This window comes from Rhinichthys klamathensis, unplaced genomic scaffold (genome assembly GCF_029890125.1).
Source record: "Rhinichthys klamathensis goyatoka isolate OS25496 unplaced genomic scaffold, OSU_Roscu_1.1 h1tg000484l_1, whole genome shotgun sequence".
Taxonomy (NCBI): Eukaryota; Metazoa; Chordata; class Actinopteri; order Cypriniformes; family Leuciscidae; genus Rhinichthys; species Rhinichthys klamathensis.
The window spans coordinates 380,318-452,406 of NW_026606971.1; the positions used below are offsets into that span (position 1 = coordinate 380,318).

Genomic DNA, 72,089 nt, shown 5'->3' on the forward strand with positions numbered 1-72,089 from the left:
AATGTAAAATAGTCACCATTATGGTGATTGGTGTTTAGTTTAGTTGGCCTCTTGACCCTTACATTATTAACTTTAGATTTTGTTTGGCTGCTGTAATTCAGTTATAACAGCCAGATGAACAAAAAAGGTGTTCTGATGGTGTTGGTTGTGTTTTAACATAATCATTATTTGACCTGAATCACTGAACTCATTGAGAGCATAATTTCTGAGTTAAGTTTACCTTATGGATTATAGCAGCACTGTCGTCGTTGAGCTTACCATTTATAGCTTTTTCAATGAAATTCAAAGGATTAAATCAATAAAAAAATAAAAAAGATTCTTAAAAATATTTCAGGTAGGCACACACAGACATCAAGAATTAGCCTATGAATCTCAGCAATGGTGACAAACAGATATTACCTCTGAACACAAGCTCATTATTTATTCATACAGCAATGCATGATGGGAGCCATGAATGAGTTTTGATTGGTGGCACCCAGAATGCACTGCAACATGCTTTATAATTGCCACCATTGTTGAGATTCACAGGCTGATTCTTGATGTCTGTGTCAAAAAAATTTTTTTTAAATATGTGAACAACTTGAAGAAATTATTTTGATTATGTTGTAAAAGTGAAAAATATTATGCTGTACAAAGACAGAGCTGATATAATTAATAAAGTAAATCTCACTCAGAAATTGGGCTTCATATGAGTTCAGTGATTCAGGTCAAATGATTGTGAAATAATGATTGTTAAAACACAACCAACACCATCAGATCACATTTTCTCTATCTGACTGTTATAACTCAGGTACAGCAATCAAACAAAATCTAAACTTAATGACTTAAGGGTCAAGATCCCAACTAAAGCAAACACTGATCACCATAATGGTAACATACCAATTACCAATTTTCTCCTTCAGTGATTCTGCTTGTAAACATCAAGTGTCTTCAATAATGCTCAATCATCACTCAATTAAGCACTTAATTATCTCATTAACTTTAACACTGGTTCAGTGTTACTATAACACTCTGAGAGTGTGGACTCATATAAACACTGAGCAGTGTTAATTTAACACTGGGGATTTTGCTGTGTATGCTGCCGCTTGTCCTTAAAGAGATACTGCACCCAGAAATAAAAATTCCGTCATTATTTACTTACTCTAATGTTGTTCCAAACCTGTATTAATTTCTTTCTTGTGCTTAAATATACTATGGAAGTCACTGGAGTACAGCAACTGTTTGGTTAGCCACATTCTTCCAAATAACTTTAATTTTCAACAGAAGAAAGAAATTTATTTGGGTTTAAAACAACTTGAGAGAGTAAAAGATGACAATTAAATTTTTTGGGAGAACTATCCCTTTAATGTTAATAAAACAACAAAACACAAAGAGGAAATCACTCACTGCTCTTGACTGAGAATTTAATAGAAGCTTTAATAAGCTTTTTTTGCACTTAAAAAAAATACAAATATCGGTATCGGCATCGGCATCGGGAAAAATTAGTTTGAAAATATCGGCATATCGAATATCGGCCAAAATCCAATATCGTGCATCCCTAATATATATATATATATATATATATATATATATATATATATATTTTAACAAATAAGATTATGGAATAGAAAAGCTCCTGCAGCAGGTGGATTAGAGCAAGTAGCATCAAGCTACATGACACAATTTAAAAGATTTATATTACACTTTTACTTAAAGCTCACTTTAAACCACCATCGAGTATTTGTATCATATTCCGGTCGCGGTTTAAAATGGTTTTAAGTAAAAAAAAATATGTTGAAATATGTTATATTTAGCATTTTATATGCAGCTAATGGCTACACCTTGCTTAGCAATACTGTTAACATTCTTTATTCATATGAAAATATCCAAAATCGCACGAAAATCGCACACAAACCACATATACTCAAAATCGTGCATTTAGTAGCTTCTTGTTTCAGGTGAAGAGATGTGTCTTAGCTTTGTTATCACAAAGGTCAGAATCAGGTCAGAATGAGGAAGTGTACACAGTAGCACGTCATGCAGAAGGGCAGGATTATTGTCACGTTCAACCACTTGAGATGATTGACAGCTCTATAGCGAATAAGAGAGCGCTGAGATCATAACTGACGCAAATCAGGGAGAGGACACACAGATCTCGCTGTGTTCGCTGTTTGAGCTTCAGATCGCATAATTTAGTGGAACATGAAAATCATTATTTCTCCAAATATGTGCACTATTGGACTAAGAGCCCTGGCGGATGCTGTATAGGCTATGTATGTGAACACAAATAAACCGGAGAAGACGTGAATGACATGCTTTAAGTGATGATTTCTATTCAAAATAATGAACGTTACAGATTAATAATTTTGCACTCCTGTCATAAATTAAGAAATTAATGTCACTGCAAACCAGTTTTATCATAAACAGTGGTCAAATATCGAAATTTGTGTTAAATTAGTGTTTTTGGTGATCCAGTTCGGTAGGTGGCGCTGTAACAGAAAACTAGGGTCCTAAGACTGCGGTCCTAGAACTGGGGTCCTAAAACTGCAGTCTCCGGTTGTGCAGGAATACCCTTCTCCAATAGCCAGGCAATTGACCCTTCGCAGGGTGTTTGACTCACAGGCGATCTGACCAATCCGCCGAATCTGCCGTTTTTGTCCGAGAAAGCATGTCGGAGAGTTGGTAGATTAACGTTGGAGGATTTGAACTTGAACAACGGTGTGTACTGACGTCTTTCCGCGGTTAAAACAACATTCCTTCTGATGTTCATTCATGTTTATTTGATGCTATAAATCAGTGGTGGACGAAGTACACATACCATGTACTTGAGTAAAAGTAAAGATACTCAAGGTAAAATATTACTCAAGTAAAAGTAGAAGTGCTGCCTTTAAACATTCACTTGAGTAAAAGTACAAAAGTATTTGCCTTCAAATGTACTTAAGTATCCAAGTACTTTGATTTTTTTATGGCTATAATGTCCTATTATAATTTGTCACAAGACTCTTGCTTAACTCAGTCTAAGTGAAGACTAATGTCACTCTTGGCACACCAATCTATTAATGAAATGACATTAATTAGTCTGATATATATATATATATATATATATATACTGTATATATATTTGAATAGAATTAATTTTTTGTGTGTTTAATTTTGGAGGGAAGGGGGACTGTTCCCATAAGGTATAAAACATTTACAGTATTTACTGTATATATTTTTCTCCAGCGCCTATGGTCATAATTATTAACATCTTAATGTTATGAGACATTCCCATAAACCTGCACAACGCCATTAAATATATATATATACACACTACCGTTCAAAAGTTTGGGGTCGGTACGATTTTAAATACTTTTAAAAGAATTCTCTTCTGCTAACCATGGCTGCGCTTATTTGATTAAAAATACAACAAAAATCAGTTATAGTATTAAATATTATTCCAGTGTAAGCTGGAATCAGCTGTTTTCTGTGTGAATATATACACTGTAAAAAACTATTTGTTGAGTCAACTTAAAAAACTTTGTTACCCCGCTGCCTTAAATTTTTTTGTCAACTGGTGTATGTGCAATTGTATCAACATGCGTTTTCTAGTTGAAACAACAGTTATACTAGTTAATTCAACTTTTAGCTTAGTTGAGGACAATTAAACTTAAATGTTCTTGTTGTCTGGACAATTTCTACAAATTTAGTTGTGTCTACAAAAAAAAAAAAGTTGAAATGGCAATTATTTTTTACAGTGTAGTCGCACAGACCCAGAACCCAAACCCCATCTCTTAATAATTAAAAAAGGCTGGTTTCTAAAGTACTTCTTCCTGCCTCTATGTATTAATGCTCATGGGTAGCCTAAATGGGTTCCATTCAGACCTTAACATTAAGTATTTTACTGTTATGTGTCAACAAGATTCAACAAAACATTTTCACCTGGCTAGACCCAATGTTTAGATCTGTTGTGGTATTTATGCAAATTAGCACATACGTAATTAGATTATGCACCGTTTGTCCTTCTTAACAAACGATTTAAAAAAACTTGGAATACATTTTTTGTTTGTCTTGATGTAAGTAATCAACTCAGTGATTTTCATGGTGATATCTAAAGGTTACACTTTTTACCCTATTCTCGTAAGAAAAAGAATGAATAGACGTATGAATAGGCTATATTTGCTTTTGTTTTCTAAACTTTTCCTAATGGGATTCTTTGGGACTTTTTTTTTCCTTACTCAAGACACATTGAGGATACAAAATCAGTTGAGTTTGCTTGTTGCAATTTGTTCAAGGTTGACCCCCATTTTGGCTTAAAATGACTATACTAACAGGCAGATCAGGTGCAAACAGACCCCCCAGCCCTTGCATCACCACTGGCTAGTCAGAGTCAGTGTGGTCAGACTTCAGAACCAGCAACAGGTCAGAGCATCTACCACACACAGGCAGTCAATCACATACCCAATTCAGGAATTTAAGTTGAGATGATTTTGCCAGATTAAAAGGATAGTTCACCCAAAAATGAACACAAAAAAATTAATTATAAATTAAATAATTAGAATTAGAATTATTATAAATTATTATAAAGAAAGAATTATGTTGTAATTAATCTTCCCAGGATAAAATTTTATTTTGATGGGCAATAAAATTGTTTAACTTTTTCAAGGACATGTCTGCTTGATGCCTGCTATATCTAATATCTAAACTAAAAAAAAAAAAAAAAAATTTTTGTAAATGTGAGTTTTTTTGTAAATAAATGCAGCAGTTCATAACAGAAACATGCGGTATCTTATCTACTTGGTGCTTCAGCTTTGTTTTCTGCAAATATTTTGGATGTTCAACACTTATAGACACAAACAGAGTGACCCAATTCCTTCCACAAGCTTTTCCACTGTGTGTGTACTGTGTACCCCCGAAAGTAGCAGTGGCCACCCCATGTATAAAACTCTAGTTCCGCCACTGGATCCATCAAATGTTAACGTCATTGTGTATTGTGTACCAAGTATTGAGGTCTCTGCGTTCACACATATAGCTTCTGAATTGAAGACATGGTGCCGGCTGCGTCCCAATACCTCCCCTTACCCTAGATTTTTGCCCTAACCCTTGTTTTTGCGCGTTCTCGTGCAGGGGTAGGGTGTCCCAATACTCCAAAGAGCAAGGGGGAGTGCTATTCTCCCCTTAAAATCAACCCTCAAAACATAGTGCGGTCCGATGCAGGCTTAAAACGAAGTGGAAGATGAAATTACCCAGGATACCTTGCGAACTCAGCGAGCCGGTCAAATTTTTCAACTAAGATGGCGGACACCGAAAGGAACAATTGAATTTTAAGTATATTTTCGCAAATACGCATGTTAAAATGTCGAAATATGTTAGTTTGATGCACATCCAATGGACTGTTGAGTTTTCAACACTAATGTTAGAAAATATTTCACGAAGCTATCTGACGATCGATGTTCATATGATATCTGCCGAGTGCTTCAAAAGCAAATCAAATATACATCTGATCTGGGTAAGTTAGTTAATCTAATTTTATTTTCGATTTTGGCTACCAAGGATTATAAAAAGATGATATGTGAGGTAAAATTATTAAAAACTAGCCGCGTTCGTCTAGCGCATCATCTTCCCTTCACAGCGCGCTGTCATTTCTCTCTAAACCCAAACTTAACGTCAGAATCAGCACTGAGCACAATCGGTGATTGTTGTAAAGTGCAGTGTCTGCGGTTTCTAAGTTGCGGGACGTTGGTGGTAAAAACAGCTACTAAAAGCACAATGATCCGCGCAAGAGACGTTGCCCCGGTTCCCATGGCGGCGCGCGCGCGTTCGGAAACGGATTGCAACTAACGTTAGACAAGCAAACTTTGGGTTTTGTGTGCGCTTCTAAACGATCAGATACAAACAAATATATGGCAAAATGACCGGAAATGCGTCTTCTATATTCCACATGTCTTCTCTGTTGATTCATCAGACGTAGATAAACGAAAACAGCCCACACAACAGGCAACACAACAACTGGAACCGGCAATTTTATGAATGAAAATAGTAGTAGAAGTAGTAGACACTTTGACGCTGCGCGTGACGTATTGAGGATTGCCGCGCTAATTTGCATATAGTGGTGTCCCATTTCATAGGGAAAGATCTTCAACTCCACTTCCCTCGTTGAGGGGACTTTACTTTCGAGGGCACTCAAAACCAAGTGGAAGTTTTAAGGGGGGAGAAATGGGACAGGGCCTTTAAATCTATTGTAATGATTACTTAGATGTTTCTAAGTAAATCACATATTTAAAGTCCCCATGAAATCGAAATTGACAATACTTACTTTGTTTGCCTAAATTGATCGTTTTGTGGTGAACAAATCATCCATGCAAGTCAATCCACACAAACAATTTTTTTGGTTGAAAACGCTTAACCACTCCCCTCAAACCGTATTAGTCTGTATGAGCGAGAGATGGAGAGGAGGGGTGCTAAAGTAAAACCCTGCCCTCTGTTCAATATTCCGTTTCACTTGGAAATACGTCACAACACTGGAGAAAAGTCGTTTGCAACTTCCGGTTCACGGGGACTTTAAAAAGTGAAATCTAAATCAATGTTATATTGAGTGAAATGTATTACAAAGAAAACTTCAACCAAATAGATATTACTAAACCTTTTATTAGCTTAGTAAAATGTACTTAATTTATTTTGTTACTTTCACTTAACTTAGTTAAGTAGAGTTTACTTAATTCTATGTGTGAAATTTACTCAAAAAATATTAGTGCAAAAAAACTTGCCTTAAAAGAATTAAGTAAATTTTACTTATTGTTTTTTTCAGTGTGTGTGGCTCGGTCCAAAGATCATCTGAGCCAATTTCCATAAGAATTGAACTAAATTTGAATGACTAGTAGCAAAAAAACAACACTGTACTTTTCAAAATGGCCACTACTGTAATGGGCGGAGTCTTAATGTAAGATATTGATTGTGATCAGCATGAGTGGAATCAGGTGTACTAATTTTCATTTTTCTAGATCAAAGTTAAAACCCTTTCAATGTTTAATTTTTGAACTGGTGGTGGCACTATAGTTGGTCCTAGAGATTCAAAAATTGGTCCAATAGGCTTTATGCACAGCTTCACTACTTCCTGAACTTCAGCCAGCCCTTTGTTTCCTGTCTGTCATTATTGGACAAACTGATTAATCCAGGTGTGCCTGATTATTGTTACTGAGGCCAGGCACACCTGGATTAATCAGTTTGTCCAATAATGACAGACAGGAAACAAAGGGCTGGCTGAAGTTCAGGAAGTAGTGAAGCTGTGCATAAAGCCAATTACTATTCATTACAATCACTACAAGTGTGCCAAATTTCATCATTGTCCTATGTTTCGTTGATAAGGCTGCCATAGACTCTCCATAGGAATAATAATAATAAGAAGAAAACTAACAATTACAATAGGGGCTATCCTCTTTGGGGCTTTGCCCCTAATTATTAGAGATTGACTGACTACTTTTCTTCGACATGTTGGTGCTCAGCAACCCAGATCTGTGACCTGGAAGGTCACGACGTGCCTAAATTCAGGGTCAGAGTGTCAGCCGCATAATCAATGTAGATATGCTTCAGTCTATCTATGTGTAGAAAATGTGTGTTTATTTATTAGCCAATCAGAATCATTCAACCTGAAGCAATTAGACCTTGGTGAAGGGAATAATTGCTATCATTTTTGTAAATGTACGGGGAAGAGGCCTACAAACTCCTTGTGATTCTTGAAGCTGACTTCTGCCTGATGAAACTGCAAACTATCTTCAGTAAAATTTTCTTAAATTGATTATAATTCTGACTCTTGTTTTAAATTGACTGCACTTCTAACTCCTGGTCTTAATTAACCATATCTGGTCCTTGGGTCTTTAACTGTAAGTCCCAAAATACAGATATACAGTGGTAATCTATATTGCAACAAGGACAATAAAGCAGAAGTTTCTGCAGATATTCTTTAATGAGACAAAGTTTAGACAACTTTTTACAATTTTAAAAGTAGCATTTGGTTCCACTGTTTAACTAGGTACACAGTGAGCACAACCATAACCAATTGCATTATGCAATGAATAAATATGATATAATTTCTAAATATAAATAAATGTTCAATTTCTAAAATGTTTGTTTACCCAATAACAATCAGAAAGATAATACAAATAAAACAGTGTTTACATCAACAATGACTGTCTAAGTTACTTTGGTTAAATTCGATGTTGGAGGGGGGAGAAAGACCATAAAATGTCATATAAGGACAAAGTTTGTAAGTGGTGGAGACAAACTATATTACCATGTCAGGTGGCTATATCAGCACATGTGACTTAAAATATGTAAATATATTGACCATGAAGGACAACTACACTACATACAGATTGACAGGAGAGTCAGTGTCAGAAAATATGATGCCAACAGTCAACTTACAGCATCCTCTTAAAAAACATTATTTTGGATATTGCATACAAAGTTAGACCGGACCTGTGTATTGGCTTCTGCAAACCCATCATTCCTACTGTACAAGAAGCAAAAATTACATGTTGGTCATAAAATTACACGGTGGTCATAAAATTCTACACTATACAGTATCTTGAATGTCTCCATGATCTTGCTGTAAAAATCTGTCAGATTTGCTGCACCAATGAGAACAAGTTTACTCACTTAATAATGTAGCCCCTATTAATGTACTACAACCTAAAACAAACAAAACCCCTTTTAGTGAATTACAGTATTATATTATTATGTAATATAGTATTATTAGGTATTGTCAAAATTTCACCTGTAGTGAGTCAGTCTGGTCACTGGGAGTGTACTAAAACCAATGGAAAATCACTTTAGGTGAATTACTGTAATTTTTTCCATATGAATATTTGTGTACTGTATGTACAGTAAGGGTTGTATTGTCACATTTTCACCTGTAGTAAGTCAGTCTGGTCATTAGGAAAGCACTACACCCTTTGGAACACGAAAAAATACTTTAGGTGAATTACAGTAATTTTTTCATAAACATATTTGACAATTGTACGTACAGTAAGGGAGGTATTGTCAACATTTCACCTGAAGTGAGTCAGTCTGATGATTAGGAAAGCACTACGCCCTTTGGAACACGAAAAAATACTTTAGGTGAATTACAGTAATTTTTTCATAAAGATATTTGACTATTGTACGTACAGTACGGGAGATATTGTCAAAATTTCACCTGGAGTAAGTCAGTCAGGTCACTAGCAAAGCACTACACCCTTTGGAACACAAAAAAATACTTTTGGTGAATTACAGTAAGTTTTACATAGAACAACATTTGTGTACTGTACGTACTGTACAGATGGTGCGTAAAGCAGCCTATGTGAATACGCAGCAAAGATCAAACCTTAAACTAACTTAACCCCGCTTGGCAACTTTACTTTTTAGGAAAACTTGACAATGTTCGTGTGACAGGGCGCTGTCCATGTATGTGGTGCTGAAGGTCCTGCATGATCTTACCTGCACCTTAAAATTTCATTAACTTTCAACTTTTCAGTGGTTACCCAAGTTAAACACTTGAATGTTATTAAGTACTCTCCAAAGAACACACTACACCATGGGGATTGGCATATTTAGTGCATTTAGTTGACTGTGAAATGCAGCAATATAGGCCTAGACCTCAAAAGAACAAGTCAAACACTTGGGTAAAGTTGGTTTTATATTCGCGGACTTCCGCTCAATAACTCGTGAGCTGAATATTGTTACTACACAAATAACATTGTTTTAATAATGTTGAATAATTTTCCTCAAAACGAGCTTTCGCAGTGCACAAAATACATTGATCTCTGTGCAGGCGGCTGAGAGACAGATCGGAAGGGATCAGTCAGTAACAGTCAAAAACACACACTATAGTGTCACCAAATTTAGATCACACATCATCACTGCTGTCCTGATGGTTAGGCTATACTAACACTTATTTGGGGAATTTTTGCATTATTTTTATGTATTATGAAAAATTAGACAATTGTATTGCATTTATCCAAACAAAGTGTTGTTATATAACCAGCAGGACAGCAGTGATGTGTGATCTGAATTTGGCAACAATACAGAGAATTACAGTGAAGTTTTTGAATATTTTGTAGTAACACTTTTCGGGTTTTGCACTTTGCAGATGGTCCCTTCTCAGCAGCCTGCGCATAGAGATCAATGTATTTTGTCCACTGCAGAGTTGTATAAAGTAGAAGTAGAAAGTAGAAATTCTGCCATGTCTTACTTCCAGCCATGAACTGATTGACAGTTGATTTCAGTTGATTTCTGTCTCCTGACTGAAAAACGGCTAATAAGCAAATCCAGGTGATTGGAACAAAATACTGAGGCGGACTTTTACTTTCTGAACCTGGACTTTACTCCTCTGAAGAGAACAGAAAAAGAAACGAGCAGAAACACAAGAACTACAACTGACTTCAGACACAGTCTTGAAAAGACAGAAAAGAAGACATTCAATCTCTGAAGATCTCAGCAGAGGAGGATTAAACAACTCCACAAACAGCATTACCAGCTTCACTTATTACTAACCAGACTGACTTTATTTCTGTCAGACTTCTACAGAAGTTTTTATTGAGAATTAACAGAGGTTTAACTCAGTTTCATTTGAAGTCACCATAACAGTGATTAGTGTTTCCATTAGCCAGGCTCTTTACTCATATTAGATATTTGATCTCTTTTGACTGCTGTGACAGTGTGTTTGTCAAACACATTTACAGTAACAAAATTGAACGGGATCAGGTGATGAAGGTTACCTGGTGATGGTTTTGTAATCATCATGAAAAAGCCTGATTCACTGTGGTATTTGAATTTAATAATTATTTTGACAAATTATTATCAAAAAACAAAACCTGTAACTGCATCATGAGATCCAGCAATATTATAACAATAAGTTAGTAGACTTTAACAAACATGAGAACAAAAAAAAAAAAAGTATGATGATACACACAGACATCAACAATCAGCGTATGAATCTTAACAACGGCTGAACATAAGCTCATTATTTATTTATACAGCAATGCATGATGGGAGCCATGAATGAGTTTTGATTGATGGCATCCAGAATACACTGCAAAATGCTTTATAATTGTCACCATTATTGAGATTCACAGGCTGATTCTTCATGTCTTAAAATTTTTAAAAAAAAAAAACTTTGTATGTGATTAAATTTTAAGAAAAGATTTGAATTACATTGTAAAAGTTACAAATATTATGATTATCAAGGACCGTGCTGCTATAATCAATCAAATAAATTTAACTCACTAATTAGGCTCTACTCAGGTTATATGATTGCGATATAATTATAATGTTCAAATCATCAAACACCATTATACGAACTTGTCTCTTTGTTCATCTGGCTGTTGAAACTCAGGTACAGCAGCCAATCAAAGATCTGAAGTTAATCATGTAAGGGTCAAGAGAGCAACTAAAGCAAACACTGATCTCTATAACGGTAACATACCAATTACGATTTTCTCCTTCAGTGATTCCTCTGTTGAAATGAAACCTCTGTTAATTCTCAATAAAATCTTCTGTAGAAGTCTGACAGAAATAAAGTCAGTCTGGTTAGTAATAAGTGAAGCTGGTAATGCTGTTTGTGGAGTTGTTTAATCCTCCTCTGCTGAGATCTTCAGAGATTGAATGTCTTCTTTTCTGTCTTTTCAAGACTGTGTCTGAAGTCAGTTGTAGTTCTTGTGTTTCTGCTCGTTTCTTTTTCTGTTCTCTTCAGAGGAGTAAAGTCCAGGTTCAGAAAGTAAAAGTCCGCCTCAGTATTTTGTTCCAATCACCTGGATTTGCTTATTAGCAGTTTTTCAGTCAGGAGACAGAAATCAGCTGAAATCAACTGTCAATCAGTTCATGGCTGGAATAAACACATGGCAGGATTTCTACTTTTTCTGTACTTCTACTTCTACTTTATACAACTCTGGTCCACTGCGAAGGAAAGCTCGTTTTGAGGAAAATTAGGTTGTAGCTGCTGGTGTTAAATGTGTAGTTATATGTGAGGTGTTATTTGTGTAGTAACAACGTTTAGTTCACGAGTTATTGAACCCGGAAGTCCGCGAACGTGCGAATGTGCGAATATAAAACCAATTTTACCACTTAGGTAAAGTTGGTTTTATATTCGCACATTCGCGTTAAAGAACTTTTTCAATTAAATAGTCAATGAAGCAATTTTTTTTCAGATTCGAAGCAGCTACTTAATATTGACAACAAAGATTGTGAACTACAACATTTTCTACAATCGATCAAAATGGGTAAGTATATTTTTAATGCATACACACTTTGTTGAATATTCAATGTAGTGTGGTAACCAAGATAGGGGCCGTCTAAAAAGTTTATATTGTTTTTCATCGTGTGCAAACAGACAACTACATTTTAGCCAACTACAGATGTACCAGCAAATATCTCTCACATTATGTGTTCTAATGCAATAGAATGTCCTTATAATGATGGTGTTTAAAAAGGTGTTTAGGAAATAATAAAGAATGAACATGTAGGCAACATGAACTGTAATCTGGTAACAATCCAGACTGTAGAAAGTGGAAAATCATGTGTAATCTCCTGAACATAGTTAATCGCTTCATTTTACATCTGTTTATATTTATGTTTATTTATTTATTTGAAATCAAAATGAACAAGAACAGTGTTGGTGTTGGTTTTAATTATGACATATGATTTATTTCAATAGGTTTTGAAAGGATGGGCCGACTGTTCCAAAGCAAGTTGGATGGTCTTGTCTGGACCCTACAGAACACACTACAGCCCACGTCTTGCTGTTTTATCCACCTCGGTTTTTCTGTTTTTAAGTGTAATAAAGACTTTACAGTGTAACAGTGTTCTCCAGGTGCTGAATAAAAAGAATGGCCTAACAGTATTTTATGTTTTCCTGTTGTATAGCATCTTCAATTAACATTAAACTCTCACAATAACACAATTCGTGTGCATTGATTGATGTTTACAGTCCTGCAGAAATATCACTGTCCATGGCACTGAATCCATCAGATTATTGACAAGTACCCAGAAAGCATGACAGCAAACATGATGTTTATTTTGGGGGTGAAGGGTGTGGATTTTGGAATAAACTGCTGCTTCAATGTATATGTAATGAGTGATTATAATCAAGGTTTTCTTTCTAAATATTACATGAGTGGAATGACTTATCTAGGCATGTGAGATTTTACTTAGTTATAGGCTAGAAGTTACCAGTACCCAGCCAGCACAGCCATGTGGGGCCCACATGGGTTTGACCTGGGCTATCTAACTGGGACCCAGCCAGTTTTGCTCCCGGTTTCCATGTAGGCCCCACATGGATTTGCCCAGATGAAATGAACACTGCTCAGTGTGCACACTACAGGCTGTTAAATGTAACACTGATCAGTGTTGGAGTTAATGAGATAATTAAGTGATTGAATATGATTGAGCATTATTGAAGACACCTAAAGCAGAATCACTGAAGGAGAAAATTTTAAGCCACCGTTATGGCGATCATTGTTTGCTTTAGTTGGGCTCTTGACCCTTATATTATTAACTTTAGATTTTGTTTGGCTGTTGTTTCTGACTTATAACTGCCAGATGAACAAAAAAAAAAGTGATGTAATGTGGTTATATTATGGTAATGTGGTTAAGTGGTTATATTATGACAATGTGGTTAAGTGGTTATATTATGACAGTCATCGTTTGAACCTTATGTTTAGTGATTTATGCTGTTGGTTACAGCATAACTGTGATTCTGCATAAATATCCAGAATTTTAGATATAATGTAAAGGATTTCTTAAAAGTTATTTAAAAAAAATCTTTCTTTTAGGCACACCCAGACGTCAAGATTCAGTCAATGCATCTCAACAATGGTGACGAGCAGAATATTCAACTAGGAAAAGTAAATTACATAGACAATTCAGATCATAATTTATTCATACCGCAATGCATGATGGGAGCCATTAATGAGTTGTGATTGGTGGCAGCCACTGCAACATGCATTATTATTGTCACCATTGTTGAGATTCACAGACTGATTATTGATGTGTTTCTAAATAATTTTATTTGAAAGTGTTTTGATCAGAACAATGTTTATGAAATATTTTGGATTAAAAAAATGCTGATAATCATATGCTGTAGAATCACAAAGCTGTTGCTAACAAGTTAAACCAGATAATCTCAATAAGTTTTATTTTTCAGATCACAGCATGATTATGCCAAAACACAACCAACACTATCAGATCACACTTTTCTTTGTTCATTTGACTGTTATAAATCAATAACAGCAGACAAACAAAATTTAAAGAAGAAAGTATAAGGGTCAAGAGTCCAACTAAAGCAAACAATGATCGCCATAACGGTGGCTTACAATTTGTGATTTTCTCCTTCAGTGATTCTGCTTTAGGTGTCTTCAATAATGCTCAATCATCACTCAATCACTTAATTATCTCATTAACTCCAACACTGATCAGTGTTACATTTAACAGCCTGTAGTGTGCACACTGAGCAGTGTTCATTTTATCTGGGCAAACCCATGTGGGGCCTACATGGAAACCGGGAGCAACACTGTCTGGGTCCCAGTTAGATAGCCCATGTCAAACCCATGTGGGCCCCACACGGCTGTGCTGGCTGGGTATGATTACTGAAATGTTTGTTTCATGTATTTTCTAATGTCTGTATTTGATATCTGAAAGCAGTAACAGTGCTTGCTCATTTAGTGATTCTGTGATCTTTGTAACGGCCTACGAACTCCTGTGAGAGTCTTGAAGCTGACTTCTGCTGATGAAACTGAAAACTATCTTCAGTAAATATTTTCTTTATTATAATTCTGACTCCTGCTCTTCATTTCTTCATATCTGGTTCTGGGTCTTTGACTGTGCGCCCCTAACAGGTGAACATTTAAAAAACTAGCAAAAGTCCTATGGGGTTCTTCAATGGCACACCTTCCATCAAAAAATATTACATTATCTAAATGTATTTATTATTGTAATGACTGAAAACAGTAACTTCTTTACTTCATGGATGTATTTATAGAAGAATGATTTGCTTTAAAAGAACATTAAAACCATTAAACAAAGTACAGTTTTGAAAATATCTCCCTTACTGTACGTACAATTATCAAATGTGTTTTAAAAAAATGACTGTATTTCCCCTAAAGTATTCTTTTCGTGTTTCAAAGGCTGTAGTGCTTTCCTAGTGACCACACTGACTTACTACAGCAGAAATTTCCACAATAACTCCCATACTGTACGTACAATTATCAAATGTTTATTAAAAAAATGTCTGTAATTCCCCTGGCCTAAAGTATTCTTTTCGTGTTTCAAAGGGTGTAGTGCTTTCCTAGTGACCTGACTGACTTACTACAGGTCAAATTTTGACAATAACTCGCATACTGTACGTGCTATTGTCAAATATGTTTATGAAAAATTAACTGTATTTCCCCTAAAGTATTTTTTCCCGTTCCAAAGGCTGTAGTGCTTTCCTAGTGACCACGCTGACTTACTACAGGTGAAATTTTGACAATAACTGCTTTACTGTACGTACAATAATCTAATAAGTTCAAGAAAAAATTACTGTAATTCCCCTAAAGTATTTTTTCCCGTTTCAAGGGCTGTAGTCCTTTCCCAGTGACCACACTGACTTACTACAGGTGACATTTTGACAATAACTCCCTTACTGTACGTACAATAAACTAATATGTTTATGAAACAATTACTGTAATTCCCCTAAAGTATTTTTCCCCGTTCCAAAGGCTGTAGTGCTTTCCCAGTGACCACACTGACTTACTACAGGTGAAATTTTGACAATAACTCCCTTACTGTACGTACAATAAACTAAAATGTTTATGAAACAATTACTGTAATTCCCCTAAAGTATTTTTTCCCGTTCCAAGGGCTGTAGTGCTTTCCTACTGATCAGACTGACTTACTACAGGTGAAATTTTGACAATAACTCCCTTACTGTACGTACAATAAACTAATAAGTTCAAGAAAAAATTACTGTAATTCCCCTAAAGTATTTTTTCCCGTTTCAAGGGCTGTAGTCCTTTCCCAGTGACCACACTGACTTACTACAGGTGAAATTTTGACAATAACTCCCTTACTGTACGTACAATAAACTAATAAGTTCAAGAAAAAATTACTGTAATTCCCCTAAAGTATTTTTTCCCGTTTCAAGGGCTGTAGTGCTTTCCCAGTGACCACACTGACTTACTACAGGTGAAATTTTGACAATAACTCCCTTACTGTACGTACAATAAATTAAAATGTTTATGAAACAATTACTGTAATTCCCCTAAAGTATTTTTTCCCGTTCCAAGGGCTGTAGTGCTTTCCTACTGATCAGACTGACTTACTACAGGTGAAATTTTGACAATAACTCCCTTACTGTACGTACAATAAACTAAAATGTTTATGAAACAATTACTGTAATTCCCCTAAAGTATTTTTTCCCGTTCCAAGGGCTGTAGTGCTTTCCTACTGATCAGACTGACTTACTACAGGTGAAATTTTGACAATATCTCCCTTACTGTACGTACAATAAACTAATAAGTTCAAGAAAAAATTACTGTAATTCCCCTAAAGTATTTTTTCCCGTTTCAAGGGCTGTAGTCCTTTCCCAGGGACCACACTGACTTACTACAGGTGAAATTTTGACAATAACTCCCTTACTGTACGTACAATAAACTAATAAGTTCAAGAAAAAATTACTGTAATTCCCCTAAAGTATTTTTTCCCGTTTCAAGGGCTGTAGTGCTTTCCCAGTGACCACACTGACTTACTACAGGTGAAATTTTGACAATAACTCCCTTACTGTACGTACAATAAACTAATATGTTTATGAAACAATTACTGTAATTCCCCTAAAGCATTATTTTCATGTTTCAAAGGTTGGAGAATGTTCCTAGTGATCAGACTAACTTACTAAAGGTTAAATATTGTCAATACCTGCCTTACTGTAAGTACAGTACATACATATTTTTTATGAAAAAATTACTGTAATTCACCTTAAGTGTTTCTTCATGTTCCAAAGGTTATAGTATGTTCCTAGTGATCACTCTACTCAATTAATTTTGATAAATGTATTAGGTAAAAGTAGGTATTAGAACTGCTGTTCCTGGTACAACACATTTCGTTAATTGATTAAAAACTGTAAAGATTTTAGCTTAATCATATTTTTAACGTTATAAATAAGCAACAATCTTATTGTAATGATTCAAATCTGGAATCCATTGCTGCTTCAATGTATATCTAATGAGCTAATTTAATCAAGGTATTAATCAATATTTTCCTTCTAAATATCAAAGGAGTTGAATGACTTCTCTAGGCTTATGAGATTGTACTTTGTTTTAAAATGACCAGTGTGATTATCTAAAATGTTATTTCATGTATTCTCTTTATTGAAAATCTGAGAGGTGCACTGTAAAACCCAACACGTTATGCAAACTCATTTCAGTTGAGACCGATTACCTCAATTCAATTAAGTTTAAAAAACAATAGTTATGAGTACTCTGAACTTATTTTAACCAAATCCACTAAAACAAGGATATTTATCAATACACAATTAAACTTCTGCATTCAAATATCTTGATATTTGATATTATATATTGAGTAAAAACAATGAAATTACAAACTTTAAATTAACTTTTAAGTGCTTGTAGTTACTACTAGCTCACACTATCACACACAAAGTCAAATCCTTTAAGTTAAGCTAACTCATTACATTTGAGGACACCGATTACCTTAATTTAATTTTTATTTTAAGCAATTATTTAAGTGACTAATTAAGTAATGATTGAGCATTAGTGATGAACACCTGCTGTTAACAGGCAAAATCACTGAAGGAAAGAAAAACTTGAAATGCAAATGAGCTGCTGCTCCCAGCACAGGGGGCGGAGCCTCAAGAGGTTCCGTCCTTTTACCTCAAACAAACATGCACTGAAAATTTCAAAAACATTTAGCCTTTTATTGTCAAACCAGAGTCAGACATAGATGGAGTGACACAAGAAGAAGTGACAGAGGTTTAGAAGGTGATGATTTATTGAGTTTCGTTCAAGGTCACCATATTGGAGATTAGCGGTTGTTTTAGTTGGACTCTTGACCCTTGCAAATTAGTTTGTCTTTGGCTGCTGTAACTCATGAGTATATAAAACACATTTGTTATGGCACAAAAGTCAAAAGAAAATATGATCAGGTGTCAATGGTTGTGCTTTGATGATGAAAATCATCATTAAATGACATGATGACTGAACTTTTACAGAGTCTAATCTCTGATTAAACAAGTGATGTATTATTAGGTTTGCCTATTTATTTAAATTCAGAATCGGATAAAAGAAAGGATTTTACGAACAATTTTCGCACAAAAAGCTTTCATCTATTGCATTATTAAAACTAACACAGACATCAATAATCAGCATATGAATCTCAACAATGGTGACCATTAAAAAGTGATTCATGCCGCAATGCATGCTGGGAGCCATGGATACATTTTGTATTATGCTAGTACCCAGCATGCATTGCAGCATGAATCGTTATTTAATGGTCACCATTGTTGAGATTAATATGCTGATTCTTGATGTCTATGTTAGTTTTAGTAAAGCCATAGATGAAAACTTTTTGTGAACACTGCTTGTAAAATCCTTAATTGTATCTGATGTCATAACACTGCTGGCCCTTTGCTGTAAAATCACAGTTTTGAATAAAACTATAATTTGTCACCCTTTTTAATCAGATATTAGACACTGAAAGAAATCATTGAATCAGGTCACTACATGATGACTGACATCAACACTTAACCATCAACATCTGATCACATTTTCTCTTGACTTTCGTGCCATAACAAATGTGCTTTATAAACACACAAGTTTCAGCAGACAGAGAAAATCTTGTCTTCAAAAGTCAAGGGTCAGGAACCCAACTAAAGCAAACGCTGATCTCCATCATGGTGACCTTAAACGAAACAATAAATCATCAAATTCTGAACCTCTGTTAATTCTCTTAAGAACTTCTGTAGACGTGCTAATAAGTGCTAATAAGAATAAGACTAGCCATTGCACACTGAGTCCGAAATTGTCGTATGCGTTTTTTCGGATTCGTAATTCGGTGGCTCTGAATTGTCAAAACACCATTCAAACACCATTCACACTGCTTGCTACAGATGCGAAAAACGCAGAAAATCAAACCCGATCCGATTTTTTTTATAACGGACGAAAGTTTCGGAGGCAGTGTGCAAGCGTGATTGACATAACGTGAGGTCGTATTTATTTTTTAACGTGCGGAAATTTCAGATGTGAATTTCGGACTCAGTGTGCAATGGCCTTAAAGTGCTGTTTGATGAGTTGTTTAACGACGTGCTGAGATCTTGAGACTTCATATCTTGTCATATCAGTTGATTTAGCTTAGACCTTGGTGAAGGGTATAACTGCTGATCTTTGTAACTGTAACAGAGCGGCCTACGAACTCCTTGTAAGTCTTGAAGCTGACTTTTGCATGATGAAACTACAAACTATCTTCAGTAAATCTTTCATTAATTTATTATAATTCTGACTCTTGTCTTAAATTGACTGACTAACTCCCTGGTTTTAATTAATCGTATCTGGTCCTTGGGTCTTTAACTGTATACAGTGGTAATCTATATTGCAACAAGATGAGCACAACCATTGGGCATCTTTCCAGGTAGCTTGTCTGGTGATAATCCAAGGCATGGTACCAATATTTTGCACTGTTGCTGAAAACTGTGCTGAAAACAATATTTTCATTCAAACACACACATTTATTTTTATTCAATTTTTATTTTATCGTCACTACACTAAAATAAAATATAGTAAAGTAAAAATGACGTGACAAAACAATCAGTTAAAGGGTTTATGATAATATAAGAACAACTTAAACCAAGAGAGGATCAACAACAGCAGAATTATGAAGAGGTGATATTGAAATATTACTCTAACCATGAGGAATTAATTACAACTTTTATGTATAATCACAGTTGTATTCCATGGACAATTAGAAAGATAATACAAATAAAACAGTGTTTACATCAACAGTGACTTTCTACGTTACTTTGGTTGAATTTGAAGTTGAATTTGGAGGGGGGAGAAAGATCATAAAAGTAAATGTCATGTAAGGACAAAGTTTGTTGGCTGGTGGCTATATCAGCACATGTGACTTAATATGTGAAAATATTGACCATGAAGGACAACTACACTACACAGCAAAATTCCCAGTGTTAAATTAACACTCTCGGTGTTCATATAGGTCCAACTACAGGGTGTTAAAAATGAACACTGAAGCAGTGTTGAAGTTAATGAGATAATTAAGTGATGATTAGTGGTGATAGCTAATGTTAATAAGAAGAATCATTGAAGGAAAGAGAAACAACAAGAACTACTGACTTCGAGCCATTACACATTATTGTACTTATTATTACCAGTGTATTTCTGTCATAAATCTACACACATTCTTAATTATATTGAACAGAAGTTTAGATGGTAATGTTTTATGGAATGTTTCATTTCATGTCACCATTATGGCGATCAGTGTTTGCTTTAGTTGGGCTCTTGACCCTTTGCTTTTTAACATTAGTTTTTCTCTGGTTGCTCCATCTCTGTGTTTATAAAGCACATGTGTTATTGCAGGAGAAACCATGACATGGGCTGTGTTTCCGAAAGCATCTTAAGCCTAATTTGATTGTACAGACATTTTGTTGCAATTGTTCTACGATCAAGTTAGGTTTAAAATGCTTTTGGGAAACACAGCCCAGGTCATGATGGTTATGTTTAAATGATGAGATTACCATCCTGTAGTGTCCTGATTCACTCAACCAGCATTATAAACTGATTATACAAAGCTTCTATTCATATTCATTAAAGTAACTAATTCCAGCAGTGCTTTAATAATCTGTAGGTTTTAAAATACCACATAGATATCAAGAATCTACATATGAATCTCAACAATGGTGACAATCACATAACATATTCATGTTGCAGTGCATGATGGGAGCCACCAATCGAAATGCATCCATGGCTCCCATCATGCATTGCAGTATGAATAAATTATACAGCTGAATTGTCCTGTAATTTTCATTGTTTTTCCTGTTTGTTTTTATTTTGCTATTGTTTTGTTATGACTTTAATAGCTTGTTTTGTGATGTTCAGAGTTGATCTGTGTGTCACTAATTGGTTTATTGTCACCATTGTTGTGATTCATATGCTGATTCTTGATGTTTGTGTGTCTAAACACAAGAGCTCCAGTGCACAAAAAAGTTTCAAAATTGTTATAATTGCTGTTGGATCTCAAACTGTAAAATCTAAGGGCTACAATCACCCATACTAAAACACAACATCAAACATATAGTCAAAGATCTAGACTCTGAATGACATCAGTGAATCAGGTCACTACGTGATGATAATGTCATCATCACAACATACTGTTGGCATGTTCTCTCGTGCAATATCAAATGTGCTTTATAAACACAATGTTGGAGCAGCCAGAGAAAAACTAACAATAAAAAATGAAAAGGGTCAAGAGCCTAACTAAAGCAAACACTGACCACCATAATGGTGGCTTGAAATGAAAAATTCCATAAAACATTGCCGTCTAAACTTCCGTTGAATCTCAATAACTTTTGTAGATGTATGACAGAAATAAAGTCACACTGGTAATAATAAGTGCAATAATGTGAAAAGGCTCGAAGTCAGTAGTTCTTGTGTTTCTCTTTTTTTCGTTCTTGTTGTTTCTCTTTCCTTAAATGATTCTGCTTATTAACATCGGGAGTGACCACTAATGGCCAATCATCACTTAATTAATCACTTAATTATCTCATTAACTTCAACACTGCTTCAGTGTTCATTTTTAACACCCTGTAGTTGGACCTATATGAACACCGAGAGTGTTAATTTAACACTGGGAATTTTGCTGTGTACATACAGATTGACAGGAGTCAGAAAAGATGATGGCAACAGCATCCTCTGAACAAACCATTATTTTGGATAACCTTGCATACAAAAAATATACCGGACTCGGACTTGTGCAATCAGACCCTTTTATTCCTGCTGTACAAGAAGCAAAAATTACATGTTGGTCATAAAATCCTGCACTGTACAGTATCTTTAATGCCTTCTTGATCTTGCTGTACATTATCTGTCAGATTTGCTGCAACAACGTGAACAGGTTCATTCACTACAACCTTAAACAAACAAAACCCCTTTTAGTGAATTACAGTATTATATTAATATGTAAAACAGGATTATTAAGTATTGTCAAAATTTCACGTGTATTAAGTCAGTCTGGTCACTAGGAAAGCACTACACCCTTTGAAACATGAAAATAATGATTTAGGGAAATTAGAGTATTTTTTTAAATAAACATTTGATAATTGTATGTACAGTATGGTAGGTATTGTCAAAATTGCACCTGTAGTAAGTCAGTCAGGTCACTAGGAAAGCACTACACCCTTTGGAACACTAAAAAATACTTAGTCAATTACAGTAATTTTTCATAAACCTATTTGATAATAGTATATACAGTAAGGGAGTTATTGTCAAAATTTCACCTGAACTAAGTCAGTCTGGTCACTAGGAGAGTACTACACCATTTGAAACATCAAAAAATACTTACAGTGATTTACAGTAATTTTTTCATAAACATAATTGACAATAGTACACATACAGTAAGGGAGATATTGTCAAAATGTCACCTGTAGTAAGTCACACTGGTCATTAGGAAAGTACTACAACATTTGGAACGTGGAAAAATAGTTAGTCATTTACAGTTAATTTTTCATAAACATATTTGACAATAGCACGTACAGTATGGGAGTTATTGTCAAAATTTCACCTGTAGTAAGTCAGTCAGGTCACTAGGAAAGCACTACAGCCTTTGAAACAAGAAAAAATACTTTAGGGGAATTACAGTAATTTTTTCTTCAACTTATTAGTTTATTGTACGTACAGTAAGGGAGTTATTGTCAAAATGTCACCTGTAGTAAGTCAGTCTGATCACTAGGAAAGCACTACAGCCTTTGGAACAGGAAAAAATACTTTAGGAGTATTACTGTAATTTTTTTCTTGAACTTATTAGTTTATTGTACGTACAGTAAGGGAGTTATTGTCAAAATGTCACCTGTAGTAAGTCAGTCTGATCACTAGGAAAGCACTACAGCCTTTGTAATATAAATATAAATATTAAAAAACACTATAGGTGAATTAAAGTTTATTACATAAACATATGTAATAAACACACGTAATAATGTTTATTACATAAATATATTTGATAATTGTACAGTAAGGGAGTTATTGTCAAAATTTCACCTGTAGTAAGTCAGTCTGATCACTAGGAAAGGACTACAGCCTTTGAAACAAGAAAAAATACTTTAGGGGAATTACAGTAATTTTTTCTTCAACTTATTAGTTTATTGTACGTACAGTAAGGGAGTTATTGTCAAAATTTCACCTGTAGTAAGTCAGTCTGATCACTAGGAAAGCACTACAGCCTTTGGAACAGGAAAAAATACTTTAGGGGAATTACTGTAATTTTTTTTATTAATATTTGTATACTGAACGGTACTGTCAAAATTCCACCTGTAGTAAGTCAGTAGGAACATACTACAACCTTTGGAACATGACAAATAACATTGTTTTAATATTTTAATCTCCTCAAAACGAGCTTTCCTTCGGGTTTGCACTTTGCAGATGGTCCCTTCTTAGCAGCCTGCGCATAGAGATCAATGTATTTTGTCCAGTGCGAAGGAAAGATCGTTTTGAGGAAATGTATGTTGTAGCTTCTGGTGTTTTATCTGTAGTTATATGTGATAGGTGTTGTGTGTAGCAACAACGTTTAGTTCACGAGTTATTGAACGCGGAAGTCCGCGAATGTGTGAATATGCGAATATAAAACCAACTTTACCTAAGTTGAATCCATGATAAATCCCAAGCACGGACTCACAGTTATGTGTTAACAAGTTTATTGTACTTGATCAGTTAATGTCATCGTCTGCCTCGCGAAGTTTGCATTTACTTAGATGAAAATGATATTACAAAATGGAATAACTTTTAATCAAATTAATTAATGAAACCGAGTTATCATAACATCACCACCACAATGAGAAGTCGCATGACATTCAAACAGCAGTCGACTGAGGAAAGAGGTTCATCACTGTCTGCATATGACTGCAGGAAAACGCTGCTGGTCTGCAGAAATGAGACCTTATCAGATAGCAAACTGATTTTGATAAATAGGCCTACTCTTCCTTTAAGTCCCGTCGAGTGAGACAGGATTAAGAACAGAAAACTCAAAGTGCTGAACATTAAACTGCACCATCAGAAAACAACCATGCGCCAAAAATACAGCAAATGTGTTGAATTCACAGTAATGTACATAAGTTGACATCAGAGTTAGTTTAAAATATATATTTTTTACTTACCTAACAGAAAAGGGTTTGGAGCGTTCAATTGTCTGTCTGTACAGTTAGCTGTACGAACTGACCTGCATTTAAAGAAGACAAAAATCATGGACAGTAAAAGAAACAAAAATGCGAAACGAAGCAAGTTCTTCTTCTCCTTTAAATGTATCGGCGGTTGGTGCATTACCGCCATCAGTTTGCGTGATTTTTTCCCCCAAACCTCTTATAATAAACGTAGCAAGTTCTTCTTCTCTGTGATTTAACGGCAGCAAAGACATTGCAAGTGCTGCCATCTGTCGGATTACTTTCAGTCGTGTCCTTGTAAAAAAAAAAAAAACACACACCCTGCAGAAAACAAATGAAGGAGTCTTGACCCGTCCCTGACCCACTTTATGAAGTTATCAAACATAAAATTGATTTGTGATTCCCACTGCTGTTATGGAATCGATGACATTCTTTTATTCTCACATAATTAAAGACATCTTTTTTTTCTTTTTTTTTCAAGTCTTTTTATTATAATTGTGGTAATCCGTACAAAGACTCGCATCCTTACAGAACAAGTTTTAACTGCACGTAAAATAAATAAAATAAATATACATTTTCATATACATGCACATACAAAAAAATATATTTATATTAACATATAATGGCAAAAATAGTGTTTTAATAGAGGGTAATAATAACAGAAGTTGGTCACGACATCAATAACTTGTTCCATGTTACGTATCCAAGTCAAGACCAGCTGCCAAGAAACATATTACTAACACTACTATTAAAGGTAATAGCTCTAAATTATAAAACTTAATATTCAACAATATTATTGATCTGCATGCATTGACACCATTATATGAGAACTGAACCGATCTGGACGATGACATCACAGTTTTCTCCAGAGCTTCTGTACAGATTTGTTTATCTTGAGAACAAAAATTCAGATATTTTTGATCAAATCTGAGAGATTTCCATAGACAGTAACGCAATTACCACTTTCAAGGCCCAGAAAGGTAGTACAGACATAATTAAAATAGTTGTAAAAACACTGTTATTTTACAGTTATTTCCTGAATTATTATGATCAAACACCTTCAATATGAAAAAAGGTCAAATGACTGTCAGCAATGGCTGCCATACAAAAACCATAAAATGAATGTAAAATATCCTAATTTAAATAATAAATACTATTGCAGAAATCTTCATTAAGCTTTTTAACAGAAACACAGTTATTTCACATATATTTACTGAATTTTTACTAAAAAACATATTCACTGTAAAAAGTAAATATCTTGCTATAAACTACATGCATGATTTACTGTGATTATACGTCATCAGCAACTACACAGTTACTGTCGGTTAAATAAAGCAACACACAGCATTTCATCAGTGTTTCTCTGCTCATCCTGGACTGAAGCTCAGGCTCTACTCTTTAACACAATGGTGACACACAAAACACACCATACAGAAACACTTTACATCCCAACAGAACATTAAACACTAACAGATCTCTCAAGATCTCAGCATCTTCACTTATTACAATCCTTCTTTCATACTAACATTCTTATTGAGAAATAACAGGTTTAGAAGTTGATATTTTATTGAAAATAATAAAGTTTGATGTCACCATGATAGAGGTCAGTGTTGGCTTTAGTTGGGCTCTTGACCCTTCATATAAGAACATTAATTTTTCTCTTAACTGTGCATGTCTTTGATGCATATTTGTTATTGTAGGAAATTGAGAAAAACTCAGATCAGATGATGTTGGTCACTTAATAGTGATAATATTCATCAAACAGTGGTCTGCTGTATTGATGCCACCTGATTGGTATGACTTTTTAATGGTTGATTAAGTTGTAAAATGTTAATTGTTAATTTAGAATGCCAGTATTGCTATAGAAGATCCTACAATGCTGTGATATAAGATTTTATGAAGTCATTATGCAAAAAATGATTTGACAGGATCATACAGACTCATTTGGTCATCAAGAATTAGCGTGTGAATCTCAACAATGGTGACAATGAAAAAGAATTCTGACCTATTATAAAGTCACGAAAAGGCTTTGTTGATTGTCACCATTGTTGAGATTCATATGTTGATTCTTGATGTCTCTATACTCCTAACAAAATAAACCAACTCAAAAAAAATTATGTAGAATATATGATTTTTTTAAATTTGAGATTGCAATAATACTGATCCCACAATATTTCAACAAATCATGTGAAAAAAGTATGATAGTAATTGCCTTTGTATAACACTAAAGTCCATCTATATAATGTATTCACAGCTAATAGAGATTTGTTTGTCATATCAGTGAATCAGATCATCATACGATGACTATAAAACCATCAATAAATGACCAAGATCATCTTATATTTTCTCTTGCAATTATTGCCATAATAAATGTGCATCAACACACAGTTAAAGCCGCCAGAGAAAAAGTAATGTTGAAACTCAAGAGTCATGAGCCCAACTAAAGCAAACACTGATCTCAATCATGGTGACATCACATTTCTATTAAAGTTTTTTACACTTTATTTAAATTAGGATATTTTACTTTAATTATATGGTTTTTGTTTGGCAGCCGTAGCTGCCAGTCATTTGACCCTTTTTTTACGATTTTTTTACAATGAAGGTATATGATCATAATAATGCAGGAAATACCTGTGAAATAACAGTGTTTTTTTGTTTTATTTGAATTAGAAGATTTTACTTTAATTTCATGGTTTTTGTTTGGCAGCCGTAGCTGCCAGTCATTTGACCCTTTTTTTACGATTTTTTTTTCACTGAAGGTATATGATTGTTATTTTACAGGTATATCCTGAATTATCACAGTGTTTTTCAGTTTATTTAATTTAGGATTTTTTACTTTAATGTTACAGTTTTTTGGGGGCTGCCAGTCATTTGACCGTTTTATCATTTAACTGTTTTGTTACTGTTTAATTACAGATTATATTTGTAATTTACATACATTTTTATGTAATTTAAGAAAACAGAAAAAATACTGTATGAAAAATACAATCAATTTCCTGTATAAAAAAATGTGAATTACTGCAATTTGTCATTAATGTCACAATACCTAAAATAACAGCTGAATTTTTATTTTACAGATATTATTTGTAATTTTACAGTGTTTTGAGTACAATTTAAAATGAAAGAAAATGATCGTCAAAAAAGCACAGTTATTTTCTGTAAAATTAGGATTTTTTTTTACAGTGCATGTGACTACAATAAGCTCAGCTGATGGGGTTTGTTTCAGTAATGTGTGCTTTCTTCACCTTCGAGCTATGATATAATCTGTCCCTGTGAGTAGGAAAGGAGACTGATCTATAAAAAAATTATCTATAAGTATATATAAGAATAAGTTCTGTGTACTGGTGAAAAAAATAAAAAATAAATAAACTTTCTTGAATTAGGATTTCGAAATTGCCATGTGTCAGCTATAGCATGTATTCAGAAATAGTCAGAATGAATGGGCTGATTTAGATACAACCCCAGTTGTAGATGCTAAAGTTACGCTTATTAGTTTTAAATGGGTGGTTTAAAGATTTCACGTTCCAGCTATTAAATGTTACTTCAGGTGGACGATGATGCAATTTTCTTCTAGAAACAAACTTTGTTGTATTATTATATTATTATGTTATCACTGTGAAGCTGATTTGATACAATCAATTTTACAATATTGTAAAAAGCAATATATATATATAAAGGTGACTTGACTTAATAATAATATTTACACTTTATCATAATAATAATTTGTTACATTTATATAGCGCCTTTCTAGGTACTCAAAGCGCTTTACATGGAAGGGGGAATCTCCTCAACCACCACCAATATTGCAGCCATATTGCGCCAGAACGCCCACCACACACCAGCTTACTGGTGGAGAGGGGACAGTGATTTAGCCAATCAGTATATGGGGATGATTAGGAGGCCATGATGGACAGAGGCCAAGGGGCAAATTTGGCCAGGATGCCGGGGTTACACCCCTACTCTTTTTTCGAAGGACATCCTGGGATTTTTAATGACCACAGAGAGTCAGGACCTCGGTTTAACGTCTCATCCGAAGGAAGGACGGTGCTCTTTGACAGTATAGTGGGGCATTAGGACCCACACAGACCACAGGGTGAGCGTCCCCTGCTGGCCTCACTAACACCTCTTCCAGCAGCAACCTGGTTTTCTCAGAAGGCTACAGGGTTAAATGGCTGCTGGCTACTTATCAGGAGAACGATCAGGCCCTATTACCTCTGATAAACCTCCATACTAGCAGTGAGGTTTGACTTATAGGCCATCGCCAAGGTAGCATCTTTGAATGCTTTCTTAATCCCGTCATGAGTTATCTGGAGTTTGGCTGGAGTTTATCCCGAGTTATCCAGTTGGGTTGGAGGAAAGTCCGGGAATATGGATATATGGCTCTGTTGTATTGTGGAGAACTTGCATGCAGTCTTGATAATAGTGCGGTTTGGCTACTATCACTCAAGGTTTGCTGTCAGGTTGTTTGAGCTGGGTTTCACGGTGCAATCTGTCTATTCGAATCTCAGTTTCCAAACCCAATACTTCCTTTAGCAGTTTAGAGACAGATGCGCCCTCAGGGCAACTTGAGCCTGGTGTCTCTGACACATTTATAATCCGAATGTTGCATCTCCTCATTCGTCCCTCCATATCAAGACATTTTTTCTGTAGTTTAGCGATCTCTGCTTCCAGCTTACACACATATTTTCTAGGCCTGTTATCTTATCAGAGCATGCGTTGAGGCCTCCTTTCATTACAGTTTTCTTCATGGACTTTTGATCAGCGAGTAACAGGTCAATGCCGTCAACAACTTCGGTTTTAACGGCCTTTATTTCAGATTCAATGTCCTCAAACTCGCTTGTAAGTGCAGTGTTGCGATGTCCGTTTTCAATGAAGCAAGAAGTTCGGTGTGTTCTTCTGACATTTCAGCCTGTCTGTCATTCTTGGGTTGTTGGTGCCAGAACCGTTAGCCACGTCCTTATGGGATTAATATCCTGCCATGATTCAAAACTGAAAATAAAGTTCTGAAAGGTTGAAACTAAGTGTTCGAAAACTCAAAATCGTACAAAAAAAAGTTTTGCAAGATCGAAAAATAAGATTTGCAAGCTTGCAAAATGTAAAAAAGAAAAATATCTCTGCAAACGTTGTTTTCGAAATTTCCTTCTTCAGATCTGCATTTTTTTTACGATGTTGCGCAAACAATTTTTCAGAGTTTCAAATTTGTCAGTGTTCTCCCACTGTATTAGTTTGTTTTCCAGGTTTGAAACCTTGTAAATGGTGATCTGAAAACTGGAGTGCGAATGTGTGAAAACAAGTTTTGAAACTCTGAAAACAGAGTTTTGCAGGCTTGCAAAGTGGTAAAAAAAAAAAAAAAAATCTCTGCAAACATAATTTTGTTTTTGAGTTTTCCTTCTTCAGAAGTGCAACACTCTTTTTTACGGTGTTGTGCAATCATTTTTCCAGAGTTTCGAATTTGTCACTGTTCTCCCAGTGTATAGTTTGTTTTTCAGATTTGAAACCTTGTAAATGGTGATCTGAAAACTGGTGTGCGAATAGGTGAAAAAAAGTTTTGAAACTCTGAAAACTGAGATTCCAAAGGGCGAAACTTATTACATTACATTTGCACTCCTATTGTTCATAATCTGATTTAATCTGTTTGCCTATACAAAGTATACTTTATTAATAGGCCTACATTGTGTACTAAATTTGGTGCTTCAATATCACTCTCATTAAGCGTCTTAAATGCGGAAGAACGCTTGATTATGCTGCCGTTGTCTGTTTTAGCAGCTACTGCCATCTAGTGCTAGCAGGTTTTCTCAGACAGTGTGTGTGGATCGTGCAAGGCTAAACCGGCGAAAAAGTCTCAAAATCCAAATGAATCAAATAGGATCGACTCAGAAACGAGTCAATGAATGCACACGTGTCACCTCATCCACAATTGCACATCTTACTTGTTGCATGCGCAAATTCTGAGCTACATTAATACAAAATCGAGGTTTTGTATTAACAACTATGGCTCTAGTTGTACAAAATGCTGCACATTCATGTGATTCTGGATTTTGCACACACAAGTTGTATTGTATTAGTTTATATATATATATATATATATATATATATATATTCATATTTATATTCATCCCATACGCTTTCGTCATTGGCGGAGCAGTCGGTCAATCCCACCTTTCCAGTAAATAGGGCTTGTGATTGGACTGTACGTCAGCAGACAGCAAAGCATTGGCCAAGAGCAGAAGGCCCTCCCTCCAGGCTTTTTTTTTAAGTTGCGAGGTTGCGAAGCTTTATTTTCGCTCAGTCTGAGTTTCAGTTTCAGAGCAGAACTGCGTGACAAAGCTGCCACAAATCACGTGAGTCGCAAGCTCGCAACTGTGTGGGCGTATCTCCGCAAACTGGGTGTTGTAAACTCAGCTCTGAAAAAGTAGAGTCTGCAATAGGAGTGCTAATGTAATGTAATGTAATAAGTTTCGCCCTTTGGAACCTCAGTTTTCAGAGTTTCAAAACTTTTTTTCACCTATTCGCACACCAGTTTTCAGATCACCATTTACAAGGTTTCAAACCTGGAAAACAAACTAATACAGTGGGAGAACACTGACAAATTTGAAACTCTGAAAAATTGTTTGCGCAACATCGTAAAAAAAATGCAGATCTGAAGAAGGAAATTTCGAAAACAACGTTTGCAGAGATATTTTTCTTTTTTTACATTTTGCAAGCTTGCAAATCTTATTTTTCGATCTTGCAAAACTTTTTTTTGTACGATTTTGAGTTTTCGAACACTTAGTTTCAACCTTTCAGAACTTTATTTTCAGTTTTGAATGGCAGGATATTAATCCCATACGTCCTTCCCTTCGTAGGCATTGTATTGACATAATATTATAACCATCTAAGCGCCAAAGCTTGTGTAAATTGACGAAAAAGTCAACTAAATATTCCCAATGTACAGTATGTCGCACTGTATTTTGATTAGGCTGCATCAAAAAAATTAATCACATTTTCAAGTATTTTCATATATATTTCGACAGAGCTAAAAAACAACAACTAAATACTAAAAACTAAACAACTAAAAACCTAATACTAAATGAGGTAAGGGTGTAGAGTTACATTCATAAGAAATGAAGGAATTTTTTTTTTTAAATATGTCAAGAGTATCATTTCCTTTCATGCCCCCAAGACATGCCAATTTAATGAGATTTACAGAAGCAAAAGCTTATTTATAAGTAATATTAAGATTATTGTACACTATGCACTACATAGACCTTATGAACTGAAATTTTACACATACATATATATATTATATATACACACATTATATATGTATAGACATGCATATAACTGCAATGTGATTAATGTTTCTTGAAAAACTCCTTTATGATCTTTATTATATTCTGATTAACACAAGTCTGTTCTGCCTCCTGTCTGGTCTCTCCGAGCTTTGCTTTATAATAACGCTTGTACTCAGTCTTTTTACACTTTTTACTCTGATTCAGTCGTTCCAGCTCTTTGATCTTCTTTTCTTTTTCATGCTCAGATGCTGATAGTGTGTCTATTCTCTCCTGTAGTTTCCTATTTTCTTCAGTAAATCTGGACTCCAGTTCCATCTCTTTCTCTTCTAGTTTCTTCTCGTACAGCTTCTTCAGTTCCTCTTCTTTAGTTTTCAGCATGAGCTCCACGTCCTGGTAAGAGTCACTGGTGTAAAATCCTCCTCCATTAACAGAGACCATGTCCTCCACTTTCTGCAGGAACTCTGTGACTTGATTACGATCATCCACGTCTTTATTATTGAACACGTGATATCTTCCTCCACAGCGCCTCAGGATTTCTTTAAGATCCTTACCAGCTTCACTGATGTGTTTCTCGATAGTGCTGGTCAGTTTATCACCATGTGTGAAGAGGATGAGTGTGTGTTTATCTGCTTCTGCTCCGAATATGGCTCTGATCTTCTCCACAGAGTTTCTCTCTTCTTCAGAGAACGGACCCAGTTTAATGACCAGGATGATGGTGTGAGGTCCAGGTGCAGTCATATTTATACACTTACTGATCTTCTGTTCCAGAAGCTCCTTCTCTGAAATATCTGTGTCAAACATACCGGGTGTATCCACCAGTGTAATTTCTCTCTCAGCCACTTCTCCAGTCTCTTTCCCACACTCTTTGGTCACAGATGAACCACTTTTGGCGACTTTGAAGGCTTTTCTGCCCAGGATTGTGTTTCCAGAAGAGCTTTTCCCTGCTCCAGTCATTCCCACCAACACCATCCTTCTCAAGGACACTGAAGAAGAGAGAGAGTATAAGATAATGTGCATACAAATTAAACAGATTGCCGATTACAAACAGATTAATAAACAGTAAATTATATGTCAAAGTCATAAAGCAACTAGAGTTGTCAAAAAGTACAGACTTTGTACCAAATGGTACTGAAATTAGCGCTGTAAACACCTCTGATTGCCCATTGTACTCACACGCTCATCGGATATGTCTGTGATTGGCTATAATGATCAGCGCATCAAAAACATGTTGTACATCAATGACGCTCTTCATCGAGCGCTTACACAGATACAGACAGGAGCATTTGAAAGGCGTCTATCAGCGGACCGGTCCGGCTTGTGCTTTCAAACCAAGCGGCAACCGAGACAGGGAGGTCATCAAATCATAAATTTGATGTCTCTTGAAACCAACACGGAAGTGAATTAAACTGCAATTCATCGACTGGCCGCTTGAGGCTGGATGCAAAAGTGAGTCAAATCTGTATCTCCCCCATGTTAAAATGCCCAACTTTACAGCAGAAAAAAATTTGTTTACAGCCTGGTGCAAAAAGTGGTTTTGGTCTATATAGCTTATTTTGCCCTTCATGACAACTGTGAGAGGGGTGAATTTTTTTATAACTCATCTGTTTAAATTATATTAAGCCTTAAAAATCTGCATAATTAAGGGCGTGGCCACTTGAGTGACAGGTGGATTGCCGCTGACGTCACTACTAGCCGTTTTTCACCTCAGCTAATTCAAGCTGCAGAACTTGCCATCTCTGTCGTGTTTGTGCTTTTTTCGGGATTATTTCATACAGTTTAATACTCGAATCGGCATTCTACCTTCGCCCACGCTTTTGGATTTCGGCGTCGTCGAGTATCGAGAGAACAACCACTTTTAGCTATGTCTTTTAACTATTATAGTATTTCGAAGGGCAGAAACTTTAACTATTGGCTTTACTTCAAGTCAGCTGTCACTTTAGCGTGAGGCCAGTTACATTTAGCATTAGCTTCTTAGCCTGAGCTAACTCGGATCACGTTGAGCTAGGTGGCCGTGGTTTTAGCAACAGGCACCTCAGCTCCACCCACGTCCCGCCTCTGCCCATTTTCTGTTATCCGGGAGTGACGCGCTGCCAAGATGGCGACGGCCGGCTCTGCCCACTTTAGGCTTCAAAAACGCTCTTCACAAACATACGGGTGACGTCACAGACTCTACGTCCATATTTTTTTTAACACTCCGCTCTCGTTTTTAAAAAATACTTTCAAACACTTCCGTGTACTCTCAAATACTCCCGTGTGTTGATCATTGTAGCCAATCACAGAGATATCCGATGAGCGCGTGGCCAACAATGGCCAATCAGAGGCTTTACGATTCCGTTCAACAACGCTAAAAGCGTCACATTTTTTAAAAATTAGTACCTTTTGGTACCGAAGTCTGTACTTTTTGACAACTCTATAGCAAATAAATGCATGCAATATTGTGAACATTTGTATATGTTCATACTCACAATTTGGTGGAATTAAATTAAGGCTTCCCATACTACCTACAAAAAATGAGAAAACAACAAAAAAATGTGTTGCTGTACAGACGAGCACTGAATACTATTGGACCAAAGTATGTCACCGCTGTCTTATAAATGCCTAAGGGAACTGTGTCAACTTGTGTGTAGTGTTAATTTTGTCACCTATTTTCAATTTAGTCTTGTGCCAAATGTCCTTGTTAGTTTAAGTCATATTTAGTCATTCACATATCTTTTTTTGTCAGTCAAGTTTTAGTCGACTAAAAGTCTCGTCATTTTAGTCTAGTTTTAGTCAAAAGAAAACTCAATCTATCTTAGTCAAGTTTTAGTCAACACATTTTAGTCTTTTTTTTTTTAATAAATCATTTGAGATTATTTCTGATAACCATTTCATACATTGTTTCACACATCTCAAATAATGGTTAAATGTCATAATTACCTGACAAAATACACTTGTTTAATGATTTTTGTTGAATGCAACTTTGTGAAACGTGTCTGGTTTTCTGATTTAAGAGACACATTCACAAATGATGAACTTGTTCTGAAGAGTATTTTATTTTGAACCAACACAATTCAAAAGCTGGGGCCCAAGCCCAACAGAGTCCGACTGACAAGTTACAAAGGTTACAAAGGTTATATAGGTTGTATGTTAGGCCTACAGTACAGTAGGCCTATTCTTTTCAGTTTTTCTGGGTATACTTATTTTATTTCTGCTCTCGTATTTTTTCTCCGTACCCATGTTAACAGGTTAGAGCTTTCACACTGCACGCGGGTGCGGTCCGGCGATCCGTTCCAGATGCGGTGCATACAGCAGTGCAGCGATCGTTTCTGCTCCGAGTCTATTTCTGCTGTGCTGCACGCGCTCAATTAAAGTGACAGCGCATAGTTCGTGGTCAAAACGAACACAAATTGAAATGAAAATGTAGTAATCTCACCATAAATGCATTTAATTAAATACTACTATTTTTCAGTCATCTTTTTACTTTAAGACCGGGGTAAAGCAAGGAAAACTACAATTTACCGTTTTCAGGTCGAGCATTGTCCACATAAACTGTGGACAATGCAGTTTATTTAATGTAAAAATGTATGTATATGTCAAAAAAAACGGGTAATGTCATACTTTGTAGTGCTATCGTGGCGCAATAATCTGTTTGGTTGTAAAATACATTACCTGAATGAAATTAAATAGAATGTAGGCTAGGCTTATATAGTCCTGAAAAAAATTCCTAATTTTACAGAAAATAACTGCTTTTTTGACGATCATTTTCTTTAATTTTAAATTGTACTCAAAACACTGTTTTTGTTAAATTACAAATAATATTTGTAAAATAAAAATTCAGTTGTTATTTTAGGTATTGTGACAATGACAAATTGCAGTAATTCACATTTTGTATACAGGAAATTGATTGTATTTTTCATACAGTATTTTTTCTGTTTTCTTAAATTACATAAAAATGTATGTAAAATTACAAATATAATCTGTAATTAAACAGTAACAAAACAGTTAAATGATAAAACGGTCAAATGACTGGCAGCCCCCAAAAAACTGTAACATTAAAGTAAAACATCCTAAATTAAATAAACTGAAAAACACCGTGATAATTCAGAATATACCTGTAAAATAACAATCATATACCTTCATTGTAAAAAAAAATCGTAAAAAAAGGGTCAAATGACTGGCAGCTACGGCTGCCAAACAAAAACCATATAATTAAAGTAAAATATCCTAATTTAAATAAAGTGCAAAAAACTTTAACAGAAATTTGATGCCACCATGACTGAGATCAGTGTCAGCTTTAGTTGGGCTCATGACCCTTGAGTTTTTAACATTAGTTTTTCTCTGACTGCTTTTACTGTGTTATTGATACACATTTGTTATGGCAATAAATGCTGCAGAAAATATCAGATGATCTTGGTCATTTATTGGTGATTTTATAGTCATCATATGGTGGTCTGATTCACTGATATGACGGTCAAATCTCTAATATTAGCTGTGAATACATTATATATAGATGGACTTAATTGTTATACAAAGGCAATTATTAATATCATATTTTTTTCACATGACTTGTTGAAATATTGTGGCATCAGTATTATAGCTATCTGAAATTTAAAAAATATATATTCTACATAAAATGTTTTGAGTTGGTCTATTTTGTTAGGAGTATAGAGACATCAAGAATCAACATATGCATCTCAACAATGGTGACCATCAACAAAGCCTTTTTGTGACTTTATAATAGGTCAGAGTTGATCAGAATTTTTTTCTTTGTCACCATTGTTGAGATTCATACGCTGATTCTTGATGTCTGAGTGAGTCTGTATGATCACTACCATAACAAGTATGTATCGGAAACACACAGTTAAAGCAGCCAGAGAAAAAATAATGTTAAAATTAAAGGGTCAAGAGGCAAACTAAAGCAAACACTGATCTCCATCATGGTGACATCAAACTTTATTATTTTCAATAAAATATCAACTTCTAAACCTCTGTTAATTCTCAATAAGAATGTTAGTATGAGAGAAATAAAGTCTGGATTGTAATAAGTGAGGATGCAGAGATCTTAAGAGATCTGTTAGTGTTTAATGTTCTGTTGGGATGTAAAGTGTTTCTGTATGGTGTGTTTTGTGTGTCACCATTGTGTTGAAGAGTAGAGACTGTGTTTTAGTGTAGGACGAGCAGAGAAACACTGATGAAATGCTGTGTATTGCTTCATTTAACAGACAGTAACTGTGTAGTTGCTGATGCATTGACGTATAATCACAGTAAATCATGCATGTAGTTTATAGCAAGATATTTACTTTTTACAGTGAATATGTTTTTAGTAAAAAATTCAGGAAATATATATATGTGAAATAACTGTGTTTCTGTTAAAAAGCTTAATTAAGATTTCTGCAATAATCTCAGCCATTGCTGACAGTCATTTGGCAGTTTTTTTTTTTACAGTGAAGGTGTTTGATCATAATAATTCAGGAAATAGCTGTAAAATAACAATGTTTTTCTGTAAAACATTTAAGGACAAATTTTGGAAAAGTTTTTTGCACTTAATTTAAATTAGGATATTTTACTTTATTTTAACGGTTTTTGTTTGGCAGCCGTAGCTGCCAGTCATTGACCGTTTTTTTAAGATTTTATTTTTTACAGTGTGGAATTTCAAAAACATCTTATGAAGATGTTCAACTAATAAAGATCTTCGTCGCTGGTAAAAACTATGATGCATTTGCAGATTCGCTTTCACTTGACTGCACTGTAGGTCCACGGCCACTTCATCCAACGCTCTTGATGTTCTTAAATCCGAGTCGAGTGGAAGAATGGAAAGCGCTTCAGATGATTCAGTGCATGCAGGAAACTGAACAGATCATTCAAACTGATTCGCGAACCGATTTAGACAGATCTGCCAACTTATTTGATGAAGTCTTTGAACAGAACCGACTCAAAAGAGTGATTCATTGGTGAATTGAGCATCGCTCATGCCCAGAAGAAAGATACAGCGCGCTTGGAATAAACTACGCATTTAACAATAACATTGCATTAAAATAAAGTAACGAGAGGAACGAAGTAAAAGTACAGTTTTTTTTCTATCTCATGATGAAAAAGTAGAGACGATTTAGACGAAAATGAAGAGAGATAATATCTTAGTTTTTATTTTATGCAAAATATTTTAGTCTCGTCTTTTTTCGTCAACAATAATGCATAATTTAGTCTTAGTCAGCGTTTTTGGACATTGGTGCAGTATCGTCATCGTCTCGTCTTAGTCATGGAAAAAAAGGTAGTTGACGAACATATGTCTCGTCTCGTCTGACAAAATGAACACTTCTTGTGTGAAAGTTAAACATGACGGTAGATGCAAGTCGATGAGATGAATAAATGTTACTCCACAACAACTACATAAATGTATCCACTAACTATTCAAAAACATCTAGGTGCGTCTAAAAGTTAAACGCTTCCTGAGTCTCTCTGTAAGGATGCACTCGCTACTGGTTATTTCTGATATTTTGGATGAGTGAGATTCACGTGTTTTGTTATTCACGGAGTATCTGAAGCTGGTGTAAAGGATCGACTCTCATCTGAATGAAGGTGGAGAACCAGCTCATTTGCATTTAAAGGGACACACAAAAACAGCGCGTTTTTCCTCACACCCAAAAAGGGGCAAATTAGACAAGCTATAATAAATGATCTGGGGGTATTTTGAGCTGAAATGTCAATGACACATCCTGGGGACACCATAGATTTATATTACATCTTGTGAAAAGGGGCATAATGTCACCTTTAACCTCCTAAGACCCGAGTTTTGGTCAGAGGTGGAAAGTCCAGGGGTCAGAAAGTAAAAGTCCTGCCACATTTTTATTCCACCCACAGCAAAAACTCCAGTGTTAAATTAACTTTACTGGGAGTTTATTTGGATCTAGACTCAGGAGTGTTAAAGTTAATGAGATAATTAAGTGTATAATTGAGTGATGATTGAGCATTATTGAAGACACCTGATGATAAGCAGAATCACTGAAGGAGAACGTCACATTTTTAAAGTCACCATTATGGTGATCAGTGTCTGCTTTAGTTGGACTCTTGAATCATTAACTTTAGATGTTGTTTGGCTGCTGTACATGAGTTATAACAGCCAGATGAACAACAAGGAAAGCTGATGCGCTGGTGTTGGTTATGTTTTGACATAATCATCATTTGTCACAAAACTCTTTTGTAGAGTTTAACCTTTTGACTACACAATATAACATTTTCAGAATTTTAAATATTATCCAAAAGATTTCTTAAAAGCTTACTATTCTAATTACTTTATGGGCACACACATACATCAAGAATCAGCCTGTGATTCTCAACAATGGTGACAATAATATAGCATGTTGCAGTGCATTCTGGGTGCCACCAATCAAAACTCATTCATGGCTCCCATCATGCATTGCGGTATGAATAAATTATGATCTGAATTGTCTTAGTAATTTCCTTTTCCTAATTGAATATTCTGTTTGTCACCATTGTTGAGATTCATACACTGAATCTTGATGTCTGTGTGTGCCTAAAAGAAAGATTATTATTTATTTATCAGAACAACGTTTAAGATATTATTTGGTTTATTTTGAAAAATCTGGATCTAATGTTATAGAATCACTGTGATGCTGTTATGATCATTATGCATTTAAGTCAGAGAGTAGGCTTTAAATGAGTTCAGTGATTCAGGTCAAATGATGATTATGTCTAAACATGATCTACAACATCTGATCTGATCTGATCTCTTTGTTCATCCAGCTGTTAAAACAGCCAAACAAAATCTTTAGTTAAACATTTAAAGGTCACCTGCCCAACTAAAGCAAACACTGATCACCATAACGGCAACTAAAATATAGATTTTCTCCTTCAGTGATTCTGCTAGTTAACATCTGGTGTCTTCAATAATCTCAATCATCACTCAATTATTCACTTAATTATCTCATTAACTTTAACACTCTTGAGTCTGGATCCAAATAAACTCCCAATAAAGTTCATTTAACACTGGAGTTTTTGCTGTGGGTGGAATAAAAATATGGCAGGACTTTTACTTTCTGACCCCTGGACTTTCCACCTTTGCACAGAATTAAGTATTATGCTGCACACAACCAATAATGTGATGTCCACGTATGTGGACAACCAGGTCTTAGGAGGTTAAAGGGGTCATATGATGGTTCTAAAAAATAACATTATTTTGTGTATTTGATTAATGCAACGTGTTTACGCGGTTTTCAGTTAAAAAAAGTCATTATTTTACACATACTGTACATTATTGTTGCTCCTCTATGCCCGCCTTTCTGATTTCTGATTGGCCAGCAATCCAGTGCATTGTGATTGGCCCAAAAACCTTAAGCAGGTGACGGAAATGTCACGTCCCTTACCATATTTTGGAACATCAGCTCCCAAAGTAACAATGACAGGTGATAATGTCAATTCGAGCCGAATCTGATCCCGGAAAATGCAATGACCAAGTTGACCGATTGCCCCACGCTACGGGGGCGTACACTAGTAAACAAAAAAAATTCTGAGTCAGAAGCGCCAGAATGTACTTGCAAAGATGGAATTGCCCCAGTTTGTGCACAGCTGGCCTTGTAACGTTACTCTCGCAGGTTCTAGAGACATTTTGCTTGTACTGTTTTGGAAAAGTGTTGTAAATAAAGCTTAAGCACTGTTTTCTAATTGTGTCCTCTTTTTGAAGGCCAAACAAAGTAGTGTGGCTTTCGCAACGAAAAACATTTAAGACTGTTTTTGAAGGATGTGGAAACTTGTATTTTGAATGTTTTATTAATATTGTCTATTTGATGTATTTTTTATTTGGAAGATATGAAATAAATTCAAGGAATAAAGACCAAAACTACTTTTTATGAACAATCATTTTATATGACTTTTGTTCATATTTATTTTTGTTTATTTAGGTCCATATGTTACAAAGCCATAGGATATGGAACAAAATTAAATCTGTATAATCAACTAAATAATTTAACAAGACAACTGACAGAGTAGATGGAATCTAGGGGTGTAACGATACCCTCATGTCACGATTCGATACATATCATATCACTGTGACTGAACTCATGATACGATATTATTGCGATACTCCAAGATTATGATAAAAAGTTAACAAAAAAATGTACTGTTGATTAAAATACTAACTTTAGTTTTACATTCGGGGTGTAAATGAATAGGTTTGGACTTCGTGCTGGAAACCCAATGCACCGGACAATGGTGACACCAGAATAACAATATTCATGATTCTGAGGCTGAAAATACAGAATTATTTTAGACGAATATGCTTGCACTCTGTCACTCACTAGATATATTTAAAATAATATAGGCCACTTTTTACTGGTAACAAAAGACATTTGGCATTATCAGGACACAAATATTCCCATATCCCCATTGCATTATTATACATTGTATTCACATGCCTATTTTTTCACATCTTCATGGACACCACACTGATTTCCCTCGTGTGGTAATATTTTTCCTTGTAATTATGTATGGTTTGTAGGGGTGCACGATTCAGAAAATGTCACGATTCGATATCGATTTTTAGGCTCAAGATTCGATTCAAAATCGATTTTCGATTCAAAAAACGATTCACAGTATGTAAATGTAGTTTACTTTTTCCTATGTGATTGATTGCAGTAGACATACAATTTAAAAGAAAAGAAACACAACAAATAAAATGTAGTTTGATATTACTTTATATGTCTTCATACATACTAAAGAGTGCAAAGTGCCAAGCTTTGGCTAGCTTTCAAATACATTTAATTCAAGTTTAAAATAAAACTTAAATAAAAAGCTTTTACATTTAGCTTTAAAGTGTTGTAGTCAGATCAAACAAACAATCATGCTAAATGTGGTTTAAGGAGTACTTCAGCTACCAGGTTGACTGTTAATGTGAACTCGACTGGGCACATTGAACTTCCTAAAATTCCTAAAAAATATACTAATGTCACAGAACCCTTGCAAAATTATTTTAAATAGATTAAAAAAGCCACCAATAAAACATAAATAAAACATCTCCAGTTAACTAGCAGAGCATTCATTTAGTTCACTATTAAATAAGAGATCTAGCGCTAAAATGTGTTGTTTTTTAAATCAACCTGAGCGCTCGTTGTCGCTGATATCAGTTGCATGGATACAGTGGTTCTCTTGTGGCTCGCGCACAGTCTTCACTCGGACGCGCGCTTCAATCTATCGCTGTTGCAGAGACTCTATTCGTTCCGGTGAAATCACAAAATAAAATGCACACAAACGTGTCCCTGCTTGATATAGGCTGTAACCACTGATGAACATATTCGGTTTGGATGAGAGAGAAAAAAACTATGCGAGTGCGGAGGAACCCGTAACCTCTGACACGCTTGGCAAAAGATCTACCACTAGACCATTAAAAAACTCACACCATTTGCGGATCGATGCATTTATTTACGGGTTGAGCAGAGAGGCTGCACAGTTTGACCAGCGGGCAGCGGCCGCACACCAGGCCGCCGGATGGTGTTGCTAAGAACTTGCAATGTATAACTATTATCAAACCTGCCCTCGCGGCCTCGAAACACTACCGGCCCACTGGGAAAAGCCCAGACTCTCCCGATTGCCACTGCACCCCTGCATGCCATTTAAAAAAATAAATATGAATCGATTTTTGGAATTCTATGAATCGATTTTGAATCGGTAAAGCTTGAGTCGCGATACAAATGTGAATCGATATTTTTGCACACCCCTAATGGTTTGCACACGCTACATTATGGCCAAGCACGCGCCCTTAAAATAGCATCTGAATAACGAGCCACTGACTTTAAACTAGGTTTTTCCTGGTCGGTGGACGAATTGTTTTCTGAAACAAAATAGCAGCAGGGAACGTTTGCACCGGAACACGCTTCATCTTTTCGCTGAACCGCCCCCGGGAGCGCAAGTTCATTCCCTAATTTGATATATGCGTCGGTGTACAAAGTCAATTGAGCTGGGTGCAAGATAGCCTGGGTGTTGAATGTTGCAGTTCTGCTGTTTAAAAACACAAATGTATACAATTCTAATATAGAATAAAAGTATTGTAGAATTAAAATGTAATAATTCAAATCATTTTGTAATTTTTCATGCTGTAGTTTAAGACTCATTTTCTGGTCATTACCTTGTGACAGTGAAGGTGTCTCTAGTGAATGAATTTTCTTCTTCATCTCTTCATATTTCCTCCATATATCCACCAGAAATGTTTCTGCTGAGAACAACTCTCCTCTGTTTTCTTCCAGCATCTTCTCAACGTTCTCCATCAACGTGGACACTTGTGTGGTGGGACCAAAGATATGATGTCTTCCTCCAAAACTCTCAATGACAGACTGTGTTTCTTCATTGAGTTCTGCTGTCTGATGCTCTGAATTCTGCATTATGAGGATCATGATGTGTTTGTTGATTCTGGAGCTGAAGATCCTCTGGATCTCCTCCATTTCTGCTTTTTCTTCATTACTGAGTGGAGCATCAGGAATAATGAAGAGGAAAACATGAACTCCAGGATGACAGAGAGACACACAGCGGAGCGTCTGACGCACCACTTCCTCCTCTGAGAGCCGAGTGTTGAACAGAGCTGGAAGCTCCACCACACTGATCACATGATCATGAAGATCCACGCCTGATTTTCTGTCTGTCTGCTGCAGGATCAGCTCTGATATGGAGGATTTTAATGTCCCGTTGCTCCCGCACACAACCAGATTCAGCTTCACACCCCCTGAAACTGATAGAAGAACAACATTTAAAAAACATTCTGATCATTTAATTTTCTGTTTGGATTGGAATAAGGAGAAATTAAAAGACAGCTTGTTTATTCTTTTTTTTCTTCTTTTTTTTTCTAAAAAAACTAAATGTTCACAGTGCAAATAGATTTCCAGTGCATTTTTTACCTTTACAAAATAAATAATTCTTTAAATAAATAAAAAAATCAATAGAGAAATATGCAATGATTGTAAAAACGAAAAAGTGTCTCTGTGTGTCCTGAAGTCAGCAAACCTGCGATCAAATTCCTCCTGTAGGTTCATAAATGGCATCAGCATACTTCTCACCACTGAAAGGTGTGCCCACATTCATGAGTGCCTTGTATGCTGGGAAATGGCAAAGGTTTGTCTGAGAGAGCTGGGCTTTCCATAACACAAGTTTTGAGGAGAATGCCCTCACATTGTCATAGGCAGCACTGACAAGCTGCCCCTGGCCTTGTAACTTCTTGTTCAGTACATTCAGCTCCTGTGTGATGTCAACAAGAAAAGCTAAGTCCATGAGCCATTTGGGATCACTTAACACAGAAACAGCCATCCCACCCTTCTCCATGAAGGCTTTCACTTCTGCTCTCAATTCAAAAAACCTCTTTAAGACGTTTCCCCTACTGAGCCAACGTACCTCGGACATCACATTGTCAAATCTCAGGCATTTGCCGCAAAGGGCCTGCTGGTGGATAATGCAGAGCAATGGCCTCCTCCACATTCTCCTCTTCCAGTTTTCTTTGAACAAGTGCTACCAGTCCATTTTTCCTTCCTGTCATTGATCGGCCAATCGGTCTTTGTCAGGTGACGTCACACTCGTGAAACACGAAGTGCATTATGGGCGTTGCCGCCATTTGTAAGGTATCAATGCTGGTGTGTTCTGTTGGGAGAATTGTGTTGTTCATAAATGAGATAAAATGGTACGTTCTTGTTGTGTGATAGGCTTCAATAGTAAGTCTCACGACAGAAAGGGTCACAAAATAAAGGAAAGGTTTTTTAGCATTCCCACTTTGAAGAAAGGACATGGACAGCATGTAGCGGACATAAAGAGGCGTCGGATGGCCTGGGTTGGAGCTGTGCGACGCAAAAACATCACCTTTGCAAACATATCTCCGTTTATGCATGTCTGCTCTAAAAATTTTCATAAAGGTAAGACATTTAAGTGATGTTGACAAATCTAACATTTTATCCGCGAGTCATTATGGATGAATTATCTGTGTCACAGATAACTCAAAACAATGCACAAATGTAACCGCGATCATGGGATAAACATTAGTCTTTTATACTGTAAAATGTTATGCAAGCGTCTTATACAGGGCTATGAAATAATTATTTTACTTCACTACAGCACTTCATTATTTGGGGGGTTTGTACCTTACTTTGTACTTTACTCAACTGCAATTTCAACTAAATAGATACAGATTTAGAATGGAAAATAGTCAATTTTACAATTTGTAAGGCTTGAAAGTTACTCGCTGTGTTTTTGCACAAAAATGTAATTTCACTTCGGTGTGACTTGCAGTCTGAAAAGTACAGCACTGTTTTAATACTTTTTCTACATTTTAGCTGAATTAATTTCGCTCAGTGTCTGTACTGATACTTTAGTATAATCTATGATTAATGTTAACGCTTTTGGTCCCCTGTTATGAAGTTAAAACCTTTTTCACGTTATTGCAGGTCAGCCTGCATATGAGATGATGGAGACTGACCCAGACTGGGCACCCGCCCTCAATCTGGGTCACACAGAAATCTCTCGCACCAACACTACACGCTCTGCAAGACGAAGTAAGAGGGAGGAAAGAAAAAACACACTGCAGCCAGCTGAAGGAGGTGGTGAGCGACACACTGAGGAGACACACGAGGCTGATGGAGATGTTGTGCCACATGCTGAGGAGACACAACCCACATAGCAACACTGTTTCGGCGCAGATCCGGCCCAAATCTGGCACTTGTGGAATACTGATCTGGCCCACATGCAGCGTTGAATGACGGCCCTTGGGTGGCCCACTCCTGTTTGCCAGATCTGGGCCACAAGCAGGCCATAGCAATGCCACATGTCAGCCAAGAGCAAAGAAATAAACCAGAACTGGAACTTTTCTGAGCCACAAAACCTGTGTATATTAAATATGGAGTCATCTAAGCCTTAAAAAGCCTGTTAACAAGCAGAATCACTGAAGGAAAGAAGAGAACAGAAAAAGAGACGAGCAGAAACACAAAAACTACAACTGACTTCAGACACAGTCTACACTCAAAAAAATGATATGTTGGCTTTACTTAACTTTTTTTTGTAAACAGGTTCCACCGGTTCCACATAACTATGTTTCGTTAAACAAACATAATATGTTCATGTAACTTCAACATCATGGAATTTGGTCATTTTAAGCGACCCAATTAAACTCTGAGCTAATGAGTTAATTAAGTGAATAATTGAGTGATGATTGAGCATTATTGAAGACACCTGATGTTAACAAGCAGAATCTCTGAATGAGAAAACCGGAATGTTTAAGTCACCATTATGGAGATAAGTATTTGTTTTAGTTGGGCTCTTGACCATTAACTTATTAACTTTAGATTTTGTTTGGTTGCTGTACATGAGTTATAACAGCCGGATGAACAATAAACAAAGGTCATCTGATGGTGTTGCTTGTGTTTTAACATAATCATTATTTTTTAATCATTTGACCTGAGTCACTGAACTTATATTAAACCAAATTTCTGAGTTAAGTTTACCTTATGGATAATAACAGCACTGTCGTTGTAGAGCATACTATTTTTTTGACTTTTCAATGAAATTCAAATGATCAAATCAATAAATAAAAAAGAGACTTCCTAAAAAATATCTTCAGTAGACACACACAGACATCAAGAATCAGCCTGTAAATCTCACCAATGGTGACAATTATAAAGCATGTTGTAGTGCATTCTGGGTGCCACCAATCAAAACTCATTCATGGCTCCCATCATGCATTGCTGCATGAATAAATAATGAGCTTATGATCTGTTTGTCACCATTGCTGAGATTCATATGCTGATTCTTGATGTCTGTGTGTGCCTACTCTAAATATTTTTTAGGAAGTTTCTTTTTTATTTCTTGATTTGGTCATTTGAATTTCATTGAAAAATCTAAAAATAGTATGCACTACAATGTCAGTGCTGTTATTATCCATAAGGTAAACTTAACTCAGAAATTCGGTTTAATATAAGTTCAGTGACTCAGGTCAAATGATTGTGAAATAATTATTATGTTAAAACACAACCAATACCATCAGATGACCTTTGTTTGTTGTTCATCCGGCTGTTATAACTCATGTACAGCAACCAAACAAAATCTAAAGTTAATAAGTTAATGGTCAACTAAAACACACACTTATCTCCATAATGGTGACTTAAACATTCCGGTTTTCTCCTTCAGAGATTCTGCTTGTTAACATCAGGTGTCTTCAATAATGCTCAATCATCACTCAATTATTCACTTAATTAACTCATTAGCTCAGAGTTTAATTGGGTCGCTTAAAATGACCAAATTCCATGATGTTGAAGTTACATGAACATATTATGTTTGTTTAACGAAACATAGTTATGTGGAACCGGTGGAACCTGTTTACAAAAAAAAGTTAAGTAAAGCCAACATATCATTTTTTTGAGTGTAAGATGAAATCCACTGAAGAGAAAAGACGACATTAAATCTGTGAAGATCTCAGCAGAGGAGGATTAAACAACTCCACAAACAGCATTTGCCAGCTTCACTTATTACTAACCAGACTGACTTTATTTCTGTCAGATGTCTACAAAAGGTTTTATTGAGAATTAACAGAGGTTTAACTCTAATGTGTTTCATTTGAAGTCACCATAACAGTGATTATTGTTTCCATTAGTTGTGCTCTTAACTCTTAATATATCTTTTGTCTTTTTTGGCCGCTGTGACGGTGTGTTAGTCAAACATATTTGCAGCAGCAAAGAAAGCTAAAGTGAAATTAGATCAGGTGACGGTTACCCGATGATGGCTTTATAATCATCATGAAATAACGTGATTTTCTGATTTCATTAGAATCTAATCAAACCAAACAATTTTATTGAACTATAAAAACATGTATCCTGTATTCCAGCAGTTCTGCAACAATAAGATTGACAACAATGAGCACAACAAATTAGTCTATAGTGAAACACACGGACATCAACAATCAGTGTATGAATCTCAACAATGGTGACAATCAACAAAATATTCAGATAATCAGATCAATTCTGGACATCAGAAAAAAGCTACTAAATGTCACAACAAAAACAACAGCAAATATTTAAGGTTAAACAAAATATTGGACAATAATAAGACCATTCAGCTGCATAATTTATTCATGCTGCAGTGCATGCTGGGAGTTTTGTACAATGCTGCTACCCAGCATGCATTGGTGCATGGCACTTTTGATTGTCACCATTGTTGAGATTCATACACTGATTGTTGATGTCTGTGTGTTTCACTATAGACTAATTTGTTGTGCTCATTGTTGTCAAAATCTTATTGCTGCAGAACTGCTGGAACACAGGGATTGTATGATACATGTATTTATAGTTCAATAAAATTGTTTGGTTTGATTAGAATCAATTGACATCAGAAAATCTGGTTATTTCCTGATTATAAAGCCATAATCAGGTAACCATCATTACCTGATCTCATTTCACTTTAGCTTTCTTTGCTGCTGTAAATGTGTTTGACAAACACACTGTCATAGAAGCCAAAAAAAGATAAAAGACATATTAAGAGTTAAGAGCACAACTAATGGAAACACTAATCACTTTTATGGTAACTTCAAATGAAACAGTTAAACCCCTCTTAATTCTCAATAAGAACTTTTGTAGACGTCTGACAGAAATAAAGTCAGTCTGGTTAGTAATAAGTGAAGCTGGTAATGCTGTTTGTGGAGTTTAATCCTCCTCTGCTGAGATCTTCACAGATTTAATGTCTTCTTTTAATCTTCAGTTGATTTCATCTAAGGCTGTGACTGGAAGTCAGTTGTAGTTCTTTTGTTTCTGCTTGTCTCTTTTTCTGTTCTCTTCTTTCCTTCAGTGATTCTGCTTGTTAACAGGCTTTTTAAGGCTTAGATGACTCCATATTTAATATACACAGGTTTTGTGGCTCAGAAAAGTTCCAGTTCTGGTTTATTTCTTTCCTCTTGGCTGACATGTGGCACTGCTATGGCCTGCTTGTGGCCCAGATCTGGCAAACAGGAGTGGTCCGCCCAAGGGCCGTCATTCAACGCTGCATGTGGGCCAGATCAGTATTCCACAAGTGCCAGATTTGGGCCGGATCTGCGCCGAAACAGTGTTGCTATGTGGGAAGCGGCTGAGATGGTGAGCGACACACTGAGGAAGAGACCCACAACACTCAGGGGATGGCAGAATGTAACTTATGTGTGCACAGATGTACAGAAGTAAACCGCCTGTTGGAAGAAAACAGACAGCTGCGACGTGAACTTGATGAGCACAGGATGTGTAATAGTTTTTTGGAGACAATGATGACAAAGTAAAGTACTACACAGGGCTGCCAAACCTGGGAACCTTTATGGCCTTACTACATTTTTTGGTGCCTCTCATGTCAGACCAAAAGAAGAAAGTTCTTAGTCCATTTCAAATGCTTCTCTTAACCTTTATGCGCCTTAGACTGGATCTGCCTGCACAACATCTAGCCCATCTCTTTCATGTTTCCCCAAAGACAGTATACAGAACATTTCATGAAATAGTGTCATTTATGTATGCAAACCTGAGCCGTTCCATCATATGGCCAGAGAGAGACACTTTACAAAAAATTATGCCTCACCAATTTGTGGAGTCCTTTGGACACAGAGTAGCAGTGATCATTGACTGTTTTGAGACTTTCACAGAGAAACCATCAAATCTAACTTGAAGAGCAAAGCTGCAACATGTGTGCATGTTTCGGCAATTCCCGCCATACATGTGCAGTGACCAGAAGTTATAGCCCCTGATGAGCTGATGATGGCCCAGGGCTTGAGTGGCGTCTCATTCAGCCATTGCGAGTGCAGGATCTGTGGACAACAACTTACTTTGGCTGCAGTTCAGTAATATGTCAGCCAATTTTTCATGATGATGACTTATTTTATTGAAACAATGTTTCTGTTTTATTGTGTTAGGTATTGTTTGTGTAATTAATACAATAAAGAAAAAAAATGCATGAAAAGACGGTAGTATTACAATTTATTTGACACGTTCAAACTAAACAAACCATCCTTAATCAGGCACTGATGATACAGTTAACATGACATTATCATCATCATCATCATTACAGCAAACATACCTTTGCTGTTACTACTGTGTTGTCGCAGTCCTTCGGTCGGAATGTATATAAATCCTGTACCCAGCCATTGGTGAAATGTCCGTGGGCTTCCAGAGATTTATAGTTTTTGAATTGTTGACTGGTATATGCGCTTATACCATAAACAAGATAATTGACAATGTCTAAGTATGAGGATGGAGGTAGCAATGCGGGGTCAGCACTCCAACTTACTGCAGTCAGCTCATATGGATCTATGTTCTGAATGGATGACAATTTCTCCAAATAACGGTTTCTGGGATCTTTATCGAGTTTATCTCGGTACGGCCTTTTCTCAATTTTATTTTGATTCTCCAGGTTTGCGAGTTATATTTACTTATTATCTAGACAGTTATCTTATTAGTTATCTTTCTTACTTCTACTCCTGTAATCTCTTTAATTCTCAGTCAGCCGCGATACCTCAAAAATGGCGCCGCGGTGACGTCACACACAACAAACCCACGTGTCTGACAAAGACCGATATATCGGTTATCGGTATCAGCCAAAAAGTTCATATCGTGCATCCCTAATTGTATTGAGTGTTTTCAAACACACGTCTGATTGCAGTTCAGTTTGCAATGAACATAATAGTTCAGCTAGGGAGGCGGCTAGGGGTGCACGATTCAGAAAATGTCACGATTCGATTCAATATCGATTTTTAGGCTCAAGATTCGATTCAAAATCGATTTTCGATTCAAAAACGATTCTCGATTCAAAAAACGATTCGCAGTATGTAAATGTAGTTTACTTTTTCCTATGCGATTGATTGCAGTAGACATACAATTTAAAAGAAAAGAAACACAACAAATTAAATGTAGTTTGATATTACTTTATATGTCTTCATACAAAAATAAAAACTTTTGAACTAAAAAGTGCAAAGTGCCAAGCTTTGGCCAGCTTTCAAATACATTTAATTCAAGTTTAAAATAAAACTTAAATAAAAAGCTTTTACATTTAGCTTTAAAGTGTTGTAGTCAGATCAAACAAACAATCATGCTAAATGTGGTGTAAGGAGTACTTCAGCTACCAGGTTGACTGTTGAAATGTGAACTCTCCTAAAATTCCTAAAAAATATACTAATGCCATAGAACCTTTGCAAAATTATTTTAAATAGATTAAAAAAGCCACTGCTACTGGTCACATCTATGGTTATATTGATTTGTTTAGATCCAGTGAAGTCGTGTCATAGGCGTAATTTGCGGGTGGGACGGATGGGACATGTCCCCAACCCCTTTTCTCAGGATCGATATTGTCCCCCACCACTTTTTGAAACATTGCACGGACGTACCTAATACAAATAAATAAAACATCTCCAGTTAACTAGCAGAGCATTAATTTAGTTTGCTATTAAATAAGAGATATAGCGCTTAAATCTGTTGTTATTGAAATCAAGCTGAGCGCTCGGTTTCGCTGCTATCAGTTGCATGGATACAGTTGTTCTCTTGTGGCTCGCGCACAGTCTTCACTCGGACGCGCTCTTCAATCTATCGCTGTTGCAGAGATTCATTCCGGTGAAATCACAAAATAAAATGCACACAAACGTGTCCCTGCTTGATATAGGCTGTAACCACTGATGAACATATTCGGTTTTGATGAGAGAGAAAAAAAAAATATACGAGTGCGGAGGAACCCTTACCTTCTGACACGCGTGGCACACCAGGCCGCCGGATGGTGTTGCTAAGAACTTGCAATGTATAACTATTATCAGACCGGCCCTCGCGGCCTCGAAACACTACCGGCCCACTGGGAAAAGCCCAGACTCTCCCGATTGCCACTGCACCCCTGCATGCCATTTAAAAAAATAAATAAAATGAATCGATTTTAAATCGGTAAAGCTTGAATCGCGATTCACATGTGAATCGATTTTTTTGCACACCCCTAGAGGCGGCTATCCATTATTTTAGAAATCGAGTATTCTACCGATTATTCCATTGATTAATTGAGTCATCTGATAAAAAAATGGTGGTAATAAAAATAGATCCAAGTGAAAAACTGTCACAGAGTCAGCCACACGTCACCGCCCCAATCATCACTCAATCACCAGAGTACTGACTCGCTGCACCTGCACTCCCTCATCAACACAGCCTTTATATTTCACTCTTTGTCTGGTCTCGTCGCAGTAATACACTGCTTTCTGTCAGACTCCTAACCAATCTACTCACCTGAGATCTTCTCGTCCTGTATGCAGTCTTCAGTCCGTCTTCTGTCCGTCATGCTGATCCGGACCGCCTGTCTGTGTGTTCACTCGTCACCTGCACAGAAATCCACTTCAGTCACCATCATCATTCTACAAGTCACCATCCTCTCACCATCGTCCTGTTCCCGTTGTCCCAGCACCACTCTGCTTTTAATAAACACTGTGTTCAATTAAACCTGTCTGTCTCCTGTGTGTGACAACAAGTGTCTTAAAAATGATTTAAAGGTGCAATGTGTGATATTTCTTAGGATCTATTGACAGAAATGCAATATAAGATCCATAACTATGTGTTCAGTGGGGTGTAAAGACCTTACTCAATGAACCGTTATGTTTTTATTACCTTAGAATGAGACATTTATATCTACATAACCGCGGGCACCCCCTTCTATGAAGGTCGACATATTGTGACGTCATGTTTCTACCGTAGCCGACAGCGAAAAACAGCAAACAAACAGCGCGTTTCGTCACTACCTTGAAAGAGAAGCTGCAGAAAGCTAGAAGCTAGCCATACACAACTTGAGTAGTGACTTTTACCTTGTCAGTGGTGTAAAATATGTAGTTGGATTGTTTTATGTAGTTCTTCTCCCTCGCTGTGTAATGGCTTTGACAATCAGCTGATTAGTACTATTGACCGTAAAACAGTAACGTTACAGGAGTCACCAACCCGTCAATCGCGGTCGACAAGTCGATCTTGGAAGCATTTTAAGTCGATCGCGAAGAGTTTTCAAAACCTGGACTTCATTATTATTTATTAATTTAAAATGCAGGGCATAGCAAGCTTTTCAAAAGTGCGGGGGATGGATGTGGTCTAAGAATTCAGAGGCCCCTCCATAGGCAGGACTGTAGTGTAGTTTGTCCAAGGACATTTAAATTTGGCATTAACAGTTTTACTGACTTAAAAAGTTTGCGTGGCCGTCGTCAGATTTGGAAGTCGCTCAAAAGGCTCTTTCGCGGTTGTGGCTTCAGTCGACTTCAGTGAGGCGCAGTGGTTTATGGGATGAGTAGTTCCTTCGCTCGGAAATTAAAATATGTACACAGTCTTGTACCTTTGACTTTTTTTGGATTTTCTCTTCGTTTTTTCACTCGAAATGATATGTTGTATGCTTATGAGTTCAGCCGTAGCTGGTTATCCTCAGACATGCTCAAACTCTTTAGATACGGTTTTTCCAAAACGTCAATGGGAGAAATGAATGGGAAATTTACTTCCGGCACCGAAGCTCTCTCGGGCTGTGGGGCGTGACAAGATGGCGAAGAGAGCAGACGCACTATGAATAGCTCAAAGTAGCAAAGCCTAAAAAAAAATCAACGGAATGAACTTATAACTCAACTAAACCCTGATTTATCAGATGTAAAACCGTAGGGAACTTATCATAATAATTCAGAAACGTGTAAGTAACCCTGAGCAGCTCCTGGAGAACGTTATTGCAGACCATAACATGGCTAGCACAAAAGCTAATGCTAAATTGAAGGCTCTCCAAGAACACGACTACAATGGTCCAGAAAGTATGGAAACTAACACCAGAGGAACCAAAAACACTTTAACATCTCCTACCAAACCACCAGCACCACAGAAAAAGTCAAAACCAGATGACGTCGTGGCTGCTGGAGCCCATGCTGAAGACGCCTCTAACGCTGCGATCCTGGCTGCTATCGGCACTCTTCAAAACATGATGCAGGACTTCAAAGCGGAGCTAAAGCAGAACACGCTGACCATAGCCAACATCGCGAAAGCGGTAGAGTTTAACTCTGCCGAAATCAAAGAATGTAAAGAACAGTGCCAAAAACTGCACATCGAGGTGAAACAACTCAAAGAGGAGAACACAGAACTTGGGAAAAGAGCAGCAGAAGTGGAAAAAAGAGCTGCCGATTTGGAGCGTTATAAAAGAAGATGGAACCTGCGAGTAAATGGCTTACAGGAGGGAAAGGATGAAAACACACGACAAATCATCTCTGATATTATCGGAAAGATTGTGCCACAATGGAGGGAGAAGATGGATTACATCCTGGATTCGGTGCACCGACTGGGGCCGAGTAACACCAACCGCCCTCGTCAGATCATCATGCAGTTCACAGGACGCCACTTCAGGGACGAACTCTGGCGGATCACCAAACTTCACCCCGTCTGCAAGGATCTCAACATCCACTTCGCTGAAGACCTCACCAAAGAAGACAGAGGCACGGAGGGCTGTGTGGCCGAAAGGTAAGCAAGCAAGGAAGGCAGGACTAAAGACAGTGTTCCGGGGCCCCCATGCTTTCATTAACGGACAAAGAGTCTCACCATAGACACAACTATCCAGGGTTTTTGAATCCCGAAAACAAGTGAGTTTGAATGAAAACGTATTCTCAGGGTTTTGCTATTATATAGGCTATTCCTGATAGAAAACTTCTACTGTTGTTTTAAGTAAGTTCAGCAATCCTTTTTTGTTGATTATTTGTTCATTTGTTTTTACTCTATGTTCAGTTTAAAGAGTAACATCTCTCTAATTTCTGTTAATGCAAGGGGTTTAAGAGACATGACAAAGAGAAAAAGTTTTTTTTTATTTTGTAAAGGGAAGAAGTCAAATATAATTTTTTTGCAGGAAACGCATTCTAAGGTTGATGATGTTATATTTTGGTCTAAACAATGGGGAGATGAAGCTTACTTTAGCCATGGCACTTCAAGGTCAGCAGGAGTCGCCATCCTCCTAAATAACTTCAAAGGTCATATTGTGTCCCATATGGCAGATGAGTTTGGTCACTGGCTGATTCTTATCACAAACATTGATGGTCTGAAATTCATCTTAGTCAACATTTATGGTTATAACATCAGCAGAGAAAACCGTAACCTACTTGAACAAATTGGCTTACATTTAGACAATCTCAAATTAACACACTCAACTGATAACATTATCATTGGAGGAGATCTAAACCTAGTTCATGATGAATTTTTTGATAAATATCCTTGCCGATACTCAGCAAGTCATCCAAACACCATATTCACGAACTTTTGCGAAAAACATAATTTGGTTGATACTTGGAGAAACTTAAATCCAGGAATATCTAAATACTCCTGGTTTAGCTCAAGCCACAATTTTAAATCCAGAATTGATCACTGGTTAATTGCAAATCATTTACTAGGTTATAATACTAGCTCTGATATTTCTGCTGCACCACTAACAGATCATAGTGTTATTTTACTACAGATCAAACCCAATGGCAACAATGTCCACTCACACACATATTGGAAGTTCAATTCCAGTCTGCTCAAAAATAATGACTATTGCCAAAAAATCAAATTATTAATTAAAGAAATTGCCAATTCTGAGGAGCTAACAACTGCTACCAAAAAGTGGGAATTCCTAAAATATAAAATACGCCAATTTACCATCTCATTCAGTAAAATAATAAAAAAAAGATAGTGAAAAACAAGAAGTAGACATTAATCAGCTAAATATGTACTGCAATAGGTCAAACCCAACTGAAGACGATAGACAGAAGATATTAAACCTCCAACCTAGATGAAATTTACAGTCGTAAGGCCCAAGGGGCCTTCATTAGATCCAGAGCTAAGTGGATTGAGGAGGGGGAAAAATTCAGCGTATTTCTGTGGCCTTGAAAAAAGAAGACAGGAAAAAAATAGCATCAGATCCTTGATGGTTGGTAATAATGAAGTCACAGATGAAAAACTGATCTCTTCAGAAATCTGGAAATTCTATAGCCAGCTCTATAGCTCTAAATTTTCTAACATGGACTGTCAATCTTTTTTTCAGGATATAGCTAAACATATTCCCAAAGTAGAGGATGGCCTCAAACAAACATGTGATAATCAAATAACAAGTACAGAACTTGACGCAGTAATTGGTCGTCTCTCTCTTAACAAAGCCCCCGGATCCGACGGTCTCACATGTGACTTTTACAGACATTTTTGGGTAGATTTAAGAGACCTGCTGCAACAAGTTTTTACCGAAATATTTGAAACATGTCTGCTTCCACCAACAATGAGACATGGGGTTATCGTTTCAATTCCAAAACCTGGGAAAGATCCCAGAATCATAGATAACAGAAGACCCATTACACTCAGAAATTCAGTCTACAAACTCCTAACTTACATCTTCACTTCTTGTCTTCAAACAGGGATTTCGGATCTTATTGCAGATACACAGTCAGGGTTCTTAAAAGGAAGGTCAATCCATAATAATATAAGATTGGTAATGGACATCATTGAGTATAGAAGCCAAATAGAGGATGATGGTTTCCTTCTCTTTCTAGACTTCTATAAAGCATTTGACTCCGTGGAGCATCCATTTATTCTTTCGGCGCTCGAACACTTTGGCTTTGGAGTCAAGTTTAGAGAATTGGTTGGTGGATTATATCGAGATTTTAATAGCTGTGTCCTATTACCTAGTGGTACCACCCCAAGCTTCAAGATTAATGTGGGTATTCCTCAAGGTTGCCCCATCTCACCATACCTGTTCATCTTAGCCACAGAAATGCTAGCAATTTATATTAAAAACTGTAATGGTATTAAAAAACTTAATGTACTTGGCACAGACATAATAATCAGCCAACTAGCAGATGACAACAATATTCTTAAAAGATAGATACCAAATTTCAACAACTATTGCCAAAATTGAAAAATTCTCCAAAGCCTCGGGCCTAACATTAAACTTAAAAAAGTGTGAATTGCTGGCTGTACACGACACTTCATTGAAAGACATCTGTAATATCCCTATTAAATCAGAAATTAAATACCTGGGGGTTTACCTTTCCAAGGACCAAAAACAAAGCCAACTTCTGAATGTAGAAAATAAAATTAAAGAATGCAAGTCAAGACTAAATATGTGGCTACAGAGGGACCTATCAATACTAGGTCGAATTTACCTAACTAAGATGGAATGTTTATCGAGATGTATTTACCCAGCCTATTCCAATGCCATTCCAAACAAATTGATCAAATCTATCAACCAAATCAACATAAACTTCATTTGGAGGAACAGACCACATTATATGAAGAAAAGCAGTATGGTTAAAGACACAAAGGATGGAGGACTAAAAGTTATTGATTTTGACTGCATTAATGGAACTTTAAAAATAAATTGGTAAAAATCTTGGATCAAACACAGCAACTTCTTTTGGTATTGTATTCCAAAGACCTTATTCAAGAAAACTGGAGGTTTAGAATTTCTTCTTAGAGCGGACTATAATGTTGACAAATTGCCTATACCATTGTCAGAGTTTCACAGACAAATACTCTTGTATTGGAAAATGTTATATGTACATAACTTCTCACCCCACACATCTGTACTCTGGAACAACAGATATGTTCTGCACCGCAACAGATCTCTGTTCTTTGAAGATTGGTATGGGAGAAATATATGGTCCATAGCTGACTTAATGGATACCATTACCAACGGATATTTTTTAAATTATGAACAATTTTGCATCAAACAATTTCAAACCCTTAAAATCAGACTTTACTAAATTACATAGAGCATTACCCCAAGAATTTGTCTTTATAACAAAAAACATTTTGGCATATTATCCAATACAACCACAATTGGCCCCACTATTAATTCAAGGGATCTTTGTTCTGGATAAAAAGTGCACTAACCACTTTATTAGGGCCCAAGCCTTGAAAAGGCGAAGGCCCTATTGTTTTCCTAAGGATTATTAGGGCCCAAGCCCTGAAAGGGCGCAGAGCCCTATTGTCCTTTTTAGGATTATTTGCTATTCTTCTTTATTAGGGCCCAAGCCTTGAAAAGGCGAAGGCCCTATTGTTTTCCTTAGGATTATTATTATTAGGGCCCAAGCCTTGAAAAGGCGAAGGCCCTATTGTTTTCCTTAGGATTATTATTATTATTATTATTAGGGCCCAAGCCCTAAAAGGGCGCAGAGCCCTATTGTTCTTCTAAGGATTATTAGGGCCCAAGCCTTGAAAAGGCGAAGGCCCTATTGTTTTCCTTAGGATTATTATTAGGGCCCAAGCCCTAAAAGGGCGCAGAGCCCTATTGTTCTTCTAAGGATTATTAGGGCCCAAGCCTTGAAAAGGCGAAGGCCCTATTGTTTTCCTTAGGATTATTAGGGCCCAAGCCTTGAAAAGGCGAAGGCCCTATTGTTTTCCTAAGGATTATTATTAGGGCCCAAGCCCTAAAAGGGCGCAGAGCCCTATTGTTCTTCTAAGGATTATTAGGGCCCAAGCCTTGAAAAGGCGAAGGCCCTATTGTTTTCCTAAGGATTATTATTATTAGGGCCCAAGCCCTAAAAGGGCGCAGAGCCCTATTGTTCTTCTAAGGATTATTAGGGCCCAAGCCTTGAAAAGGCGAAGGCCCTATTGTTTTCCTAAGGATTATTATTATTCTTCTTCCGACTTATTAGGGCCCAAGCCTTGAAAAGGCGAAGGCCCTATTGTTTTCCTTAGGATTATTATTATTATTAGGGCCCAAGCCCTGAAAGGGCGCAGAGCCCTATTGTTCTTCTTAGGATTATTTGCTATTCTTTATTAGGGCCCAAGCCTTGAAAAGGCGAAGGCCCTATTGTTTTCCTTAGGATTATTAGGGCCCAAGCCTTGAAAAGGCGAAGGCCCTATTGTTTTCCTAAGAATTTTTTTTTTTTTTTTTTTTTTTTTTTTTTTCCTCTTTTATTTTTCTTACGACTATTCGGGCACTTTTGGGGCTCTTAACGTGCACGAAAACTCTTGAAACTTTGCACGCGGGTCAGAACCTGCGGCCATCAGGGTCGGGGTGAAGATGGTACCCGGGCGTGGCAGGGGGGCTCGACAGCGCCCCCTGGAACGGGGTCCGAAAACTTGGTCCATAAATCAAACACGCTTGTATGTAAGAATATGAAACTCGGTACACATATAGATCTCATCGGTTCATATATACTTCATGCTCTTACTTTTTACCCCAGCCCAACAGGAAGTCGGCTATTTAGGGTTGTTTGTAAAACGCATGCAATGGAATTTAAAGTACTTCTCCTAGAGAATTCAAAGAAATGCCACGAAACTCGGTCAGCATGAAGTCAAGACATTGAGGATGAAAAATTGCGAGGGGATTTTTGATATCTCGAACGGTTTGGCCGTGGCGAGGAAACGAAATTATGGCGAGAAACGTGAAACAGGAAGTGTGTTATAACTTCTGCATACATTAACTGATCTTGATGAAACTTCAGCAGTGTGTTCGCTGTAAGAGGCCGATCACATGGATGTGACTATTGTGAGGCAAAGTTATAGCGCCACCAACTGGCAGCAGGAAGTGTGTCACTTTCAAAATGCTTCGAAATCACCCTCTTATTTTAACCCAATTTGTTTCAAACTTCATCTGTATAATGTAAACATACGCCAGATGTAGACCTGTGAATGGATTCTTGATATCTTTGATACTGTTGCCGTGGCAACACATCAAACTTTAAAATTCTTTTTTGATGCTTTTGAGACTCTTAGCATGCTTGAAATTGCATGAAACTCGACAGACATGTCACATATATTAGCCAGTAGACATGTGCAAAGTTTCAGGAACGGGCGTGGTGCAGGGACTCAGTAGCGCCACCTTTTGACAAAAGTGAGAGGGTTAGTTTCATAGTTTTACCTGCAATCTTAAAACTCGGTAGGCATATTGTTCAGATCAAGCCGGACAACTTTCTAATTTACAGATTTTGGTTCCGAACAACAGGAAGTCAGATATTTTGGTTTAAATGGGATGTTTTGGAGTAATCTCTGTCCCTCTCTCCCTCTCTCTGCATACCTCTGTGTCTGTGGGGGGAGGGGGATGTGTCTGTTTGAGTGACAAAGCTTTTAATTATTGTTGATCAAGGTTTCGGGGGCTTTTGGGGCCCTTAACATCCTCTAAAACTCTTGAAACTTTGCACACGGGTCAGAACCCGTGGCCATCAGGGCCGGACTGAAGCTGGTACCCGGGCGTGGCAGGGCGGACCGACAGCGCCCCCTGGACTGGGATTCGAACACTTGTCCATAAATCAAAGACACTTGCATGTAATAATATGAAACTCTGTACACTTATAGATCTCATTGGGTTAAACAACTTTCGTGCTCTAAGTTTTACGACATCCCAACAGGAAGCCGGCTATCATGGTTTGTTTGGAAACGCATACCCCTGAAATTCTATTTAATTCTCCTTGGGAATTGATCGGATTTCAAGCAAACTCGGTCAGCATGACGTCAAGACATTGATGATGCTAAATTCCGGAGGGATTTTTGATATCTCGAACGGTTTGGCCGTGGCGAGGAAATTAATTTTATGACTAAAAAAGGACATATAAAGTGTGTTATAACTTAGTTAGTTTTACCTACAGTTACAAAACTCAGCTTGTATATTCTTCTCCTCAAGCCGGACACCTTTCTAATTTAAAGTCATTATCTCCGACCCTCAGAAAGTCAGATATTGTGGTTTGAATGTGGATTTCTTGAAATGGTATCTCTCTCTGTCTCTCTCTGACAGAGAGAGGGCCCCCCCCCCTTTCTGTGTGTGTGTGTGTGTGTGTGTGGCTGAAGGGAGGGGAAGGGAGGGAGGGAAGGGAGGGGAGGGAGGGCTGGTGTCTGTGTTTATGTGTGTGTGTGTGTGTGTGGCTGTCTGTCTGTTACAGTGACAAGAGATTAAGCCTTTCATTGCTGTGTGATTTTTCCTGCATTAAAGGATAAAGAAATCTTTAAGGCCTTGTCTTTTTGCATAACAATTTTATATTTTTTTTATCAATTACAAAATATGCATAGAACCCAGATCTTTAAAATGTATAGTTTGCTTTAAATAAAATTAAGATTGTATTGGTAATTGAAGCTGTATGAATTTAAAATGAATGTGGTCATTTTCTCTCTCTCTCTCTCTGAGCCAATATGGCAAGCCGTTTTAACATTTAATCATTTTAACCTACTAGTCTCTATTTTCATGCTTCTAGTACTTATTTTTTAGATACTAGTATCTATTCCATTAAGTACTAGTACTTATTCATTAGCGACTAGTGCTTATTCTTTAGTACTAGTGCCTATTCTTTAGATACTAGTGCTTATTCTTTAGTACTAGTGCCTATTCTTTAGATACTAGTGCTTATTCTTTAGATATTCTTTTGAATGCGTATTAGTAGCTAATGAATAAGTACTGGTATCTATTTAATAGGTACTAGTATCTAAAAGGTCATTTTCTCTCTCTCTCTCTCTGAGCCAATATGGCAAGCCGTTTTAACATTTAATCATTTTAACCTTCTAGTCTCTATTTTCATGCTTCTAGTACTTATTTTTTAGATACTAGTATCTATTCCATTAAGTACTAGTACTTATTCATTAGCGACTAGTGCTTATTCTTTAGTACTAGTGCCTATTCTTTAGATACTAGTGCTTATTCTTTAGATATTCTTTTGAATGCGTATTAGTAGCTAATGAATAAGTACTGGTATCTATTTAATAGGTACTAGTATCTAAAAGGTCATTTTCTCTCTCTCTCTGAGCCAATATGGCAAGCCGTTTTAACATTTAATCATTTTAACCTACTAGTCTCTATTTTCATGCTACTAGTACTTATTTTTTAGATACTAGTATCTATTCCATTAAGTACTAGTACTTATTCATTAGCGACTAGTACTTATTCTGTTTAGAATATTCAAAGTGCTTATTAGTTTAACCCTTTAAGGCCTTGTCTTTTTGGATATATATCTTTTTTTATTAAAAAAAAATGTGCATACAACCCATATATTTTAAATGTATTGTTTGCTTTAAATTAAATTAAGATTGTATGTTTGGTTTTTTAACCTGAATAAATTTAAAATTAATTTGCTATATTTCAGAACAATATATTTGTTTTCCTTCATTTTAATCAACACTAACTTTATTCTCATCTGAATTATAAATAACTTATTTCTGTATAAAATAAAAAATCCCGAATAATCCAGACCAACCAGAGCACACTATTTCTACAACATCATCAGTGCTGTAGCGGAACTACCAGAGCCGTTCGGCAGATAGCGAGCAGATATTTTGTGTCACGTTGTGCACAATAACCCTAAAGGCACCAGGGTGGCGGTGCCACCGGCTTTTTATATATATATATATATATATATATATATATATATATATATATATATATATATATATATAAATATAGCTGCGAGCAGCGATGAAGGGCCAAAGCCGGCGGCACCGCCACCCCGGTGCCTTTAGGTAACTAAAGGCACCGGGGTTGCGGTGCCACCGGCTTGGGCCCGTAATCGCTGCTCGCAGCTATATTTATTATTATTATTATTATTATTTTATCGACTATTCGGGCACTTTTGGGGCTCTTAACGTGCACGAAAACTCTTGAAACTTTGCACACTGGTCAGAACCCGCGGCCATCAGGGCCGGGCTGAAGCTGGTACCCGGGCGTGGCAGGGGGGCTCGACAGCGCCCCCTGGAACGGGGTCCGAAAACTTGGTCCATAAATCAAACACGCTTCCATGTAATAATATGAAACTCGGTACACATATAGATCTCATCGGTTCATATATCCTTTGTACTTTTACTTTTTACCCCAGCCCAACAGGAAGTCGGCTATTATGGTTTGTTTGGAAGCGTATGCCCCTGGAATTCGATATACTCCTCCTAGAGAATTCAACCAATCGCAAGGAAACTCGGTCAGCATGATGTCAAGACATTGAGGATGAAAAATTGCCAGGGGATTTTTCATATCTCGAACGGTTTGGCCGTGGCGAGGAAACGAATTTATGGCGAATAATGGAAACAGGAAGTGTGTTATAACTTCTGCATACATTAACTGATCTTGATGAAACTTCAACAGTGTGTTCGCTGTAAGAGGCCGATCACATGGATGTGACTATTGTGAGTCAAAGTTATAGCGCCACCAACTGGCAGCAGGAAGTGTGTCACTTTCTAAATGCTTTTGACAAAAGTGGGTTAGTTTTATCTACAGTAACAAAACTCGATATGTATATTGTACTCTTCGAGCCGGACAACTTTCTAATTTACCGTAATTAGCTACGACCAACAGGAAGTCAGATATTTTGGTTTGAATGTGGATTTCAGATTCTGAGTTTTTAGCTACTCCTCCTAAGTAGTTTATTTTATTCATGCCAAACTTTTTCAACATGATGAAAATACATTGAAGATGCTAAATTGTGAACAGATATTGAATATCTCAAACGGTTTTGCTATGGTTGAGGGATTCAAGTAATGTCAAAAAAAGAATCAGGGCATGTCTCATATCTTTCTAAAATGTAATTATACACCATTTAAAATTATACAAATATTAGAACTAAACCCATTTTATTCCTTTTTTTCAATTTAAGAATTATTTTTAAGTTTAAAAACAGCCAGAATGGTTCTTTAGTCAAAAATAATAATAATCCAAATCATATATAGTGCTATACTGCCCTCTTGTGTTCAAAATCAGGTAGGCCTATTGAATTTATATATATTTATATATTAGGGATGTTACTATGGGAATATTTTCCCACCGGTTAATCAACGTGTGATTGTGTAAACCAATTGTGTAAACCTCCCGCTGGGGGGTTTAAAAACACTAACTTGAAAGCGAAAGTATAATATGGACGTCCGCACGGACATTGAAATGGTGGCGCTCGAATGAATTCCTATGGAAGTAGAAATTAACTAAACGTTCGCTCTGTTCTGCTCGCTCGTCGCCATGGACGCGCACCGTTATGAATGCCAGTGCAGCCGCATACTTTTTAGTGTCACTAAAATTAGTGCAATTTCGGGGGCCGATTGCTTGAATTGTGAGTTCAATAGTCTATTATTTTTCACGGAAAACACAACAATAAAAGAGTACAATGACAGATTCGCTTAAATAGGCGTTTTTACATAAAATAGCCTATTCCGTCATCATCTTTTCAGTCAGCTCTTCACTCTCGTGATTAATGAAATTTGACTCCTGTTGCTGATATTTGCTGCAACTTTCGTTCAGCTCACAATTTAGTAAGCAAACACGTTTCAAATGTGTTTTTATTTTATTTTTGTGTATGTGTGTGTATATGTATGTATATATATAAATATAGCTTATGTTTCAAATATGAGTTAATTAACAATCGTTGGAAAGAATGATACTTTTAAACATAACACTAAACCGTCATTAGGTGTCGCCAGGCGACCGTCTTAATGAGCGAGTCATTGATTCATTCGTTTGAACGACTGAGTCATTCATGAATGAGATAGATGTTTATGGATTGATTGGTCATTGAATCTTTGAGTCAACCGATTCGTTCAAAATGCTGAATCATTCAGTAATGAGAACGCGTTGCTGTGAGATGCGCGATGGTTCTGCTGTGATCTTTGTTTAACTATTTTCGCTGCTGAAACAGAAAAAAAGTCAATATTGCATCTAAAATGTAAGTGATTTGACTTGTGTGTGTGTGTGTGTGATTGTGTGTGTGATTGTGTCTGTTACAGTGATAAGAGTTTAACCCTTGTTAAACTTTAGGCCTTGTCTTTTTGGATATATATCTTTTTATATTAAAAAATAGTCATACAACCCATATATTTTAAATGTATTGTTTGCATTAAATTACATTAAGATTGTATGTTTGGTAATCGAACCTGAATGAATTATAAATGAATGTGCTATATTTCAGATCATATATTTGTTTTCCTTAAAATTTGAACTAACACTAACTTTATTCTCATCTGAATGATAGATTATTTATTTCTGTATAAAATAAAAACACCTTTGATTTTTCTTTTTTAATCAATGTAGAATGTGTAACTGAAAAAATAAACAGATTAGGGCTCTGTTTGATGACAAGAAATGAAAACCAATGCGATATGATGAATGTCCAAAAGATGGCTCCCACAGACTGTTTTTAAATAGGATTGTTTGATATTTTTTGCTTTTAAACTGTGTGTGTGTGTGTGTGTGTGTGTGTGTGTGTAAGAGATTTTGGTTGGGTGACAGTTGTAGTTTACAGTTTGACAAGAGTTTATAGTTTGACAAAAGCACAATGTTGTGTTTTATTGCGAGTGTACACAAATATAAGTAAACACTTTGCAGTTTGAATAATGTCCTGTATGAACAAAAGGACGGAGTATGTCTTTATGTCTACATTGTTCAATTACGCCACACACACACACACACACACACACAAACACTATTTTTCTAATCAGATCAGGCAAGTAATATTCTGTCTTGTCTCTTAAAAAAACAATATATATATATTTATGTATATATATATATATATATATATATATATATATGTGTGTGTGTGTATATATATATATAAATATAGCTGCGAGCAGCGATGAAAGGGCCAAAGCCGGCGGCACCGCCACCCCGGTTATAGCGCCACCAACTGGAGCAGGAAGTCTGTCACTTTCAAAAAGCTTTGAAATCACCTGATTGCTTCAAACTTCACTACTATGATGTAAACACACGGCAGATGTAGACCTGGATGTAGACCTGACCTTTCAGAAGGTTGCTCTCGCATACTTTGTGGTTGACATGTGCCCTCAATGCACACTTTTGCAGAGCCCACACTGATACAAGCTCTACAGCACACTTCTTTTCGACAGTCAAAGCAGGGTTACGTTTTTGCACGTCGTGCACAATAACCCTAAAGGCACCAGGGTGGCGGTGCCACCGGCTTTATATATATATATATATATATATATATATATATATATATATATATATATAAATAAATATAGCTGCGAGCAGCGATGAAGGGCCAAAGCCGGTGGTACCGCCACCCCGGTGCCTTTAGGTAACTAAAGGCACCGGGGTTGCGGTGCCACCGGCTTGGGCCCGTAATCGCTGCTCGCAGCTATATTTATTTATATATATATATATATATATATATATATATTTTTTTTTTAACATTTCTGGCACTTTTGGGGCCCTTAACGTGCTCGAAAACTCTTGAAACTTTGCACACGGGTCAGAACCCGCGGCCATCAGGGCCGGGCTGAAGCTGGTACCCGGGCGTGGCAGGGGGGCTCGACAGCGCCCCCTGGAATGGGGTTTGAACACTTGTCCATATATCAAACACGCTTGCATGTAATAATCTGAAACTCGGTACACATATAGATGTCATCGGGCCGAACAACTTTCGCGCTCTAAGTTTTACGCCAGCCCAACAGGAAGTCGGCTATTTAGGGTTGTTTGGAAACGCATGCTCAGGAATTTGAAACACTTCTCCTAGGGAATTCTGCCGTTCATCTCCAAACTCGGTGTGCATGAAGTCAAGACATTGAGGATGAAAAATTGCCAGGGGATTTTTGATATCTCGAACGGTTTGGCCGTGGCGAGGAAACTAATTTATGGCGAATAATGGAAACAGGAAGTGTGTTATAACTTCAGCATACAGTAACTGATCTTGATGAAACTTTAGCAGTGTGTTCGCTGTAAGAGGCCGATCACATGGATGTGACTATTGTGAGTCAAAGTTATAGCGCCACCAACTGGCAGCAGGAAGTGTGTCACTTTCAAAATGCTTTTAAATCACCCTCTTATTTTTACCCGATTTGCTTCAAACTTTATGTGTATAATGTAGACACACGCCAGATGTAGACCTGTGAAAGGATTATTGATATCTTAGATACTGTTGCCATGGCAACGCATCAAACTTTAATATTCTTTTTGGATGCTTTTGAGACTCTTAGCATGCCTGAAATTGCTTAAAATTGCATGAAACTCGACAGACAGATCACATTTATTAGCCAGTAGATATGTGCAAAGTTTCAGAAACGGGCGTGGTGCAGGGACTCAGTAGCGCCACCTTTTGACAAAAGTGGGGGGGTTAGTTTTATAGTTTTACCTACAATCATAAAACTCGGTACGCATATTGTTCAGATCAAGCCGGATAACTTTCTAATTAACTGTCATTAGCTCAGACCAAGAGGAAGTCAGATATTTTGGTTTGAATATGGTCATTTTCTCTCTTTCTCTCTCTGAGCCAATATGGCAAGCCGTTTTAACATTTAATCATTTTAACCTACTAGTCTCTATTTTCATGCTTCTAGTACTTATTTTTTAGATACTAGTATCTATTCCATTAAGTACTAGTACTTATTCATTAGCGACTAGTGCTTATTCTTTAGTACTAGTGCCTATTCTTTAGATACTAGTGCTTATTCTTTAGATATTCTTTTGAATACGTATTAGTAACTATTGAATAAGTACTGGTATCTATTTAATAGGTACTAGTATCTAATGACTTAGTACTAGTATTTATTCATCTATTAATAGGTACTAGTATCTAAAAGGTCATTTTCTCTCTCTCTCTCTCTGAGCCAATATGGCAAGCCGTTTTAACATTTAATCATTTTAACCTACTAGTCTCTATTTTCATGCTACTAGTACTTATTTTTTAGATACTAGTATCTATTCCATTAAGTACTAGTACTTATTCATTAGCGACTAGTGCTTATTCTGTTTAGAATATTCAAAGTGCTTATTCAATTTTTATGCTTATTTATATTTTCTGCTTATTCAATATTGCATCTAAAATGGAAGTGACTTGACGTGTGTGTGTGTGTGTGTGTGTGTGTGTGTGTGTGTGTGTGTGTGTGTGTGTGTGTGTGTGTGTGTGTGTGTGTGTGAGAGAGAGAGATTGTGTCTGTTACAGTGACAAGAGTTTAACCCTTTAAGGCCTTGTCTTTTTGGATATATATATCTTTTTTTTATTAAAAAAATGTGCATACAACCCATATCTTTTAAATGTATTGTTTGCTTTAAATTAAATTAAGATTGTATGTTTGGTAATTGAACCTAAATAAATTTTAAATTAATGTGCTATATTTCAGATCAATATATTTGTTTTCCTTCATTTTAATCAACACTAACTTTATTCTCATCTGAATTATAAATAACTTATTTCTGTATAAAATAAAAAATCCCGAATAATCCAGACCAACCAGAGCGCACTATTTCTACAACATCATCAGTGCTGAAGCGGAACTACCAGAGCCGTTCGGCAGATAGCGAGCAGATTTTTTGTGTCACGTCGTGCACAATAACCCTAAAGGCACCAGGGTGGCGGTGCCACCGGCTTTTTATATATATATATATATATATATATATAAATACAGCTGCGAGCAGCGATGAAGGGCCGAAGCCGGCGGCACCGCCACCCCGGTGCCTACCCCGGTGCCTTTAGGTAACTAAAGGCACCGGGGTGGCGGTGCCACCGGCTTGGGCCCGTAATCGCTGCTCGCAGCTATATTTATTATTATTATTATTATTTTAACGACTATTCGGCCACTTTTGGGGCTCTTAACGTGCACGAAAACTCTTGAAACTTTGCACACGGGTCAGAACCCGCGGCCATCAGGGCCGGGCTGAAGCTGGTACCCGGGCGTGGCAGGGGGGCTCGACAGCGCCCCCTGGAACGGGGTCCGAAAACTTGGTCCATAAATCAAACACGCTTGCATGTAATAATATGAAACTCGGTACACATATAGATCTCATCGGTTCATATATCCTTTGTACTTTTACTTTTTACCCCAGCCCAACAGGAAGTCGGCTATTATGGTTTGTTTGGAAGCGTATGCCCCTGGAATTCGATATACTCCTCCTAGAGAATTCAACCAATCGCAAGGAAACTCGGTCAGCATGATGTCAAGACATTGAGGATGAAAAATTGCCAGGGGATTTTTCATATCTCGAACGGTTTGGCCGTGGCGAGGAAACGAATTTATGGCGAATAATGGAAACAGGAAGTGTGTTATAACTTCTGCATACATTAACTGATCTTGATGAAACTTCAACAGTATGTTCGCTGTAAGAGGCCGATCACATGGATGTGACTATTGTGATTCAAAGTTATAGCGCCACCAACTGGCAGCAGGAAGTGTGTCACTTTCTAAATGCTTTTGACAAAAGTGGGGGGGTTAGTTTTATCTACAGTAACAAAACTCGATATATATATTGTACTCTTCGAGCCGGACAACTTTCTAATTTACCGTAATTAGCTCAGACCAAGAGGAAGTCAGACATTTTGGTTTGAATATGGTGAGCCTCTCTCTGTCTCTCTCTCAGCCAATATGGCAAGCCGTTTTAACATTTAATCATTTTAACCTACTAGTCTCTATTTTCATGCTACTAGTACTTACTTTTTAGATACTAGTATCTATTCCATTAAGTACTAGTACTTATTCATTAGCGACTAGTGCTTATTCTTTAGTACTAGTGCCTATTATTTAGATACTAGTGCTTATTCTTTAGATATTCTTTTGAATACGTATTAGTAGCTAATGAATAAGTACTGGTATCTATTTAATAGGTACTAGTATCTAATGACTTAGTACTAGTATTTATTGAATAAATACTAGTATCTATTAATAGGTACTAGTATCTAAAAGGTCATTTTCTCTTTCTCTCTCTCTGAGCCAATATGGCAAGCCGTTTTAACATCTAATCATTTTAACCTACTAGTCTCTATTTTCATGCTACTAGTACTTATTTTTTAGATACTAGTATCTATTCCATTAAGTACTAGTACTTATTCATTAGCGACTAGTGCTTATTCTGTTTAGAATATTCAAAGTGCTTATTCAATTTTTTTGCTTATTTATATTTTCAGAGCAGAAAATCCGATTTTTCTGCTTATTCAATATTGCATCTAAAAATGTAAGTGACTTGACGTGTGTGTGTGTGAGAGAGAGAGATGTGTCTGTTACAGTGACAAGAGTTTAACCCTTTAAGGCCTTGTCTTTTTGGATATATATTTTTTTTATTAAAAAAAAATGTGCATACAACACATATATTTTAAATGTATTGTTTGCTTTAAATTAAATTAAGATTGTATGTTTGGTAATTGAACCTAAATAAATTTTAAATTAATGTGCTATATTTCAGATCAATATATTTGTTTTCCTTCATTTTAATCAACACTAACTTTATTCTCATCTGAATTATAAAGAATTTATTTCTGTATAAAATAAAAAATCCCGAATAATCCAGACCAACCAGAGCGCACTATTTCTACAACATCATCAGTGCTGAAGCGAAACTACCAGAGCCGTTCGGCAGATAGCGAGCAGATATTTTGTGTCACGTCGTGCACAATAACCCTAAAGGCACCAGGGTGGCGGTGCCACCGGCTTTATATATATATATATATATATATATAAATATATATAAATATATATAAATATATATAAATATATATATATATATATATATATATATATATATATATATATAAATATAGCTGCGAGCAGCGATGAAGGGCCCAAGCCGGCGGCACCGCCACCCTGGTGCCTTTAGGTAACTAAAGGCACCGGGGTTGCGGTGCCACCGGCTTGGGCCCGTAATCGCTGCTCGCAGCTATATTTATTATTATTTTACAACCTTTTGGGCACTTTTGGGGCCCTTAACGTGCTCGAAAACTCTTGCAACTTTGCACACGGGTCAGAACCCGCGGCCATCAGGGCCGGGCTGAAGCTGGTACCCGGGCGTGGCAGGGGGGCTCAACAGCGCCACCTGGAACGGGATTTGAACACTTGTCCATATATCAAACACGCTTGCATGTAATAATCTGAAACTAAGTACACTTATAGATATCATCGGGCCGAACAACTTTCGTGCTCTAAGTTTTACGCCAGCCCAACAGGAAGTCGGCTATTTAGGGTTGTTTGGAAACGCATGCTCAGGAATTTGAAACACTTCTCCTAGAGAATTCCCCCGTTCGTCTCCAAACTCGGTGTGCATGAAGTCAAGACATTGAGGATGAAAAATTGCCAGGGGATTTTTGATATCTCGAACGGTTTGGCCGTGGCGAGGAAACGAATTTATGGCGAATAATGGAAACAGGAAGTGTGTTATAACTTCAGCATACAGTAACTGATCTTGATGAAACTTCAGCAGTGTGTTCGCTGTAAGAGGCCGGTCACATGGATGTGACTATTGTGAGTCAAAGTTATAGCGCCACCAACTGGCAGCAGGAAGTGTGTCACTTTCAAAATGCTTTAAAATCACCCTCTTATTTTTACCCGATTTGCTTCAAACTTCATCTGTATAATGTGAACACATGCCAGATGTAGACCTGTGAAAGGATTAATTAATATCTAAGATAATGTTGCCGTGGCAACGCATCAAACTTTAATATTCTTTTTTGATGCTTTTGAGACTCTTAGCATGCTTGAAATTGCATGAAACTCGACAGACACATCTCATTTATTAGCTAGTAGACATGTGCAAAGTTTCAGAAACGGGCGTGGTGAGGGGCTCAGTAGCGCCACCTTTAGTCAAAAATGGGGTATTAGTTTTACCTACAGGAACAAAAATCGGTATGTATATTCGTCTCCTCGAGCCGGACAACTTTCTAATTGACAGTCATTAGCTCCGAACAACACAAAGTCAGATATTTTGGTTTGAATGTGATTTTCAGGAGAATTTTCTCCCTCCCTCTCCCTCTGTCTCTGTGTGTGTGGGGTGTGGGGAATTTGACTATTGCTTTTAATGGATTTTCAAGGTTTCAGGGGCTTTTGGGGCCCTTAACGTGCTTGAAAACTCTTGAAACTTTGCACACAGGTCAGAGCCCACAGCCATCAGGGCCGGGCTGAAGCTGGTACCCGGGCGTGGCAGGGGGGCTCAACAGCGCCCCCTTGAACGGGGTCCCCAAAACTTAGTCCATAGATCAAACACGCTTGCATGAATTAATATGAAACTCAGTACACATATAGATCTCATCGGGCCGAACAACTTTCCCTCGGTCAAGTTTTACGCCAGCCCAACAGGAAGTCGGCTATTATGGGTTGTTTGGAGAACGCTTGCTCTGGAATTTGAAGTACTTCTCCTAGAGATTGCATTAGTTTACCGCCAAACTCGGTCAGCTTGAGGTCAACACATTGAAGATGCTAAATTGTGGACGGATTGTTGATATCTCGAACGGTTTGGCCGTGGCGAGGAAACGAATTTATGGCGAGAAAAGAGAAACACGAAGTGTTATAACTTCTGCATACATTAGCTGATCTTGATGAAACTTCAGCAGTGTGTTCGTGGTAAGAGGCCAATCAGATGGATGTAACTATTGTGAGTCAAAGTTATAGCGCCACCAACTGGCAGCAGGAAGTGTGTCACTTTCTAAATGCTTTTGACAAAAGTGGGGGGGTTAGTTTTATCTACAGTAACAAAACTCGATATGTATATTGTACTCTTCGACCTGGACAACTTTCTAATTTACCGTAATTAGCTACGACCAAGAGGAAGTCAGATATTTTGGTTTGAATATGGTGAGCCTCTCTCTCTCTCTCTCTCTGAGCCAATATGGCAAGCCG

The 72,089-nt window shown here is 36.7% G+C and overlaps 1 protein-coding gene and 1 long non-coding RNA gene across 2 annotated transcripts; one reads left to right on the forward strand and one right to left on the reverse strand.

The window, feature by feature from the left end:
* Positions 1 to 12,060: 12,060 nt before the first annotated feature.
* LOC130072214 (uncharacterized) lies at positions 12,061 to 12,892 on the forward strand. Its single transcript, XR_008804096.1, has 2 exons — positions 12,061 to 12,212; positions 12,647 to 12,892. It is a non-coding gene; the product is annotated as an uncharacterized LOC130072214 (long non-coding RNA).
* Positions 12,893 to 31,668: 18,776 nt separating this feature from the next.
* On the reverse strand, positions 31,669 to 51,922 carry LOC130072212 (GTPase IMAP family member 7-like). Its single transcript, XM_056237227.1, has 3 exons — positions 51,846 to 51,922; positions 34,098 to 34,133; positions 31,669 to 32,615 (listed from the first exon to the last, which is right to left on the reverse strand). The coding sequence occupies exons 1-3, from the start codon at positions 51,895 to 51,897 to the stop codon at positions 31,693 to 31,695; spliced, it is 1,011 nt and encodes a 336-aa protein (XP_056093202.1). The 5' UTR covers positions 51,898 to 51,922; the 3' UTR covers positions 31,669 to 31,692.
* Positions 51,923 to 72,089: the final 20,167 nt, after the last annotated feature.

Excerpts from the sequence above, each read along its gene's own strand:
- LOC130072212 (XM_056237227.1), bottom strand. The coding sequence starts at position 51,897 with ATGACGGACAGAAGACGGACTGAAGACTGCATACAGGACGAGAAGATC. Across the intron at positions 34,134-51,845 it reads ACAGGACGAGAAGATCTCAG|GTAGTATGGGAAGCCTTAAT; the intron begins GTGAGTAGATTG and ends CATTTTTTGTAG. Across the intron at positions 32,616-34,097 it reads TAATTTAATTCCACCAAATT|TGTCCTTGAGAAGGATGGTG; the intron begins GTGAGTATGAAC and ends TCTCTTCTTCAG.